We start from the raw sequence: 70786 nt of genomic DNA, 5'->3' as shown, positions 1-70786 counted from the left end.
CAGGACAGACTGATGCAGTTCTTGTCTTTACCCCCCACCCTGCAGGGGGACCTGGGCCCTTTGAGATGTGGCTGCTGCTGGGCACCCTCCTCTCCCAGCCTTTCCCAGTCTGCTTGGCTGTCCCTCGTCCCTCTGGCCCATGGCCATGGGGACTGAGTGGGATATCCCAGCCACAGAGCACAAATGCCGGGAGCAATGGGGAGAAGGGGGTCTCACCTGGCCAGCAGACCCACGGCATAAATGTGGGTGTCAGCACAGAGCAGCGTGTCCCAGCCACGCTTGCGCTCCATTGACAACACCACATCCTCATAGTCCATTTGGCACAGCAGGGACTTCAGGGTCCTCACTGCAAACCTGAGTGCAGAGCAAAGCCCGGGTCACACTGGGAGCACTGGCTCCTGCCCTGGCCATGTGGCAGGGACAGAAGGATTGGGATAGAGCACCTGTTGGGGCTGCTGGCAAGGCCATGTTCTTCCTGGCATCCCTTCCAGAAGGTATCCACCTCCTCTGGCATCTCTTTGGTGCTGAAGAACACTTGGAAGAGCAGATGCACAAATAACTGCGGGAAATGCTCATCCACTATATCTGGGACACAGCGCTCCTGAAGGATCTTCCATATCACCACAGTTGCCTGCAAAGGACAAAGCCCCCCGAGGCAGCGTTCAGTGCCAAGGTGTCCGTGGGACAGGGCCCGAGCGTGGCAGGGAGAGGCCCAGAGAGCCACAGGGGGAGCAGCGGGCCTGGTGGCCCTGCAGCTGTCCCTAGGCCAGCTTTCAGGCCAGTGCCTGAGGCAGGGAGATGCAGTGGGGAAAGGAGGATGGAGAGCTGCTGGACAGGTGGCCTTGGGGCCAGCAAAGTCCACTGGCAGAAACTCACAGCCAGGGCAAAGACAGTCATTCTGTTCCCATCGCAGGTGCTCATGCTGTGCTCTGGCCAGCTCCCCAGCACATCCAGGAGTATCTGCTGTGCCAGCTCTGCAGTCCAGGGTGTGCACATGATGGTCTTCCACATGGCCATGGCAGCTCTGCAGGGTTAGAGCTCTGTCTCAGGGCATCTCAGACACAGCACCGTGGTCTGGGCATCTCTAGAGGCCCGGGTTGACTGCCGGCTCTGCCTTTGCCCACTGCCCCTCTCCAGCAGCAGCCAGGCAGCCCAGCCCTGTGGGGACAGGCCCCTGTGGGACAACGAGGGAGCATGGCAGCAGGCTTGGGGCTGACATGCCAGGGCCTGGAAAGGGAGCAGCCAGAGGGCCCTGGGACTCTCTGTTGGTCAGAAACCTGGCCCAGGCTGTACAGGGCGATGGGTTGGGGTGAGCCCTGAGCCCTCTGGGCAGACGGGCCCCATACCTGTCACAGGATGGGGCCACACGCAGGAGTGTCATTACTGCCTCATTTGGCTGCGCTTCTGTGAGATACAGCAGGGCGTTGTCCAGCCTGTGCTCAGCAGAATCATTGGCCATGAGCCACTGGTGGATGTATCTCACCATGCCGGGCACCTGGAGAAGGCACAGGGAGACTTGGAAAGCTGCCAGAGGGATCAGCGTTCCCAGGGTCCCCAGAGAAGTGCTTCCCTTCCCGCCGCACTGCGATGGCCTCAAAGGCTCACAGGGGCCAGCACTAGTGGCTTGGAAAGCCATGTGACTCATGGGGCAATTGAAGCCTGGCCACATCTGCTTACTTGCTCTGCTCTGGGAACACCACTCTGCACAAGCAAATCCAGCAGGGCGGCACTGGTCTCATGTCCGAGGAGCTCTGAGTATGCTCTGAGCCCAGGGCTCATGACACTGGTCTCTTCCTGCCGAATTCTCTTGATGAATTTGCAAACAAGCTGTAGGAGAAGAGCAAGAAGCCATGGGGTGCTGCAGGTGTGCTGCTGGGCTGAGCAGTGACAGCAGGCCCAGCCCAGGTGGGGATGGCTGCAGGTACCTGTGCTGTTCTGTGGAAGCGGCCATGGGCGGGTTCCTGCTCTTGTGTCTGGTCCAGGGCTGCATCTGGGAAAGAGCGAGCGCAGCCAGGGCTGAGGGTCTGCGGGAGAGGCCGGAGAACACAGCCCAGCCCTGCGCTGCCCAGGCAGGGACAGCCCCGCAACGGCCCAGAGCATGGAGCACGGCTGTGGGGTGTCTGCCCGGCCCCTATTCCATCCTGACCATGGGCATGGCCCCAGGGGATGGGATGGCATGGCATGGCATGGCATGGCATGGCATGGCATGGCATGGCATGGCATGGCATGGCATGGCATGGGGCCAAGCTGGCTGCAGGCACCAGCCCTGTGGCCCAGCTCTGCCACTCACCCTTCTGCCGTGGCTGGAACTGCTCCAGCTCTTCAGGCTGCTGTGCTGGGGCAGCTCCAGGGCCTTCTTTCTCCTCCTTCCCCCAGGCCAGCTTGGGCACGCTCGCAGGTCTGTGCTCTACGACACTGCCTGGATTCATGGCTGCTTGCAGAAGGTGAAAAGGAAAAGGTCCAAGTCAGCAAGTGCTGCAGTCGTGCCTTGAGGGCACCTGCAAGTGTGAAGACTTGGCAAGGCTACAGGACAGCAAGTCCTGCACTCTGCTCTTGGGGCTCCAGCCACAAGGACAGGAGACTCCTGTCAAGGACAGTGAAAAGCAAATGCCACAGTCTGCCCTCGAGGGCAGCTGCAGAAGATTTGCCTTGGGAAGGCCAGGGGTCACCAAGTGCTCTGCTCTGGCCACGAGCTCACCTGCAGGAGTAATACCTCGGGAAAGCTCTGGGTCAGCAAGGAACGAGTGGCTGTGCGAGGGCTCCTCACAGCACCGCTCTCTCGCGTCCTCTCTCGTCGTGTGCACCGAGCACTGTGGAGTGTAACTGTAACTTGTAACTGCCAACACCTCTGCCAGAGCGTGTCACCAAGGGCCCTTGGAATCCCTGCCCCGTTCCATTCCACGGTGACCATGCTGCACCGTGTCACCAAGGGCCCTTGGAATCCCTGTCCCGTTCCATTCCACGGTGACCATGCTGCACCCTGTCACCAAGGGCCCTTGCACGCACTGCCACCTGCCCTGGGGCCACCCCGTGCCCACCCAAAGTGGCCCAGGTTGGAAGGAATCCCTGGCCCCAAGTGTCTGAGACAGCCCGACGGGATCTTTAGGAATGACTCAGACCATCAGCCAACGCTGCCCTGCTCTGCAGGCTCAGGGCAGCAGAAGGAGCCCCCACGGGCTCTGCAGGAGCTGGCAGAGGCTGCCCAGCAGGGAGGCCATGGGGCACAGAGCCCCAAGGCTGCCCAGGGCCCCACGGCACAGGGGCCGTTCCCAGCCCCAATGCTCCTGGCCTGGCCTGGGCTGCACAGGGGCTGTGGCACCATGGCTGGGCCAGCACAGGGCCACAAAGGGGCCCCGCAGCCGCTGCCGGGGCTGGCAGCAAGTCCGGGCACAGACAAGGAATTGCTGAGCATGGCCTGCGCTGGCCAGGGCTGACTGTGCCAAAGGCAGAGCTCAGCTGCTCTTGATGCCTGCAGGAAAAGTCAAGAGGCCAAAGAGCCTCCATGGCTGTGCTGGGGACAGAGGCTGGAGGAGGGAAATGCAGGGAAGCTGTGGCATGGGGAGGACATGCAATTCCAGCAGACACCTCAGCCTGCAAGGTGCTCTGCTCTACCTCAGCTCCTCTCTTAGATATGCCAATCCCAGCTCAGCACCTCAGGGTACTGGAGCCCAACAAGTAGAACATGCCTGTTCATGGAAAGGGGAGCAGGTTTCAATATCTCTCTGTTCCATAACATACAAGCAAATCTTTATTATCTGGCTCACTGGAGAACTTTGAAGAAATGGTAATGTTTTCCCACCCAGAACAGCAATTTCCTGGCTCTACTGCTTTCTTCTACTGATGGCAGGAGAAGAAATACTCATCTTCCCCTCTACCTCTGCCACCAACATTCAGTATAATATTTCATGACGCGCTTCCTTTGGGTGTTTCCAGGACTCCTGGTTAAATGGCCCTATCTAAGGACATCTCTTCATTTAGAGCAGCTGCATGTATGTCCTTCCCATTGCTCCCAGATTTCCTCCTGCAGCTGTTCTCTGGTCATTCCAATGCATCTCCTTTAAATGGCTTCATGCTTTGAGCTTTTGGGAGTTTCCCAATTTTTCAGAAGTTTAAATAACTCCTTACTCAGCATCTTATTGTAAGTTTTACCTATCACCTCTTCTTATGCCTTTGTCTAAAATCCTGCCTTTATGGCAATGCCTTGTAGATGGTGGACATGTCAGATGCTGCTGGGATGTCACAAGGAGCAGAGGGAAGGGTTTTGCTTGATTCAATTTATCATATTCACATTTTTTGATGTTGGCCATGACGAGAAAGTTTTCAGTACCCTCCTACCCCTGCCTCTGTGCGAACTGGCCAAGGAGAGACCGGGCGGGGGCGGCAAAAGTCTGCAGGCGGTGCCAAGGAATCTGATGGGGCAGGGCGGGGCGCTCCCAACCATGGCTGGGCGGGGGCCGCGACAGACAGGGGCAGGGGCAGGGGCAGGGGCAGGGGCAGGGGCAGGGGCAGGGGCAGGGGCAGGGGCAGGGGCAGGGGCAGGGGCAGGGGCAGGGGCAGGGGCAGGGGCGGGGAGAGAGGGGATGCGAGAGTGTGCGGCCGTGCGAGCGGGAGCGGCGGGGGCGGTGGGGAGCGGTGGTGTCTGAGGAGCCGGGCGTGTGTCCCTGTGTCTGTCTCTCTCTCTGTGTCAACGAGGCCCGAGGGCGGGCGGCTTCGTGCCGGCCCCGGGCGCCTCGGCACCGAGCCCCCGCGGCCCCCCAGGCTCCTTCCGAGGACCGAAGACCTCTGCGGGCCCTGAAGGAACCGGCCCCAAAGCGGCCGCCCGCTTGCCGGCGGTGCTGCCGGCGGCGGGCCGGGCCGGGCCGAGTCGCACCGGGGCCGGCGGCTGCGAGCTGATTTCCGCCGCACGGACGGGCTTCTCTTCCCCGCTGGCCCCGCTGACATTCTCTTCTGCGGGGCAGGGCTGTGTCGGCTCCCGGACGGGCGGCGGGGGGCACTGGGGACGCCGTTTCCACACTTCTGCACCTCAGGAGACCCGAGCACAGGGCACGGGCTGCCCGTCGGCTCGCCTGCGGGTGCTCTGCATAATAAAGGAAACTGAACAAAATCTGCCAAGAAAATTTCTTTTTCGGCTAAGTTTCTCATACCAGGCAAATAGAAGAGCCATTCTTTCAAGAAAGGAGAAAATGGGGGGGAATAAAACCCTAAAGACAAACTGAATAAAACCCCAAACCAAAAAAATCTCAAAACAAAACACAAAACCCAAAGGAAAAAAACCCAAAAAATCCAAAACAAAACCAGAAAACCCAAAACAAAAGCCCTGCACCTCACCTGCCCTCCAAAAAACCACCCCAAAAAACGAAATACAACCCAGAAAAATACAAAAATATGTGTTGGTCTTGAAAGTGGGCGGTTTATGGGCTGCGATGGGGCTGCTAGAGCTGTCCGGCTCTGGGCTGTAAGGAGGCTGTGAGCTTCCCCTGGCTCCAGGGCCGCCGGTGCTGGGTCGGCACCCTTGCGGCAAGCGTTGTCAGGGGGCAGCAGGTCTACTCTTGCTCCAGGCAAGCCTGGGGCAACCAGGTCTACCCGTCTCCGGAGCCATCAGGTCTACCAGGATCTGGGGACTCCCGGCTCTTGGCGGTGCCCGTGCCACGGGCAGTGACGGGTGACATCAGGTCATCCCCAACTCCGCGCCGGCCCAGGGTTATCAGGTCTACCCAGCTCCAGGGTCACCTGGTTCGTGGCAGGACCTTCATGGCCAGGGTCAACAGGTCTACCCCGATGCTGAGTGACCGTAAGGTGTTGTGGCCAGGACAACAGGTCTACCCTGGCTCCGGGGCTGCTGGGTTCATTGCAGTGCCCTGGATGTGAGCGGTGGCGGGGGACAAAAGGTCTACCCTGGCTCCGGGCCGGCCCGGGGCCATCAGGACTACCCCTCTCCACGGCCGCCGTGCTCGTGGTTGCGCTCAAGCTGCGGGTGGGATTGACAGCTAGCAGAACAGAATGGTTGGAAAAAGATCTGCCTCCACCAGACACCAGACCACACCCAACAGGGTCACCCACCTCCTCTTGTCTATGGACGGTAATTAGGGGACCCGAAGACTTAAAACTAATTTAAAAAAACTTGCTAGAAGCTGATATACAGTAAGGTAGTAATAACCATTTCTGAGTTAAAGTACCACAGTAAAAGTTTAAACACTTTGTAATTCTTTAATAAGTGTCCTTTAGCCAAGGAAGTCAACTGAAGAAAGTTTTAGTTAGAATATTATTAAGTCTCACTTAGTTGCTAGGAATTAAGAGAATTACCCAAAGAAGCTAACCCTCAAAAGCCAGAGACTGTAAGTTGATGCGGGCTTAAGCCCGATCAAAGAAATAGTGGAGGGATTTATTATGAACAAAACAGCCTTGCTGAGACATTTCGGTTTGGGCTAAGTACTGACATTGAAATATTAATTAGCGAATTGCTCCTGGGAATCACCTACACCCCTACCCACACTACCATTCTAGGACTGGGATGCAAAATAGAGAGACCAGTGGAATCACGGGAGGGGGTTTTGGGGATGAAAACACCCCTAAGTGGAAGGCTGGGCACAGTGGAGGGGGCTGGATGGGTGCGCTGCTTGGGGAAAAGGGAACCACATCCCTGGTCTGTGTCTGACCTGTCACCATAGCCTGCAGGGGACCAGACTGGACTGGGCTGTGGGAAGCAGGAACAAAGGAACAACTCTTCCTGGTGTTCCCAGGAGGGAAGGACAGGGGACAGCTGCTGCTGCACTTTGGCAGCAGGCTCTGCACATGCCCTCACCCTTCAGCTACCAGGACTTCAGACACAGACTGCACACCTCTTCACCTCCGGCTACCAGTGTGCCACGGAGACTCCAGGGACAGACTCTGCAGCCTTCTCGCCCTTTGGCTACTGGGAAAAAGCTACAACAGCGGGGGTGAGCTCTGTATCGAGCTCCCTTGCTCTGCTGATCTTTTGAATAAAGAGCTGAACATTAATAAAGGCACGAGCCCTGTTTACTACATGAAGGCCCCCAAAATTCCACTAAAAACACCCAAAATCCCCTAAAAATCACCGCTGTTGTGCCCCCGTCCCCCGAATCCCCCATACCCCATTCAGGGTGAGCCTGGGACTGCCTGGGACCCCCAGATCTCCATAGGACCCCCTCAAGGAACCCCAAATCTTCCCCAGAGCCCCCCCCCAAAGTTGGCCCAGGACCCCCTGAGAGCCCCCAGACCCCAATTGCACCCAGCCCGGGATGCCCCCTGAGACCCCCTGAGACCCTTCCCAAGACCCCCCCCAGGACCCTTCCAGGACCCTCCAGACCCCGCCCCAAACCCAACTCTGGACCCCCCAGCCTCTCCCCAGATCCCTCCAGGACCTCTCCCAAAAACCCCCAACCCCCCCCAGACCCTCTCTGGGACCCTTCCAGATCCCCCAAAGCCCCTCCCCAAAACCTCCAAAACCTCCTAGGACGCCACCAGGACCCCCCAAACCGCTCCCCCAACTCCGCCCAGACCCTCCCAAGACCCCCCCTCCAGGCCCCTCTCAGGACCCATCCCCACCCCCCAGGTCCCCCCACAATGCTCCAAGACCCCTTCCCAGACTCTCCCTGACACCTCCAGGACCCCTCAGGATCCCCCACCCAAGAGCCCTCCAGGACGCCCAGACTCCCCCGAGGACTCCTCCATGAGCCATCCAGGACCCCCCAGAGCCCTCCCTAAACTCCCCCCGGCTCCCTCCCCAAAGGCCCCCGATCCCCCCAGGACCCCTCCCCAGCCCCCCCAGCCCCTCCCAGCCCCCGGCCCCTGTGCGGAGCCCCCTCCCCAGCGTTGCGGCCCCCGCGGCTCCCGTGGCTCCCGCCTCTCCCAGCGCCTCCCCCGCTCTGGCAGCGCCGCCCGCAGGGCCCGCCCGAGCCCGGGGGGCGGGGCCGCCGGGGGAGGGGCGCCGCTCCCGGCTCCCTCTGATTGGCTGCAGCCGCGCGCTGATTGGTTGGTTCGGCACGGGGCGCGCCGCTATTGGCTGGAGGAGCCCGCGCGCGCGGTGCAGGCGGGAAATTGTCAGGGGAGCGCGGCTGAGGAGGGGCTGAGGTGGGGCCGGGGAAACTGAACGGGGGGTTTGGGGCGGCTCGGGGAGAAACTGGGGATTTCTGGGGAACTGACAGGAAATAGGCGTGTGTCTGCTGGGTTTGGGGGAATGAGGGGGCTTTAGGGAGCTTTGGGGGGAGCTTGAGAGCTTCTGGAGCGTTCTCCGTTGGGTTTAGGGGGATCTGAGGGTAATTGCGGGGGTCCGAGGGGACTTTGGCGGAGTTGTGAGAGGAACTGGGGGGATCTGGGGGTTCTGAGGTGGCTCTGGGGTCAATTTTGGGGTAAAGTGGGGGGATCTGAGGGTAATTTGGGGGCTTTAGGTGGGTCTGGGGTGGATTTGGGGCTCTGGGGACACCTAAAGGGGTGCCAGGGGGTGAAGGGGTCGCAGCCCCCCAGACGCCCCCTGAAGCCCCCCTGTCCCCACAGAGGGGTCCCGGCCCTGGCGGTGCAGGACCCCCGGCCCCAGCCCAGCATCTCCATCAACCACCTGAACCGGGACACCAAGGAGGACGGGGATGGCTGGGGGGTCCTGGGGGCTCTGAGAGTGTCCGTGCCTGTCCCCAGGGGCTCAGGCTGTCCCCTGGGTGTCCCAGAGCTGGAGAAGTCCCTCTGCGCCGTTTCCTCGCCGTTTGGGCAGATTTTGGACATTTTGGTGCGGCGCAGTCTCGGCCTGCGGGGCCAGGCCTTCCTCACCTTCAGGGAGATGAGCAGCGCCACCAACGCCCTGCGCTCCCTGCAGGGCTTCCCCTCCTGCGGCCAACCCGTGGGGAGACAGCGGCTGGGGGAGTTCTGGCACTGGGGAAAGAACTGCAATGCTGGGGAAAAACTGCCAAACTCTGGCCTCAGATATCCCCAAAGTCCAACTTGGAATCCCACCAAATTCATTCACCCTGAGCACCCCAAAGCTTCCCTTTCTATGACAAGCCCATGGTAAGACAGAAATGCTGGGTGAAATCCTGGAATTCTCATGGAAAAAACCCAAAATCCTGAGGAAAAAAAAACAAACCCAACCAGGATTCCCCCCAAAATCCCATCAAGAATCCCTGAAATTGAGTTGGAAACACCCCTAAATCCAACCAGGAACCCCCCAAAGCTTCCCCTTCTATGACAAGTCCATGGTGAGACCCAAATCCTTGGGAAAATCCTGACATTTTGGGAAAAAATCCTGAAATTCTGGGAGAAATCCTGAATTCCTGGGGGAAAAACTCAAAATGCAGCCTCAAATATCGCCAAAATCAAACCAGGAACCGCCCCAAAGCTTCCCCTTCTACCAAATGCCCATGGTAAGAGACAAATCAGAGTAGAAGTCCTGGGATTTTGGGAACAATCCTGAAATTCTGGGAAAAACTCCAAAATCCTTGGGAAAAAACCCAAATCCAGCCTCAGTATCCCTAAAATCCACCCTAACGCCCCCCCCCCCCCTCCCCCCACCCGCCAAAGCTTCCCCTTCCGGGACAAACCTGTGATAATAGCAGAATCTTCAGGCAAATACCCAAATTTTGGGAAAAATCCTGAAATTCTGGGACAAAAGCACAAAATTCAATTGGGAACCCACCCAAAATCCGTCCAGGAGCCCCCAAGAATTCACCCTGAATCTCCCAAACCTTCAACTTCTACCCCACAGTGAGACCCAAATTCAGGGAAAAATCCACAGATTCTTGAAAAAACAGGAAATCTTGGGAAAAAGCCTGAAATCTGGGGAAGAAACTGAAATCTCACCAGAAATCCACCCCGCAATCCCCTGGGAATGACCCCAAATCCCTGCTGGAACCTCCCCAATTCCTCTGAATTACCCCAAAATCCTGCTGAAATTCCCCAAATTCCTTCTAGGACTTGCCAAAATCCCTCAAAAACGTCCCTGATTGCTTCTGGAACTGCCCCAGATCCATTCTGGAGCATCCCCAAATCCCTCCGAACTTCTGAAAATCCGTGGAAAACCCCAAAATCCCTCTTGAAACTCTCCCAGATCCCTCAGAATTCCCCCAGATCCCTCAGAAAGCCCCAGATCCCCTCTGGAGCCTCTTCCAGATCCCCCCAAAATCCTCGGGAACAACCCCAAACCCCCCGAGCCGTCCCCAGCTCCCCCCGGAGTGATCCCAAATCCCCCCGGAGCCAGCCCAGGTCCCCTCTGGAAGCTCCCCGAGTCCCTCGGGAAGCCGCAGATCCCCGGGAGCCGCCGGGCAGCGCCGGGAAAGCCCAAAGCCCCGCGGCAGTGCCGCATCCCGGCCGGAGCTGCCCCGGGAGCCCCGCGGGGCCGGGGCCGGGGCCGGGATGCGCCGTCCCAGCGGATCCAGCGCGCCCGGCCGGGCTCGGCCAGCGCGGCCCAGGGCAGGGAGCGCTGGTGGGGCGGGAGCGGGAGCGGAGCGCGAACGGGACCAGCGCAGAGCCAAGGGGGGAGAGGCCCCGGCCCCACAGAGAGCGGGGCCGGAGCGCGGGGCCGGGCGGGGATGGCTCGGGGATTGTCCCGGGCGATTCGGGCACTCGCAGCGATCTCTGCGGGATTCTTGGGCTGCTCCTGGGAGGTTTGGCTGGGATTTTGAGGGAAGTTTTCGTGGGGATTTTTTGGGTGGATTTCCTCGCACTTCGGGTGGGATGTGATAGGACTTGGGGGCATTTTTTGGGGAATTTGAGAGCGGTTTGGTGGGATTTCGGCGCGGATTTTTTGAGTGTATTTGGTGTGGATTTTGGGGGGGTTTAGGGAAATTTTGGTCGGATATTTTGGGTGATTTGGTGGGATTTTTTGTGTGGATTTTGTGTGATTGGGGGATTTTTGGCTGCATTTTTGTACAAATTTTTCTCTGTGGATTCTGTGGGATTTTCATGGGGATTTAGTGGGACTTTTTGTGGGATTTTTGTGTGGCATTTAAGGGGATTTTGGGGGCGATTTTTATGGGGATTTTGAGGGATTTCTGTGAGCCTTGGGGTGATTTTTTGTGGATTTTTTTGGGTGAGTTTTGTGGGCTTTTGGGTGGAATTTTTGTGGAGATTTACCTGGGATTTTGTGTGGTTTTTCTGGCATTTTCAAGGAATCTACAGTGGAATTTTTGTGGGAATTTTATGGTATTTTTGGTGGGATTTTTTGTGAGGATTTTGAGTCGATTTCTATTGGATTTTGGGGAGTTTTGGGGGATTTTTTAGGAAGATTTTAGTTGGGTTTTGGGTGTTTTGGGGGGGATTTTTATGGGATTTTGATGATATTTTTGTGAGGACTTTTGGTGATATTTTTGTGAGGGTGAGTGGTGCCTTTGGTTCCAACCAACTTTCCTCCCCGAGCCAACGTTACCCACTCCCTCACACGTCCCCCCGTGCCTTCCCACTGCCTTGTCCTGTCTGGGCTTCCACAGCCCCTCATCCCTTCGTGGCCCCGTCCCCTCAGGGTCTCCCCCAGCCTGGCCAACCTGATCCATCAAGAGGCACCTGGGAGCCCTCAGCATTCCAGGCAGCAACACACGGGCAGGAGGACACGGATGGCGCTTCCTGCCTGGGACAGGGCTTGTGGCCATCTCCAGGCACCGCTCTCACAGAGATCCCCACAGCTCCAGCCCCTGCCCATCTGCTCTGTGGGCAGCACAAAGGCTTCAGCAGAACCACCAAAGGCCAAGGGGCTTCTGGCCATTTTCCCTGCAACCCTGCATGCCTGGGCAGCTTGCTGAGCCCAGGAACCCTTTTCTCCCTCTTCCCCTAGGCCCTGCAGAGCCTGGGCAGCAAAAGAAAGATCCTGGGAGTCTGTCTATTACAACACATCCTATATTTCTATGCTAAAGAAAAACAAAAAGAAGAAAAGAACAATCCTAAAGAAACGAAACATTCCTGCTGGCTCGAGTGGCCCCAGCAGACAGAGCCTCTGGGATCAGCTCTCTGCAGAGCTGCAGCAGCGCAGCCAGCCGAGCCCCGACAGACGAGGCCGTCTCCTCCATGCCCTGCAGAGCCGATCATGCAGGCTGTGGAAGCGGGAATATCGAGCTCTCTCTATTCCCTGGAGGACAGACAATGTTTGAACTGCCAGGCTCGCAACGGCAACACTGATGTCATTGGCCGTGTCTTCTAGGGCTGAAAGAGAGAGGAACAGCGCCATGGTCAGTTCCCGCATCTGAGGGGACCCGAGGAGATCCCTGTGCCAGGGCCATCCCAGCCGGCTCTGGCTATGGCCAGCAGGGAGCAGGGACCAGCTGGATCAGCCCAAAGCTGCTAGCCACGAATCCCCCAGGTGCCCTGAAAGCTCTGTGTGCTCTGTCCACGCTGCCCCTGGTCTGCACAGGGAGCAGAGCCCTCCACAGCCGGGGCAGGGCTCGCAGCTCCCCCGCCAGCCCTCGCGTGCAGCCCGCTGCCCTCACTCACCCTCACAGATGAGCTGGAGCTCTTCCTTCCTCCCCCTCAGGTACCGCCCGGCCGTCCCTGGGAACACAGAGCCTGTCAGGCCCAGGGCACAGCTCCCTGCCAGCGGCGCCGCCAGCCCTGTGCCCACACGCCCTCCTGGCCCGGCTCGTGGCTCACCCATGAACCTGACGGCCGCCTCTCGCAGGGGCTCCTGTGGGCTCTGCAGGTAGGGCAGGGCCCGGCGCAGGTGCTCGGCCACGCTGCTGCTGTCCTCTGCCAGCTGGAGAGAGCGACAGGAGGGAAGGGTTGGCCCCGCAGCCCCCCGGGCCGGGGCTCCATGGGCACCCGGCTCGGGCCGCAGGAGCCTGGAGCAGAGCCTGCGCGGCCTCGGGCTGCAGCAGCGGGCAGGGGCACAGCTGCCAGCCCGCACACCGAGCACCGCGCTCAGGGGCTGCTCCAGGCTGGGGCTGCGGCTTCCCGGCCCTCCTTACCAGGATCTCAATGAACCTCCACAGTTTCTCCTTCTTTACAGGTTTTTCAAGATCTCTCCTGTTCAGGAATTTGGCCACACAAAGCAGGGTTTCCCAAGAAGCCTGGAGAGCAGTAGAGACACGGAAATGGCCCCACAGCCCAGGATCAGCATCCCTGTGCCAGGGCCAGGAGGAGGATGCAGCCTGCCAGGCGCCAGGGCAGGAGGCAGCCAAGCCCCCTCCCAGGGCGACAGCAGCAGCCCGTGAGTCCTCACCTCTGCCACACTCTGATTCTCATCATGGCAGTGGAAGAAGAGTGGGAGCAGGCTGTGACACACTTGTGTCATCAGGAGCTTTTTCTCTTCTTCCACTACAGTAGACAGCAAGGCTCGAAATACAAACATGGAGATCCACTGCACATGCCAGTCATCCTGTGTAACAGGAAGGAAACAAGACCTTGGCATCAGCTGATTCTGGCCCACCTTGGCGCAGGCCTGCATCTCCACAGGGCACCAAGTGTCTGGGCAGCAGCCAGTGGCCGTGGCTGAGGGCACAGAGCCTTACGTGTTCAAAGAGTGGCAGGAGCACCTTAGCCAGCTGCAGGGCGATGGGGCTGGGTATTGGGGTGTCATTATCCAAGAAGAAATCACTAAGTAGAACAATGCTCATCCTGACCACATCACTATCATTTTCCTGCAGGAGCTCCCCAAGGCTTTCGGTCAGGCTCCGCATTCTTTTGGCCTGTGCGGAACAAAAGTGTGTGAAAGGCCACCCTGCTGCCACAGGGCCCAGAGGCCAAAGGCCTGTCCCGCAGCCCTCGGGCAGCTGAAGTGGGAGGCAGGAGAGCTGGGAGCGGCTGACCCAGTGCCTGAAGACCAGCAACTGCGTTCCCCAGCACCACGCTGCCTGCACGGCTTCAGCTGCTGCCCCCTCCTTACCAGCGAGGGATTATCCCTGACCAAGAGGAGGGCTCTCAGAACCTGGCGGCGCATCTCTGTGTGCTCACTCAGCAAGTGCCTCGACAAGAGATCCATGATGCTGTCACTGCATGCACTCAAGTCCAGGCAATGCAGGACCTGAAAGGCACAGGGCAGTGACAGGGGACCCGGCCGGCAGGAGCCCAGAACCGCACAGGGCGGGGACCAGGCAGCAGCGCAGGGCGTGGGCACCATCCCAGGCAGCTGCGGCTACGAGAGGGCAGAGAGCTGGGAGGCAGCGCCGGCCTTCAGACTCACCTCCACAAGGAATGCCAGGGCAGGGAAGTGCCAGTATGGCATCTCTTTGCGGAGCAACTGAAGGAGATAGTCTAAGATGCTTTTACACTCATCGATGGATTCTTTGCCCATCTCCCTGGAAGGCAGAAAATGGCACTAAGATGTGGCAGCAGCTCTCTGGCCTCAGAGAGAAACAAACAACTTTCCCAGGCATCGCCTGAGAAAGTCTGAGAAGATCAGAGGAAAGAATGAAAAAACATTCTTATCTTAACATGCTGCACCTGGCATTGTGAACATTCGGAATATGTTACAGAGATTTGTCTACCAAAATGTGCTTTCTTAAGTAACTAATGGTATAGTGTTTAGACTAGAAAACACATTAAATCAACCTATATCATAACTATCTATAAGAACAATGGGTTTCTTAATAATAATTATTATTGATCGGACCTCTGAAATACATGGAGTCAGTGATAATTACTGGCCGGGGGCCCGCTCCTACGACACTAAGACCCTGAGTTGGGGGGGGAAGCCCCTCCCAGGACAGACTGATGCAGTTCTTGTCTTTACCCCCCACCCTGCAGGGGGACCTGGGCCCTTTGAGATGTGGCTGCTGCTGGGCACCCTCCTCTCCCAGCCTTTCCCAGTCTGCTTGGCTGTCCCTCGTCCCTCTGGCCCATGGCCATGGGGACTGAGTGGGATATCCCAGCCACAGAGCACAAATGCCGGGAGCAATGGGGAGAAGGGGGTCTCACCTGGCCAGCAGACCCACGGCATAAATGTGGGTGTCAGCACAGAGCAGCGTGTCCCAGCCACGCTTGCGCTCCATTGACAACACCACATCCTCATAGTCCATTTGGCACAGCAGGGACTTCAGGGTCCTCACTGCAAACCTGAGTGCAGAGCAAAGCCCGGGTCACACTGGGAGCACTGGCTCCTGCCCTGGCCATGTGGCAGGGACAGAAGGATTGGGATAGAGCACCTGTTAGGGCTGCTGGCAAGGCCATGTTCTTCCTGGCATCCCTTCCAGAAGGTATCCACCTCCTCTGGCATCTCTTTGGTGCTGAAGAACACTTGGAAGAGCAGATGCACAAATAACTGCGGGAAATGCTCATCCACTATATCTGGGACACAGCGCTCCTGGAGGATCTTCCATATCACCACAGTTGCCTGCAAAGGACAAAGCCCCCCGAGGCAGCGTTCAGTGCCAAGGTGTCCGTGTGACAGGGCCCGAGCGTGGCAGGGAGAGGTCCAGAGAGACACAGGGGGAGCAGCGGGCCTGGTGGCCCTGCAGCTGTCCCTAGGCCAGCTTTCAGGCCAGTGCCTGAGGCAGGGAGATGCAGTGGGGAAAGGAGGATGGAGAGCTGCTGGACAGGTGGCCTTGGGGCCAGCAAAGTCCACTGGCAGAAACTCACAGCCAGGGCAAAGACAGTCATTCTGTTCCCATCGCAGGTGCTCATGCTGTGCTCTGGCCAGCTCCCCAGCACATCCAGGAGTATCTGCTGTGCCAGCTCTGCAGTCCAGGGTGTGCACATGATGGTCTTCCACATGGCCATGGCAGCTCTGCGGGGTTAGAGCTCTGTCTCAGGGCATCTCAGACACAGCACCGTGGTCTGGGCATCTCTAGAGGCCCGGGTTGACTGCCGGCTCTGCCTTTGCCCACTGCCCCTCTCCAGCAGCAGCCAGGCAGCCCAGCCCTGTGGGGACAGGCCCCTGTGGGACAACGAGGGAGCATGGCAGCAGGCTTGGGGCTGACATGCCAGGGCCTGGAAAGGGAGCAGCCAGAGGGCCCTGGGACTCTCTGTTGGTCAGAAACCTGGCCCAGGCTGTACAGGGCGATGGGTTGGGGTGAGCCCTGAGCCCTCTGGGCAGATGGGCCCCATACCTGTCACAGGATGGGGCCACACGCAGGAGTGTCATTACTGCCTCATTTGGCTGCGCTTCTGTGAGATACAGCAGGGCGTTGTCCAGCCTGTGCTCAGCAGAATCATTGGCCATGAGCCACTGGTGGATGTATCTCACCATGCCGGGCACCTGGAGAAGGCACAGGGAGACTTGGAAAGCTGCCAGAGGGATCAGCGTTCCCAGGGTCCCCAGAGAAGTGCTTCCCTTCCCGCCGCACTGCGATGGCCTCAAAGGCTCACAGGGGCCAGCACTAGTGGCTTGGAAAGCCATGTGACTCATGGGGCAATTGAAGCCTGGCCACATCTGCTTACTTGCTCTGCTCTGGGAACACCACTCTGCACAAGCAAATCCAGCAGGGCGGCACTGGTCTCATGTCCGAGGAGCTCTGAGTATGCTCTGAGCCCAGGGCTCATGACACTGGTCTCTTCCTGCCGAATTCTCTTGATGAATTTGCAAACGAGCTGTAGGAGAAGAGCAAGAAGCCATGGAGTGCTGCAGGTGTGCTGCTGGGCTGAGCAGTGACAGCAGGCCCAGCCCAGGTGGGGATGGCTGCAGGTACCTGTGCTGTTCTGTGGAAGCGGCCATGGGTGGGTTCCTGCTCTTGTGTCTGGTCCAGGGCTGCATCTGGGAAAGAGCGAGCGCAGCCAGGGCTGAGGGTCTGCGGGAGAGGCCGGAGAACACAGCCCAGCCCTGCGCTCCCCAGGCAGGGACAGCCCCAGGATGCCCCAGGTGGATGGAGCACGGCCACTGTGGGGTGTCTGCCCGGGCCCCTCTTTGGTCCAGTCCATGGGCACGTCCCCAGGGGATGGGACGGGACGGGACAGGATGGGGTGGGATGTGACAGGATTTGACGGGATGGGGTGGGATGGGGCCAAGCTGGCTGAAGGCACCAGCCCTGCGTCCTGGCTCTGCCACTCGCCCTCCTGCGCTGCATGGAAAGGCACCACCTCTTCAGTCTGCAGTGCTGGAGCAGCTTCTTCTTCCTCCATCCAGGTCAGCTTGGGCACTCTCATGTCACTGACCGGATTTCTGGCTACCCTCAAGAGAGACGCCTTGGAAAATTCTGGGTCACCAAGTCCCACCGTGTGTCCTCAAAGGCACCTGCAAAATTGAAGCCTCGGAACGCCACAGGTCACCGAGTCCTGTGCTCTGGCCTCGAGGTCAGCTGCAGGAACAATGCCTCAGAAAAGCTCCGGGTAGGGCAGGAACGAGCGCGCTGTGCGGGGGCACCTCACGGCACCGCTCTGTCCCGTCCTGTCCCGTCGCCTGCTCCGAGCACTGTGGCGTGCTCTTGCCACTTACAGCTCCTATGTCAGCACGTGTCACAAAGGGCCCTTGGAGACCTGGATCCGTTCCATGCTGCACCGTGTCACCAAGGGCACTTGGACACCTAGATCCGTTCCATGCTGCACCATGTCACCAGGGGCCCTTGGACACCCGGCTCCATTCCATGCTGTATGTGTCACAAAGGGCCTTGCACACACTGCCACCTGTCCTGGGGCCACCCCGTGCCCACCCAAAGTGGCCCAGGTTGGAAGGAATCCCTGGCCCCAAGTGTCTGAGACAGCCCGACGGGATCTTTAGGAATGACTCAGACCATCAGCCAACGCTGCCCTGCTCTGCAGGCTCAGGGCAGCAGAAGGAGCCCCCACGGGCTCTGCAGGAGCTGGCAGAGGCTGCCCAGCAGGGAGGCCATGGGGCACAGAGCCCCAAGGCTGCCCAGGGCCCCACGGCACAGGGGCCGTTCCCAGCCCCAATGCTCCTGGCCTGGCCTGGGCTGCACAGGGGCTGTGGCACCATGGCTGGGCCAGCACAGGGCCACAAAGGGGCCCCGCAGCCGCTGCCGGGGCTGGCAGCAAGTCCGGGCACAGACAAGGAATTGCTGAGCATGGCCTGCGCTGGCCAGGGCTGACTGTGCCAAAGGCAGAGCTCAGCTGCTCTTGATGCCTGCAGGAAAAGTCAAGAGGCCAAAGAGCCTCCATGGCTGTGCTGGGGACAGAGGCTGGAGGAGGGAAATGCAGGGAAGCTGTGGCATGGGGAGGACATGCAATTCCAGCAGACACCTCAGCCTGCAAGGTGCTCTGCTCTACCTCAGCTCCTCTCTTAGATATGCCAATCCCAGCTCAGCACCTCAGGGTACTGGGGCCCAACAAGTAGAACATGCCTGTTCATGGAAAGGGGAGCAGGTTTCAATATCTCTCTGTTCCATAACATACAAGAAAATCTTTATTATCTGCCTCACTGGAGAACTTTGAAGAAATGGTAATGTTTTCCCACCCAGAACAGCAATTTCCTGGCTCTACTGCTTTCTTCTACTGATGGCAGGAGAAGAAATACTCATCTTCCCCTCTACCTCTGCCACCAACATTCAGTATAATATTTCATGACGCGCTTCCTTTGGGTGTTTCCAGGACTCCTGGTTAAATGGCCCTATCTAAGGACATCTCTACATTTAGAGCAGCTGCATGTATGTCCTTCCCATTGTTCCCAGATTTCCTCCCGCAGCTGTTCTCTGGTCATTCCAATGCATCTCCTTTAAATGGCTTCATGCTTTGAGCTTTTGGGAGTTTCCCAATTTTTCAGAAGTTTAAATAACTCCTTACTCAGCATCTTATTGTAAGTTTTACCTATCACCTCTTCTTATGCCTTTGTCTAAAATCCTGCCTTTATGGCAATGCCTTGTAGATGGTGGACATGTCAGATGCTGCTGGGATGTCACAAGGAGCAGAGGGAAGGGTTTTGCTTGATTCAATTTATCATATTCACATTTTTTGATGTTGGCCATGAAGAGAAAGTTTTCAGTACCCTCCTACCCCTGCCTCTGTGCGAACTGGCCAAGGAGAGACCGGGCGGGGGCGGCAAAAGTCTGCAGGCGGTGCCAAGGAATCTGATGGGGCAGGGCGGGGCGCTCCCAACCATGGCTGGGCGGGGGCCGCGACAGACAGGGGCAGGGGCAGGGGCAGGGGCAGGGGCAGGGGCAGGGGCAGGGGCAGGGGCAGGGGCAGGGGCAGGGCAGGGGCAGGGGCAGGGGCGGGGAGAGAGGGGATGCGAGAGTGTGCGGCCGTGCGAGCGGGAGCGGCGGGGGCGGTGGGGAGCGGTGGTGTCTGAGGAGCCGGGCGTGTGTCCCTGTGTCTGTCTCTCTCTCTGTGTCAACGAGGCCCGAGGGCGGGCGGCTTCGTGCCGGCCCCGGGCGCCTCGGCACCGAGCCCCCGCGGCCCCCCAGGCTCCTTCCGAGCACCGAAGACCTCTGCGGGCCCCGAAGGAACCGGCCCCAAAGCGGCCGCCCGCTTGCCGGCGGTGCTGCCGGCGGCGGGCCGGGCCGGGCCGAGTCGCACCGGGGCCGGCGGCTGCGAGCTGATTTCCGCCGCACGGACGGGCTTCTCTTCCCCGCTGGCCCCGCTGACATTCTCTTCTGCGGGGCAGGGCTGTGTCGGCTCCCGGACGGGCGGCGGGGGGCACTGGGGACGCCGTTTCCACAGTTCTGCACCTCAGGAGACCCGAGCACAGGGCACGGGCTGCCCGTCGGCTCGCCTGCGGGTGCTCTGCATAATAAAGGAAACTGAACAAAATCTGCCAAGAAAATTTCTTTTTCGGCTAAGTTTCTCATACCAGGCAAATAGAAGAGCCATTCTTTCAAGAAAGGAGAAAATGGGGGGGAATAAAACCCTAAAGACAAACTGAATAAAACCCCAAACCAAAAAAATCTCAAAACAAAACACAAAACCCAAAGGAAAAAAACCCAAAAAATCCAAAACAAAACCAGAAAACCCAAAACAAAAGCCCTGCACCTCACCTGCCCTCCAAAAAACCACCCCAAAAAACGAAATACAACCCAGAAAAATACAAAAATATGTGTTGGTCTTGAAAGTGGGCGGTTTATGGGCTGGGATGGGGCTGCTAGAGCTGTCCGGCTCTGGGCTGTAAGGAGGCTGTGAGCTTCCCCTGGCTCCAGGGCCGCCGGTGCTGGGTCGGCACCCTTGCGGCAAGCGTTGTCAGGGGGCAGCAGGTCTACTCTTGCTCCAGGCAAGCCTGGGGCAATCAGGTCTACCCGTCTCCGGAGCCATCAGGTCTACCAGGATCTGGGGACTCCCGGCTCTTGGCGGTGCCCGTGCCACGGGCAGTGACGGGTGACATCAGGTCATCCCCAACTCCGCGCCGGCCCAGGGTTATCAGGTCTACCCAGCTCCAGGGTCACCTGGTTCGTGGCAGGACCTTCATGGCCAGGGTCAACAGGTCTACCCCGATGCTGAGTGACCGTAAGGTGTTGTGGCCAGGACAACAGGTCTACCCTGGCTCCGGGGCTGCTGGGTTCATTGCAGTGCCCTGGATGTGAGCGGTGGCGGGGGACAAAAGGTCTACCCTGGCTCCGGGCCGGCCCGGGGCCATCAGGACTACCCCTCTCCACGGCCGCCGTGCTCGTGGTTGCGCTCAAGCTGCGGGTGGGATTGACAGCTAGCAGAACAGAATGGTTGGAAAAAGATCTGCCTCCACCAGACACCAGACCACACCCAACAGGGTCACCCACCTCCTCTTGTCTATGGACGGTAATTAGGGGACCCGAAGACTTAAAACTAATTTTAAAAAACTTGCTAGAAGCTGATATACAGTAAGGTAGTAATAACCATTTCTGAGTTAAAGTACCACGGTAAAAGTTTAAACACTTTGTAATTCTTTAATAAGTGTCCTTTAGCCAAGCAGGTCAACTGAAGAAAGTTTTAGTTAGAATATTATTAAGTCTCACTTAGTTGCTAGGAATTAAGAGAATTACCCAAAGAAGCTAACCCTCAAAAGCCAGAGACTGTAAGTTGATGCGGGCTTAAGCCCGATCAAAGAAATAGTGGAGGGATTTATTATGAACAAAACAGCCTTGCTGAGACATTTCGGTTTGGGCTAAGTACTGACATTGAAATATTAATTAGCGAATTGCTCCTGGGAATCACCTACACCCCCACCCACACTACCATTCTAGGACTGGGATGCAAAATAGAGAGACCAGTGGAATCACGGGAGGGGGTTTTGGGGATGAAAACACCCCTAAGTGGAAGGCTGGGCACAGTGGAGGGGGCTGGATGGGTGCGCTGCTTGGGGAAAAGGGTACCACATCCCTGGTCTGTGTCTGACCTGTCACCATAGCCTGCAGGGGACCAGACTGGACTGGGCTGTGGGAAGCAGGAACAAAGGAACAACTCTTCCTGGTGTTCCCAGGAGGGAAGGACAGGGGACAGCTGCTGCTGCACTTTGGCAGCAGGCTCTGCACATGCCCTCACCCTTCGGCTACCAGGACTTCAGACACAGACTGCACACCTCTTCACCTCCGGCTAACAGTGTGCCACGGAGACTCCAGGGACAGACTCTGCAGCCTTCTCGCCCTTTGGCTACTGGGAAAAAGCTACAACAGCGGGGGTGAGCTCTGTATTGAGCTCCCTTGCTCTGCTGATCTTTTGAATAAAGAGCTGAACATTAATAAAGGCACGAGCCCTGTTTACTACATGAAGGCCCCCAAAATTCCACTAAAAACACCCAAAATCCCCTAAAAATCACTGCTGTTGTGCCCCCATCCCCCGAATCCCCCATACCCCATTCAGGGTGGGCCTGGGACTGCCTGGGACCCCCAGATCTCCATAGGACCCCCTCCAGGAACCCCAAATCTTCCCCAGAGCCCCCCGCCAAAGTTGGCCCAGGACCCCCTGAGAGCCCCCAGACCCCAATTGCACCCAGCCCAGGATGCCCCCTGAGACCCCCCAGACCCTTCCCAAGACCCCACCCAGGACCCTTCCAGGACCCTCCAGACCCCGCCCCAAACCCAACTCTGTACCCCCCAGCCTCTCCCCAGATCCCTCCAGGACCTCTCCCAAAAACCCCCAACCCCCCCCAGACCCTCTCTGGGACCCTTCCAGATCCCCCAAAGCCCCTCCCCAAAACCTCCAAAACCTCCTAGGACGCCACCAGGACCCCCCAAACCGCTCCCCCAACTCCGCCCAGACCCTCCCAAGACCCCCCCTCCAGGCCCCTCTCAGGACCCATCCCCACCCCCCAGGTCCCCCCACAATGCTCCAAGACCCCTCCCCAGACTCTCCCTGACACCTCCAGGACCCCTCAGGATCCCCCACCCAAGAGCCCTCCAGGACGCCCAGACTCCCCCGAGGACTCCTCCATGAGCCATCCAGGACCCCCCAGAGCCCTCCCTAAACTCCCCCCGGATCCCTCCCCAAAGGCCCCCGATCCCCCCAGGACCCCTCCCCAGCCCCCCCAGCCCCTCCCAGCCCCCGGCCCCTGTGCGGAGCCCCCTCCCCAGCGTTGCGGCCCCCGCGGCTCCCGCGGCTCCCGCCTCTCCCAGCGCCTCCCCCGCTCTGGCAGCGCCGCCCGCAGGGCCCGCCCGAGCCCGGGGGGCGGGGCCGCCGGGGGAGGGGCGCCGCTCCCGGCTCCCTCTGATTGGCTGCAGCCGCGCGCTGATTGGTTGGTTCGGCACGGGGCGCGCCGCTATTGGCTGGAGGAGCCCGCGCGCGCGGTGCAGGCGGGAAATTGTCAGGGGAGCGCGGCTGAGGAGGGGCTGAGGTGGGGCCGGGGAAACTGAACGGGGGGTTTGGGGCGGCTCGGGGAGAAATTGGGGATTTCGGGGGGAACTGACAGGAAATAGGCGTGTGTCTGCTGGGTTTGGGGGAATGAGGGGGCTTTAGGGAGCTTTGGGGGGAGCTTGAGAGCTTCTGGAGCGTTCTCCGTTGCGTTTAGGGGGATCTGAGGGTAATTGCGGGGGTCCGAGGCGACTTTGGCGGAGTTGTGAGAGGAACTGGAGGGATCTGGGGGTTCTGAGGTGGCTCTGGGGTCAATTTTGGGGTAAAGTGGGGGGATCTGAGGGTAATTTGGGGGCTTTAGGTGGGTCTGGGGTGGATTTGGGGCTCTGGGGACACCTAAAGGGGTGCCAGGGGGTGAAGGGGTCGCAGCCCCCCAGACGCCCCCTGAAGCCCCCCTGTCCCCACAGAGGGGTCCCGGCCCTGGCGGTGCAGGACCCCCGGCCCCAGCCCAGCATCTCCATCAACCACCTGAACCGGGACACCAAGGAGGACGGGGATGGCTGGGGGGTCCTGGGGGCTCTGAGAGTGTCCGTGCCTGTCCCCAGGGGCTCAGGCTGTCCCCTGGGTGTCCCCGAGCTGGAGAAGTCCCTCTGCGCCGTTTCCTCGCCGTTTGGGCAGATTTTGGACATTTTGGTGCGGCGCAGTCTCGGCCTGCGGGGCCAGGCCTTCCTCACCTTCAGGGAGATGAGCAGCGCCACCAACGCCCTGCGCTCCCTGCAGGGCTTCCCCTCCTGCGGCCAACCCGTGGGGAGACAGCGACTGGGGGAGTTCTGGCACTGGGGAAAGAACTGCAATGCTGGGGAAAAAACGCCAAACTCTGGCCTCAGATATCCCCAAAGTCCAACTTGGAATCCCACCAAATTCATTCACCCTGAGCACCCCAAAGCTTCCCTTTCTATGACAAGCCCATGGTAAGACAGAAATGCTGGGTGAAATCCTGGAATTCTCATGGAAAAACCCCAAAATCCTGAGGAAAAAAAACAAACCCAACCAGGATTCCCCCCAAAATCCCATCAAGAATCCCTGAAATTGAGTTGGAAACACCCCTAAATCCAACCAGGAACCCCCCAAAGCTTCCCCTTCTGGGACAAACCTGTGGCAATAGCAGAATCTTCAGGAAAATACCCAAATTTTGGGAAAAATCCTGAAATTCTGGGACAAAAGCACAAAATTCAATTGGGAACCCACCCAAAATCCATCCAGGAGCCCCCAAGAATTCACCCTGAATCTCCCAAACCTTCCCCTTCTACCCCACAGTGAGACCCAAATTCAGGGAAAAATCCACAGATTCTTGAAAAAACAGGAAATCTTGGGAAAAAGCCTGAAATCTGGGGAAGAAACGGAAATCTCACCAGAAATCCACCCCCCAATCCCCTGGGAATGACCCCAAATCCCTGCTGGAACCTCCCCAATTCCTCTGAATTACCCCAAAATCCTGCTGAAATTCCCCAAATTCCTTCTAGGACTTGCCAAAATCCCTCAAAAACGTCCCTGATTGCTTCTGGAACTGCCCCAGATCCATTCTGGAGCATCCCCAAATCCCTCCGAACTTCTGAAAATCCGTGGAAAACCCCAAAATCCCTCTTGAAACTCTCCCAGATCCCTCAGAATTCCCCCAGATCCCTCAGAAAGCCCCAGATCCCCTCTGGAGCCTCTTCCAGATCCCCCCAAAATCCTCGGGAACAACCCCAAACCCCCCGAGCCGTCCCCAGCTCCCCCCGGAGTGATCCCAAATCCCCCCGGAGCCAGCCCAGGTCCCCTCTGGAAGCTCCCCGAGTCCCTCGGGAAGCCGCAGATCCCCGGGAGCCGCCGGGCAGCGCCGGGAAAGCCCAAAGCCCCGCGGCAGTGCCGCATCCCGGCCGGAGCTGCCCCGGGAGCCCCGCGGGGCCGGGGCCGGGGCCGGGATGCGCCGTCCCAGCGGATCCAGCGCGCCCGGCCGGGCTCGGCCAGCGCGGCCCAGGGCAGGGAGCGCTGGTGGGGCGGGAGCGGGAGCGGAGCGCGAACGGGACCAGCGCAGAGCCAAGGGGGGAGAGGCCCCGGCCCCACAGAGAGCGGGGCCGGAGCGCGGGGCCGGGCGGGGATGGCTCGGCGATTGTTCCGGGCGATTCGGGCACTCGCAGCGATCTCTGCGGGATTCTTGGGCTGCTTCTGGGAGGTTTGGCTGGGATTTTGAGGGAAGTTTTCGTGGGGATTTTTTGGGTGGATTTCCTCGCACTTCGGGTGGGATGTGATAGGACTTGGGGGCATTTTTTGGGGAATTTGAGAGGGGTTTGGTGGGATTTCGGCGCGGATTTTTTGAGTGTATTTGGTGTGGATTTTGCGGGGGTTTAGGGAAATTTTGGTCGGATATTTTGGGTGATTTGGTGGGATTTTTTGTGTGGATTTTGTGTGATTGGGGGATTTTTGGCTGCATTTTTGTACAAATTTTTCTCTGTGGATTCTGTGGGATTTTCATGGGGATTTAGTGGGACTTTTTGTGGGATTTTTGTGTGGCATTTAAGGGGATTTTGGGGGCGATTTTTATGGGGATTTTGAGGGATTTCTGTGAGCCTTGGGGTGATTTTTTGTGGATTTTTTTGGGTGAGTTTTGTGGGCTTGTGGGTGGAATTTTTGTGGAGATTTACCTGGGATTTTGTGTGGTTTTTCTGGCATTTTCAAGGAATCTACAGTGGAATTTTTGTGGGAATTTTATGGTATTTTTGGTGGGATTTTTTGTGAGGATTTTGAGTCGATTTCTATTGGATTTTGGGGAGTTTTGGGGGATTTTTTAGGAAGATTTTAGTTGGGTTTTGGGTGTTTTGGGGGGGATTTTTATGGGATTTTGATGATATTTTTGTGAGGACTTTTGGTGATATTTTTGTGAGGGTGAGTGGTGCCTTTGGTTCCAATCCACTTTCCTCCCCGAGCCAACGTTACCCACTCCCTCACACGTCCCCCCCGTGCCTTCCCACTGCCTTGTCCTGTCTGGGCTTCCACAGCCCCTCATCCCTTCGTGGCCCCGTCCCCTCAGGGTCTCCCCCAGCCTGGCCAACCTGATCCATCAAGAGGCACCTGGGAGCCCTCAGCATTCCAGGCAGCAACACACGGGCAGGAGGACACGGATGGCGCTTCCTGCCTGGGACAGGGCTTGTGGCCATCTCCAGGCACCGCTCTCACAGAGATCCCCACAGCTCCAGCCCCTGCCCATCTGCTCTGTGGGCAGCACAAAGGCTTCAGCAGAACCACCAAAGGCCAAGGGGCTTCTGGCCATTTTCCCTGCAACCCTGCATGCCTGGGCAGCTTGCTGAGCCCAGGAACCCTTTTCTCCCTCTTCCCCTAGGCCCTGCAGAGCCTGGGCAGCAAAAGAAAGATCCTGGGAGTCTGTCTATTACAACACATCCTATATTTCTATGCTAAAGAAAAACAAAAAGAAGAAAAGAACAATCCTAAAGAAACGAAACATTCCTGCTGGCTCGAGTGGCCCCAGCAGACAGAGCCTCTGGGATCAGCTCTCTGCAGAGCTGCAGCAGCGCAGCCAGCCGAGCCCCGACAGACGAGGCCGTCTCCTCCATGCCCTGCAGAGCCGATCATGCAGGCTGTGGAAGCGGGAATATCGAGCTCTCTCTATTCCCTGGAGGACAGACAATGTTTGAACTGCCAGGCTCGCAACGGCAACACTGATGTCATTGGCCGTGTCTTCTAGGGCTGAAAGAGAGAGGAACAGCGCCATGGTCAGTTCCCGCATCTGAGGGGACCCGAGGAGATCCCTGTGCCAGGGCCATCCCAGCCGGCTCTGGCCATGGCCAGCAGGGAGCAGGGACCAGCCGGATCAGCCCAAAGCTGCTGGCCACGAATCCCCCAGGTGCCCTGAAAGCTCTGTGTGCTCTGTCCACGCTGCCCCTGGTCCGCACAGGGAGCAGAGCCCTCCACAGCCGGGGCAGGGCTCGCAGCTCCCCCGGCAGCCCTCGCGTGCAGCCCGCTGCCCTCACTCACCCTCACAGATGAGATGGAGCTCTTCCTTCCTCCCCCTCAGGTACCGCCCGGCCGTCCCTGGGAACACAGAGCCTGTCAGGCCCAGCGGCACAGCTCCCTGCCAGCGGCGCCGCCAGCCCTGTGCCCACACGCCCTCCTGGCCCGGCTCGTGGCTCACCCATGAACCTGACGGCCGCCTCTCGCAGGGGCTCCTGTGGGCTCTGCAGGTAGGGCAGGGCCCGGCGCAGGTGCTCGGCCACGCTGCTGCTGTCCTCTGCCAGCTGGAGAGAGCGACAGGAGGGAAGGGTTGGCCCCGCAGCCCCCCGGGCCGGGGCTCCATGGGCACCCGGCTCGGGCCGCAGGAGCCTGGAGCAGAGCCCGCGCGGCCTCGGGCTGCAGCAGCGGGCAGGGGCACAGCTGCCAGCCCGCACACCGAGCACCGCGCTCAGGGGCTGCTCCAGGCTGGGGCTGCGGCTTCCCGGCCCTCCTTACCAGGATCTCAATGAACCTCCACAGTTTCTCCTTCTTTACAGGTTTTTCAAGATCTCTCCTGTTTAAGAATTTGGCCACACAAAGCAGGGTTTCCCAAGAAGCCTGGAGAGCAGTAGAGACACGGAAATGGCCCTGCAGCCCAGGATCAGCATCCCTGTGCCAGGGCCAGGAGGAGGATGCAGCCTGCCAGGCGCCAGGGCAGGAGGCAGCCAAGCCCCCTCCCAGGGCGACAGCAGCAGCCCGTGAGTCCTCACCTCTGCCACACTCTGATTCTCATCATGGCAGTGGAAGAAGAGTGGCAGCAGGCTGTGACACACTTGTGTCATCAGGAGCTTTTTCTCTTCTTCCACTACAGTAGACAGCAAGGCTCGAAATACAAACATGGAGATCCACTGCACATGCCAGTCATCCTGTGTAACAGGAAGGAAACAAGACCTTGGCATCAGCTGATTCTGGCCCACCTTGGCGCAGGCCTGCATCTCCACAGGGCACCAAGTGTCTGGGCAGCAGCCAGTGGCCGTGGCTGAGGGCACAGAGCCTTACGTGTTCAAAGAGTGGCAGGAGCACCTTAGCCAGCTGCAGGGCGATGGGGCTGGGTATTGGGGTGTCATTATCCAAGAAGAAATCACTAAGTAGAACAATGCTCATCCTGACCACATCACTATCATTTTCCTGCAGGAGCTCCCCGAGGCTTTCGGTCAGGCTCCGCATTCTTTTGGCCTGTGCGGAACAAAAGTGTGTGAAAGGCCACCCTGCTGCCACAGGGCCCAGAGGCCAAAGGCCTGTCCCGCAGCCCTCAGGCAGCTGAAGTGGGAGGCAGGAGAGCTGGGAGCGGCTGACCCAGTGCCTGAAGACCAGCAACTGTGTTCCCCAGCACCACGCTGCCTGCACGGCTTCAGCTGCTGCCCCCTCCTTACCAGCGAGGGATTATCCCTGACCAAGAGGAGGGCTCTCAGAACCTGGCGGCGCATCTCCGTGTGCTCACTCAGCAAGTGCCTCGACAAGAGATCCATGATGCTGTCACTGCATGCACTCAAGTCCAGGCAATGCAGGACCTGAAAGGCACAGGGCAGTGACAGGGGACCCGACCGGCAGGAGCCCAGAACCGCACAGGGCGGGGACCAGGCAGCAGCGCAGGGCGTGGGCACCATCCCAGGCAGCTGCGGCTACGAGAGGGCAGAGAGCTGGGAGGCAGTGCCGGCCTTCAGACTCACCTCCACAAGGAATGCCAGGGCAGGGAAGTGCCAGTATGGCATCTCTTTGCGGAGCAACTGAAGGAGATAGTCTAAGATGCTTTTACACTCATCGATGGATTCTTTGCCCATCTCCCTGGAAGGCAGAAAATGGCACTAAGATGTGGCAGCAGCTCTCTGGCCTCAGAGAGAAACAAACAACTTTCCCAGGCATCGCCTGAGAAAGTCTGAGAAGATCAGAGGAAAGAATGAAAAAACATTCTTATCTTAACATGCTGCACCTGGCATTGTGAACATTCGGAATATGTTACAGAGATTTGTCTACCAAAATGTGCTTGCTTAAGTAACTAATGGTATAGTGTTTAGACTAGAAAACACATTAAATCAACCTATATCATAACTATCTATAAGAACAATGGGTTTCTTAATAATAATTATTATTGATCGGACCTCTGAAATACATGGAGTCAGTGATAATTACTGGCCGGGGGCCCGCTCCTACGACACTAAGACCCTGAGTCGGGGGGGGAAGCCCCTCCCAGGACAGACTGATGCAGTTCTTGTCTTTACCCCCCACCCTGCAGGGGGACCTGGGCCCTTTGAGATGTGGCTGCTGCTAGGCACCCTCCTCTCCCAGCCTTTCCCAGTCTGCTTGGCTGTCCCTCGTCCCTCTGGCCCATGGCCATGGGGACTGAGTGGGATATCCCAGCCACAGAGCACAAATGCCGGGAGCAATGGGGAGAAGGGGGTCTCACCTGGCCAGCAGACCCACGGCATAAATGTGGGTGTCAGCACAGAGCAGCGTGTCCCAGCCACGCTTGCGCTCCATTGACAACACCACATCCTCATAGTCCATTTGGCACAGCAGGGACTTCAGGGTCCTCACTGCAAACCTGAGTGCAGAGCAAAGCCCGGGTCACACTGGGAGCACTGGCTCCTGCCCTGGCCATGTGGCAGGGACAGAAGGATTGGGATAGAGCACCTGTTGGGGCTGCTGGCAAGGCCATGTTCTTCCTGGCATCCCTTCCAGAAGGTATCCACCTCCTCTGGCATCTCTTTGGTGCTGAAGAACACTTGGAAGAGCAGATGCACAAATAACTGCGGGAAATGCTCATCCACTATATCTGGGACACAGCGCTCCTGAAGGATCTTCCATATCACCACAGTTGCCTGCAAAGGACAAAGCCCCCCGAGGCAGCGTTCAGTGCCAAGGTGTCCGTGGGACAGGGCCCGAGCGTGGCAGGGAGAGGCCCAGAGAGACACAGGGGGAGCAGCGGGCCTGGTGGCCCTGCAGCTGTCCCTAGGCCAGCTTTCAGGCCAGTGCCTGAGGCAGGGAGATGCAGTGGGGAAAGGAGGATGGAGAGCTGCTGGACAGGTGGCCTTGGGGCCAGCAAAGTCCACTGGCAGAAACTCACAGCCAGGGCAAAGACAGTCATTCTGTTCCCATCGCAGGTGCTCATGCTGTGCTCTGGCCAGCTCCCCAGCACATCCAGGAGTATCTGCTGTGCCAGCTCTGCAGTCCAGGGTGTGCACATGATGGTCTTCCACATGGCCATGGCAGCTCTGCGGGGTTAGAGCTCTGTCTCAGGGCATCTCAGACACAGCACCGTGGTCTGGGCATCTCTAGAGGCCCGGGTTGACTGCCGGCTCTGCCTTTGCCCACTGCCCCTCTCCAGCAGCAGCCAGGCAGCCCAGCCCTGTGGGGACAGGCCCCTGTGGGACAACGAGGGAGCATGGCAGCAGGCTTGGGGCTGACATGCCAGGGCCTGGAAAGGGAGCAGCCAGAGGGCCCTGGGACTCTCTGTTGGTCAGAAACCTGGCCCAGGCTGTACAGGGCGATGGGTTGGGGTGAGCCCTGAGCCCTCTGGGCAGATGGGCCCCATACCTGTCACAGGATGGGGCCACACGCAGGAGTGTCATTACTGCCTCATTTGGCTGCGCTTCTGTGAGATACAGCAGGGCGTTGTCCAGCCTGTGCTCAGCAGAATCATTGGCCATGAGCCACTGGTGGATGTATCTCACCATGCCGGGCACCTGGAGAAGGCACAGGGAGACTTGGAAAGCTGCCAGAGGGATCAGCGTTCCCAGGGTCCCCAGAGAAGTGCTTCCCTTCCCGCCGCACTGCGATGGCCTCAAAGGCTCACAGGGGCCACCACTAGTGGCTTGGAAAGCCATGTGACTCATGGGGCAATTGAAGCCTGGCCACATCTGCTTACTTGCTCTGCTCTGGGAACACCACTCTGCACAAGCAAATCCAGCAGGGCGGCACTGGTCTCATGTCCGAGGAGCTCTGAGTATGCTCTGAGCCCAGGGCTCATGACACTGGTCTCTTCCTGCCGAATTCTCTTGATGAATTTGCAAACAAGCTGTAGGAGAAGAGCAAGAAGCCATGGGGTGCTGCAGGTGTGCTGCTGGGCTGAGCAGTGACAGCAGGCCCAGCCCAGGTGGGGATGGCTGCAGGTACCTGTGCTGTTCTGTGGAAGCGGCCACGGGTGCGTTCCTGCTCTTGTGTCTGGTCCAGGGCTGCATCTGGGAAAGAGCGAGCGCAGCCCGAGCTGAGGGGCTGCCGGAGAGGCCGGAGAACACAGCCCAGCCCTGCGCTGCCTAGGCAGGGACAGCCCCGTGACGGCCCAGGGCATGGAGCACGGCTGTGGGGTGTCTGCCCGGCCCCTATTCCATCCTGACCATGGGCATGGCCCCAGGGGATGGGATGGCATGGCATGGCATGGCATGGCATGGCATGGCATGGCATGGCATGGCATGGGGCCAAGCTGGCTGCAGGCACCAGCCCTGCGGCCCAGCTCTGCCACTCACCCTTCTGCCATGGCTGGAACTGCTCCAGCTCTTCAGGCTGCTGTGCTGGGGCAGCTCCAGGGCCTTCTTTCTCCTCCTTCCCCCAGGCCAGCTTGGGCACGCTCGCAGGTATGTGCTCTACGACACTGCCTGGATTCATGGCTGCTTGCAGAAGGTGAAAAGGAAAAGGTCCAAGTCAGCAAGTGCTGCAGTCGTGCCTTGAGGGCACCTGCAAGTGTGAAGACTTGGCAAGGCTACAGGACAGCAAGTCCTGCACTCTGCTCTTGGGGCTCCAGCCACAGGGACAGGAGACTCCTGTCAAGGACAGTGAAAAGCAAATGCCACAGTCTGCCCTCGAGGGCAGCTGCAGAAGATTTGCCTTGGGAAGGCCAGGGGTCACCAAGTGCTCTGCTCTGGCCACGAGCTCACCTGCAGGAGTAATACCTCGGGAAAGCTCTGGGTCAGCAAGGAACGAGTGGCTGTGCGAGGGCTCCTCACAGCACCGCTCTCTCGCGTCCTCTCTCGTCGTGTGCACCGAGCACTGTGGAGTGTAACTGTAACTTGTAACTGCCAACACCTCTGCCAGAGCGTGTCACCAAGGGCCCTTGGAATCCCTGTCCCGTTCCATTCCATGGTGACCATGCTGCACCCTGTCACCAAGGGCCCTTGGAATCCCTGTCCCGTTCCATTCCATGGTGACCATGCTGCACGGTGTCACCAAGGGCCCTTGGAATCCCTGTCCCGTTCCATTCCACGGTGACCATGCTGCACCCTGTCACCAAGGGCCCTTGCACGCACTGCCACCTGCCCTGGGGCCACCCCGTGCCCACCCAAAGTGGCCCAGGTTGGAAGGAATCCCTGGCCCCAAGTGTCTGAGACAGCCCGACGGGATCTTTAGGAATGACTCAGACCATCAGCCAACGCTGCCCTGCTCTGCAGGCTCAGGGCAGCAGAAGGAGCCCCCACGGGCTCTGCAGGAGCTGGCAGAGGCTGCCCAGCAGGGAGGCCATGGGGCACAGAGCCCCAAGGCTGCCCAGGGCCCCACGGCACAGGGGCCGTTCCCAGCCCCAATGCTCCTGGCCTGGCCTGGGCTGCACAGGGGCTGTGGCACCATGGCTGGGCCAGCACAGGGCCACAAAGGGGCCCCGCAGCCGCTGCCGGGGCTGGCAGCAAGTCCGGGCACAGACAAGGAATTGCTGAGCATGGCCTGCGCTGGCCAGGGCTGACTGTGCCAAAGGCAGAGCTCAGCTGCTCTTGATGCCTGCAGGAAAAGTCAAGAGGCCAAAGAGCCTCCATGGCTGTGCTGGGGACAGAGGCTGGAGGAGGGAAATGCAGGGAAGCTGTGGCATGGGGAGGACATGCAATTCCAGCAGACACCTCAGCCTGCAAGGTGCTCTGCTCTACCTCAGCTCCTCTCTTAGATATGCCAATCCCAGCTCAGCACCTCAGGGTACTGGGGCCCAACAAGTAGAACATGCCTGTTCATGGAAAGGGGAGCAGGTTTCAATATCTCTCTGTTCCATAACATACAAGCAAATCTTTATTATCTGCCTCACTGGAGAACTTTGAAGAAATGGTAATGTTTTCCCACCCAGAACAGCAATTTCCTGGCTCTACTGCTTTCTTCTACTGATGGCAGGAGAAGAAATACTCATCTTCCCCTCTACCTCTGCCACCAACATTCAGTATAATATTTCATGACGCGCTTCCTTTGGGTGTTTCCAGGACTCCTGGTTAAATGGCCCTATCTAAGGACATCTCTTCATTTAGAGCAGCTGCATGTATGTCCTTCCCATTGCTCCCAGATTTCCTCCTGCAGCTGTTCTCTGGTCATTCCAATGCATCTCCTTTAAATGGCTTCATGCTTTGAGCTTTTGGGAGTTTCCCAATTTTTCAGAAGTTTAAATAACTCCTTACTCAGCATCTTATTGTAAGTTTTACCTATTGATACAGGGACCTGACCTGTTCAGAACTACTTAAGTGTTAAATGACTAGAAAAGAATTAAGTGAAGAAAACGTTATGTGCTATGTATATGCACCAGTATCCTGTTATTCTAGACATTAGCAAACAGATATAGAAACTTTGTCCTTGGCTATGTATTTTACTCTGATAAGCTTCCTTTACTCTGATAAGCTTCCTGATGATATGTAAAGAATGCATACTCAGCAGATGGACTGTGGTCAGTTAAATAGGCCATATATCATGAAAGGAGGAAAAGATGGGGCCCAGAGCACAGAAAAACTACCACGCATGCTCGAAATAAAAGTTCAACTAGCGGACAGAGTGATGAAGACTATGGACGACCACCAGAGGACCCCTGACGACCACCGAAGACCACCCAAAAATGCAACTACGCTTGCGCATCCTTATCTCGGAATAATCATGAATATGTAAATAATTTTCAGGACTTGTAATGAATATGCATGTTTTAGTAAGATAAATCACAGCTTTCTTAGCTGCACGGGGCACATGTTAGGAGGAGAGATCCCCCATGTGCCCAGCGCTGCAATAAAGAATATCTGCTGCCCGGATTGCTTCCGTCTTTGATTCAATTTGGCGAGCCAGCCAGGAGGACTCTCTGCTCGGCCGCGGGACCCGCTGGGAACAGGACTCCCTAGGGTACCCCCGGGATCTTCCCGGAGGGGCTCCTCGCCTCATTCGGATCACCGCGGGAGCAGACAAGAACTCCGTTCGCCCCGGCGGCACAGGTATTCTTTATTATTATTTGTTTGGGACCGGTCATTTGGTTAAGCTCCCCGCAGGGGGTAGCGTTTGTTATACGATCGTATTTGGTTTTGGATAAGCTCCCCGCAGGGGGTAGCGTTTGTTATATGATCGTATTTGGTTTTGAATAAGCTCCCCGCGGAGTTTGTGTTTGTTATACGATCGTATTTGGTTTTGGTCTACTACTTTGGTATATTAAGACATACGCTTCTGAGTTAATGGTTTGGGAACTGTTTAACACGTACTGGATTTGGTTGCTTATTTTTGGAATTATTCTGATTGTTGTTGGAATTTTGTGTTGCTGTAAAAAGTGTCCTGTTTGGTGCATAGTATAATGGGTGGACGACAGAGCGGGGGAATCGTGAAGAAGAGCCCTTTGGGTTGTATTTTAATGCATTGGAAAGAAATAGGTGGGACTCCTGGAGGGACAGTGAATAAGAAAACATTAATTAAATATTGTAACCAGTGGTGGCCTTTGTATAAGTTAGAAGAGGGTGAGAAGTGGCCGTTCAATGGAACTTTGCAATATAATACTTTGTTGCAGTTAATGTTGTTTTTAAGGCGGGAAGGAAAGTGGGATGAAGTGGGATATGCGGATATGTTTTTCACTTTGCGGAATCACCCTGAATGGCAGAAGGAATGTGGGATAAACGTAGCACCCCAGGATCCTTTGGTGTTAGCTATGGAAAAAGAACAGAGAAAGAATGGGACTAGGTTAAAACGGTGTTGTTCGGCTTGCAGTATAGGGCAAAGGTGTGTAAAACTTAAAGAAACAGAGGAAAGAATAGAAGATTATAGTTCTCCACCCCAACCCCCTTCTCCCCCGGAAACCCCTCCCCCCCCTAGATCCCGACCTTCTACCTCATCAGATGAATCAAATAAAAGTAATCGCATAGAAAAATCTGGTGAGGCTGTCCCTGGAAAAATGAACTTTTCTCCCATCACAGCTCGAACTCGGAGTAAAATAGGGCCGATAATTCAAGCCCCGTTAAGGCAAGCGATGGGAGCAACAGGACCCACCAGAATTAAGATTCCCTTTTCTATGAATGACTTAGATGTTTGGCGAGAAGTAGTAAAGGGATACCGGGATGATCCGGAAGGGGTGGCAAAACGATTTAAATTAATAGTTAAAAATCAGGATCCAGATTGGAAAGATATAGATTTGATGTTGGATGCCTTAACTGAAACAGAAAAACAATTAATAATTAAAAGTGCTCGTACACAAGTACAAATTCAAATCACGGCAGGAACCCTTCAGGGTACGGTCGAAACCCACGTCCCTAGAGATGACCCTAATTGGGACCCAAATGACGACCAAGATTACAGGCTACTTAAAAGATACCAAGAATGGATTAAGATTGGTATCGGGACGGCCGTACCGAAGGCAGTAAATTGGTCAAATTTATATGAAATCAAGCAAAACTCGGCAGAAACTCCTACGGAGTTTCTTGACAAATTACGGACTGCTATGAGAAAATATACCACCCTAGATCCCGCTTCTGATACAGGCAGACAACAGCTAGTTTCCTTATTTTTGGGACAGTCATCAGAAGACATAAGGAGAAAACTCCAAAAGCTGAAAGAACCTGATATTAGGGATTTAGAAAAGCTGCTAGAAGAAGCCTGGAGGATATATAAAAATCGAGAAGAGCAGGGCAAGTATAAAATGGGACAGGTAATTGCGGAAGCCACGGTGGCTGCATTGGAAAAGCAGAAAAGTGGAACTCAAAATAATAAAGAAAAGAGGCAGCGCCCAACCTTACAGTCAAATCAGTGTGCATACTGTAAGGAGATAGGGCACTGGAAAGGGGAATGTCCTAAGTTGACAAGAAAGCCCCCTTTGTTAGCCCAGATGGGCTCAAACCAGTGAAGGAGACCGGGGGAAACCACCCTAGCGGATCCCCTGGTTAAAATTGAGCTAGGGAAAGAAAAAAAAGAAATAGATTTCCTTGTTGATACCGGGGCTTCCTATTCGGTACTGAACCAACAATTAATGCCGAAAGACAAAGATTTTATCACTGTAATTGGAGCTACAGGACAAAAGGAAAAAGCTTATTTCCTTAAACCACTTAATTATCGGCTTGGAAAACAAATTGGAATTCACAGGTTTCTATATTTACCAAATTCCCCAAAGCCCTTGCTAGGGCGAGATTTGCTAGAACAACTTGAGGCAAAAATTGTTTTTCAGAAAGGGAAAATTGAATTTCAAATTCAAGAAGAACAATTAGTGGAAGTTTTGAGTCTAGCCTTAATACAAACTCAAAGCCATTCTGAAATACCTAGAGAGGTTTTGGACCCGGTATATCCAGGGGTTTGGGCTAGTGAAGTTCCGGGGAAAGCCAAAAATACAAGCCCTGTCGTAATCAAGTTGAAACCAGGAGTAAAGCCGGTAAGAATTAAACAATATCCCTTAAGGCTAGAAGACAGGGAAAGAATCAAAAATATTATTAATCGATTTCTGCAATACAATTTGCTAACGGAATGCGAATCAGAATACAACACTCCGATTTTACCCGTTAAAAAGGCAGATGGAAAAAGTTATAGATTAGTACAAGACCTAAGGGCAATTAATAAAATAGTTGAAGACATCCACCCGGTTGTAGCCAACCCATACACACTATTAACTAAATTGAGAGATGCCTTACATTGGTTTACTGTACTGGATCTCAAAGATGCCTTCTTCTGTTTGCCGCTGGCCTCAGAAAGTCAGAAGCTATTTGCTTTTGAATGGGAAAATCCGGATTCAGGAAGAAAAACACAATTAACTTGGGCAGTACTACCACAAGGATTTAAAAACAGCCCTACGATTTTTGGAAATCAGTTAGCTAAAGATTTGGAAAATTGGACTCCCCCAGATGGTAAAGGAGTCCTCGTGCAATATGTTGATGATCTTTTAATAGCCACTGAGAACAGGGAAGAGTGTCTCTCATGGACTATAAAACTTCTCAATTTCCTAGGAATGAATGGATACAGAGTATCCCAACAAAAGGCTCAAATAGTGCAACAGCGAGTAACTTATTTAGGATTAGAAATTTCCAGAGGACAAAGAGAATTGGAAACTGAGCGAAAAGAGGCAATTTGTCGCACCCCGGAGCCTCAAACAGCCAAGGAATTGCGGACATTCTTGGGAATGGCAGGTTGGTGCCGCTTATGGATATACAACTATGGTGTAATAGTTAAACCTCTATATGAACTGCTAAAGAAAACCCGACTTAAAATAGAATGGACGGCAGAGGCTCGAGCCGCCTTCAAGAAACTTAAAAAGGAACTGATGAAGGCTCCGGCCCTCGGCTTACCAGATGTCTCTAAACCCTTTTTATTATTCTCACATGAAAGACAGGGGATGGCACTTGGAGTATTAGCCCAAGAACTTGGCCCTTACAAGCGGGCAGTGGCGTACTTCTCCAAGCAGCTGGACGAGGTAAGCAAAGGATGGCCAGGATGCCTACGTGCAGTGGCGGCGGTTGTAATAAACATTCAAGAAGCACGCAAATTCACATTAGGGCAGAAGATAACGGTGATGGTTTCCCATACTGTCTCAGCTGTGTTAGAACAAAAAGGGAACCATTGGCTCTCCCCACAGAGATTTCTGAAATACCAAGCCATCATAATCGAACAAGATGATATAGAAATAATTGTTACTAACATTATAAATCCAGCTTCTTTTCTCAGCGGTGCCCAAAGAGAACCACTGTCCCACGACTGCATAGAGACCATCGAAGCCACCTATTCGAGCCGTCCAGATCTCCAGGACACCCCTCTAGAAGACGCTGAAGACTCCTGGTACACAGATGGAAGCAGCTTCGTGAAACTGGGACAGCGGAGAGCGGGATATGCGATAACCACTACTCAAAAGGTAATCGAAGCCAACCCTCTTCCTGCAGGAACCTCGGCCCAGAAAGCAGAAATAGTGGCCCTTATAAGGGCACTAGAACTTGCAAAAGAAAAGAAGATAAATATTTGGACTGATTCAAAATATGCTTTCGGGGTGGTGCATGCGCATGGAGCAATTTGGAAAGAACGAGGACTGTTGAACACCCAGAAGAAACAGATCAAACATGCAGAAGAAATATTGAAATTATTGGAAGTGATTCAACTACCGGAAAAAGTAGCTATAATGCATTGCCGAGGACACCAAAAAGGTAACTCTGACCAAGAAATAGGAAATCGATTGGCTGATAGTGAGGCCAAGCGAGTGGCAGAGGAAGTAAAGGTATGTGCTTTGATACCAGACAGTAAACCAATTGATTTAGAACAGTCACCTAAATACTCAAAAGAAGACTTGAAATTGGCTAATGATCTAGGAGGTGAGCCCGGAACAAAGGGCTGGATACAGTTGAAAGAAGGTCACATATTAGTTCCTTCTAATATTTTGTGGCCCCTAATACAAGCAGAACATACAAAAACCCACTGGGGAGCAGATGCATTATACAAAGAAGTGACCAAAAGAATAGTAGGGCGAAATTTGTATACCACAGTAAAACAGGTAACGCAGCAATGTGAAATATGTCAACGAAATAATCCAGACACAACTAGCAAAATAAAATTGGGGATGATAGGTAAAGGAAACTGCCCTGGGCAACAATGGCAAATTGATTTTTCTGAGCTCCCCAGAAAAGGGGGGTATAGATATCTTTTAGTCCTGACAGACACTTTCACAGGATGGCCAGAAGCATATCCCTGCAGGACTAACAAAGCGCGAGAAATGACTAAAGCGCTACTGAATGAAATAATTCCTCGTTTCGGAGTTCCATCGACAATATCCTCCGATCGAGGACCACATTTTAATGCTAAAATTGTTCAACAAGTGGGAAAAGCATTAAGAATAGACTGGCAGTTACATACCCCGTACAGACCTCAAGCAAGTGGCCAAGTTGAAAAGATGAATCATATGCTCAAACAACAGATAGCAAAGATTAGTCAGGAGGCAAATCTAACTTGGCCCCAAGCTTTACCATTGGCATTATTGAGAATAAGAGTTAAACCTCGGACAAAGGAAAATTTAAGCCCTTTTGAGATATTATATGGGCGACCCTATCAACTTCAATTTAAGGGTGAAGAATTGGCACAAATTGGGGAAAGATATTTACTGGAATACATGAAAGCATTGCAGAAACAATTATCAGAAATACATAAAAATGTTTTGGGTACTAGAGTAAGGGGATTAGATCACCCCCTCCATGCCTTTGAACCTGGTGATTATGTATATGTTAAGAATTTTTCAGGACAACCCTTGGAGGAAAAGTGGAAAGGTCCATATCAAGTGCTGCTGACAACATTCACTGCGGTGAAGATTAAAGAACACCCAGCTTGGATTCACTACTCGAAAATAAAGAAGGCCCCTACGAAACCATGGACTGCTACTCCCGTAGGACCTACCAGATTGCGATTTTCCAGATTATCTTGACCTATGGGGGAGCCTGGGCACGGTGGGATTTGAATCTTCATCTTTCGCTGACGGAAGGTATATCTCGAACTCTGAATAGAACTAATTGTTGGATATGTACACATATGCCTGAATACAGTGGAAAACAGATCTTGTTAATAGGCATCCCCATACCTGGTAATAATCCGTGGACGAGATATTGGGAAAATACCACCTGGGTAAATTATACATATAGAGCTCAGCCATTAAAAATTCATAACCCTCCAATTAAAAAATCTTACTATAAATGTGTGCAGAGGTGTAACCCACCTAAAGGATTAGATAAAGTTGGGAGTTGTAATAACGTCCATTATGTAAGAAATCAAACGGGTTGTAATAAAATAAAATATATCGGGTCCCCCACCTCTATTAATAGTACCCTCTGGCCAGTTCCAGAAGGAAAAGGATGGTATTGGCTGTGCAATGATACTGCATGGAAAGTGTTACCTGAAAATTGGGTGGGAACATGCACCCTGGGAGCCGTAGTCCCAAACATAACTATACATAATCATTTATCCGAAGGTTGGCTTCAAACACATATTCGAAGAATTAGACGGGAAGTAGAAAATCCCCTAATAAAAAGGCAGAATGCATTTCATTCCTTTGCTAGATGGTTTCTCCCTTGGCTAGGGGTAAGTGAATTAGAAAAAGCTATAATAAATATTTCAGCAGTAGTAGAAGACATTGAAAATAAAACAATAGATGCAATTCAAGCACAGCAGATTGAGATAAATAGCCTTGCACAAGTAGTGCAGCAAAATAGAATGGCTTTAGATTTATTATTGGCTTCACGAGGGGGGGTTTGTACCATTATAAATACAAGTTGCTGTGTATATGTAGATCAGAATAATCGAATTGCTACAGATTTAAGTGAAATCTGGAAACAGACTAAAATACTCCATGAGGTAACCAAGGATGACACCTCGTGGGGATTTGAAGAATTGTAGAAAGTCCTAACATCCTGGTTACCTAATTTGAATTGGTTAAAACAACTTTTTATTTCCGTAATACTTGTAATATTGTTAATTATCATAGTCTGGATTTTAATTAAGTGTGTCTTACTTTGTAACAAAGAAGCAACTAATGTTGAAAGATATAGATATGGAGGCGTAATATGATTGCAAAAGAATTTGCAATGGTTATAGAAAAGGGGGGACTTGATACAGGGACCTGACCTGTTCAGAACTACTTAAGGGTTAAATGACTAGAAAAGAATTAAGTGAAGAAAACGTTATGTGCTATGTATATGCACCAGTATCCTGTTATTCTAGACATTAGCAAACAGATATAGAAACTTTGTCCTTGGCTATGTATTTTACTCTGATAAGCTTCCTTTACTCTGATAAGCTTCCTGATGATATGTAAAGAATGCATACTCAGCAGATGGACTGTGGTCAGTTAAATAGGCCATATATCATGAAAGGAGGAAAAGATGGGGCCCAGAGCACAGAAAAACTACCACGCATGCTCGAAATAAAAGTTCAACTAGCGGACAGAGTGATGAAGACTATGGACGACCACCAGAGGACCCCTGACGACCACCGAAGACCACCCAAAAATGCAACTACGCTTGCGCATCCTTATCTCGGAATAATCATGAATATGTAAATAATTTTCAGGACTTGTAATGAATATGCATGTTTTAGTAAGATAAATCACAGCTTTCTTAGCTGCACGGGGCACATGTTAGGAGGAGAGATCCCCCATGTGCCCAGCGCTGCAATAAAGAATATCTGCTGCCCGGATTGCTTCCGTCTTTGATTCACTATCACCTCTTCTTATGCCTTTGTCTAAAATCCTGCCTTTATGGCAATGCCTTGTAGATGGTGGACATGTCAGATGCTGCTGGGATGTCACAAGGAGCAGAGGGAAGGGTTTTGCTTGATTCAATTTATCATATTCACATTTTTTGATGTTGGCCATGAAGAGAAAGTTTTCAGTACCCTCCTACCCCTGCCTCTGTGCGAACTGGCCAAGGAGAGACCGGGCGGGGGCGGCAAAAGTCTGCAGGCGGTGCCAAGGAATCTGATGGGGCAGGGCGGGGCGCTCCCAACCATGGCTGGGCGGGGGCCGCGACAGACAGGGGCAGGGGCAGGGGCAGGGGCAGGGGCAGGGGCAGGGGCAGGGGCAGGGGCAGGGGCAGGGCAGGGGCGGGGAGAGAGGGGATGCGAGAGTGTGCGGCCGTGCGAGCGGGAGCGGCGGGGGCGGTGGGGAGCGGTGGTGTCTGAGGAGCCGGGCGTGTGTCCCTGTGTCTGTCTCTCTCTCTGTGTCAACGAGGCCCGAGGGCGGGCGGCTTCGTGCCGGCCCCGGGCGCCTCGGCACCGAGCCCCCGCGGCCCCCCAGGCTCCTTCCGAGCACCGAAGACCTCTGCGGGCCCTGAAGGAACCGGCCCCAAAGCGGCCGCCCGCTTGCCGGCGGTGCTGCCGGCGGCGGGGCGGGCCGGGCCGAGTCGCACCGGGGCCGGCGGCTGCGAGCTGATTTCCGCCGCACGGACGGGCTTCTCTTCCCCGCTGGCCCCGCTGACATTCTCTTCTGCGGGGCAGGGCTGTGTCGGCTCCCGGACGGGCGGCGGGGGGCACTGGGGACGCCGTTTCCACAGTTCTGCACCTCAGGAGACCCGAGCACAGGGCACGGGCTGCCCGTCGGCTCGCCTGCGGGTGCTCTGCATAATAAAGGAAACTGAACAAAATCTGCCAAGAAAATTTCTTTTTCGGCTAAGTTTCTCATACCAGGCAAATAGAAGAGCCATTCTTTCAAGAAAGGAGAAAATGGGGGGGAATAAAACCCTAAAGACAAACTGAATAAAACCCCAAACCAAAAAAATCTCAAAACAAAACACAAAACCCAAAGGAAAAAAACCCAAAAAATCCAAAACAAAACCAGAAAACCCAAAACAAAAGCCCTGCACCTCACCTGCCCTCCAAAAAACCACCCCAAAAAACGAAATACAACCCAGAAAAATACAAAAATATGTGTTGGTCTTGAAAGTGGGCGGTTTATGGGCTGCGATGGGGCTGCTAGAGCTGTCCGGCTCTGGGCTGTAAGGAGGCTGTGAGCTTCCCCTGGCTCCAGGGCCGCCGGTGCTGGGTCGGCACCCTTGCGGCAAGCGTTGTCAGGGGGCAGCAGGTCTACTCTTGCTCCAGGCAAGCCTGGGGCAATCAGGTCTACCCGTCTCCGGAGCCATCAGGTCTACCAGGATCTGGGGACTCCCGGCTCTTGGCGGTGCCCGTGCCACGGGCAGTGACGGGTGACATCAGGTCATCCCCAACTCCGCGCCGGCCCAGGGTTATCAGGTCTACCCAGCTCCAGGGTCACCTGCTTCGTGGCAGGACCTTCATGGCCAGGGTCAACAGGTCTACCCCGATGCTGAGTGACCGTAAGGTGTTGTGGCCAGGACAACAGGTCTACCCTGGCTCCGGGGCTGCTGGGTTCATTGCAGTGCCCTGGATGTGAGCGGTGGCGGGGGACAAAAGGTCTACCCTGGCTCCGGGCCGGCCCGGGGCCATCAGGACTACCCCTCTCCACGGCCGCCGTGCTCGTGGTTGCGCTCAAGCTGCGGGTGGGATTGACAGCTAGCAGAACAGAATGGTTGGAAAAAGATCTGCCACCACCAGACACCAGACCACACCCAACAGGGTCACCCACCTCCTCTTGTATATGGACGGTAATTAGGGGACCCGAAGACTTAAAACTAATTTAAAAAAACTTGCTAGAAGCTGATATACAGTAAGGTAGTAATAACCATTTCTGAGTTAAAGTACCACAGTAAAAGTTTAAACACTTTGTAATTCTTTAATAAGTGTCCTTTAGCCAAGGAAGTCAACTGAAGAAAGTTTTAGTTAGAATATTATTAAGTCTCACTTAGTTGCTAGGAATTAAGAGAATTACCCAAAGAAGCTAACCCTCAAAAGCCAGAGACTGTAAGTTGATGCGGGCTTAAGCCCGATCAAAGAAATAGTGGAGGGATTTATTATGAACAAAACAGCCTTGCTGAGACATTTCGGTTTGGGCTAAGTACTGACATTGAAATATTAATTAGCGAATTGCTCCTGGGAATCACCTACACCCCCACCCACACTACCATTCTAGGACTGGGATGCAAAATAGAGAGACCAGTGGAATCACGGGAGGGGGTTTTGGGGATGAAAACACCCCTAAGTGGAAGGCTGGGCACAGTGGAGGGGGCTGGATGGGTGCGCTGCTTGGGGAAAAGGGAACCACATCCCTGGTCTGTGTCTGACCTGTCACCATAGCCTGCAGGGGACCAGACTGGACTGGGCTGTGGGAAGCAGGAACAAAGGAACAACTCTTCCTGGTGTTCCCAGGAGGGAAGGACAGGGGACAGCTGCTGCTGCACTTTGGCAGCAGGCTCTGCACATGCCCTCACCCTTCGGCTACCAGGACTTCAGACACAGACTGCACACCTCTTCACCTCCGGCTACCAGTGTGCCACGGAGACTCCAGGGACAGACTCTGCAGCCTTCTCGCCCTTTGGCTACTGGGAAAAAGCTACAACAGCGGGGGTGAGCTCTGTATTGAGCTCCCTTGCTCTGCTGATCTTTTGAATAAAGAGCTGAACATTAATAAAGGCACGAGCCCTGTTTACTACATGAAGGCCCCCAAAATTCCACTAAAAAGCCCCAAAATCCCCTAAAAATCACCGCTGTTGTGCCCCCGTCCCCCGAATCCCCCATACCCCATTCAGGGTGAGCCTGGGACTGCCTGGGACCCCCAGATCTCCATAGGACCCCCTCCAGGAACCCCAAATCTTCCCCAGAGCCCCCCGCCAAAGTTGGCCCAGGACCCCCTGAGAGCCCCCAGACCCCAATTGCACCCAGCCCAGGATGCCCCCTGAGACCCCTGAGACCCTTCCCAAGACCCCACCCAGGACCCTTCTAGGACCCTCCAGACCCCGCCCCAAACCCAACTCTGGACCCCCCAGCCTCTCCCCAGATCCCTCCAGGACCTCTCCCAAAAACCCCCAACCCCCCCCAGACCCTCTCTGGGCCCCTTCCAGATCCCCCAAAGCCCCTCCCCAAAACCTCCAAAACCTCCTAGGACGCCACCAGGACCCCCCAAACCGCTCCCCCAACTCCGCCCAGACCCTCCCAAGACCCCCCCTCCAGGCCCCTCTCAGGACCCATCCCCACCCCCGAGGTCCCCCCCCAATGCTCCAAGACCCCTCCCCAGACTCTCCCTGACACCTCCAGGACCCCTCAGGATCCCCCACCCAAGAGCCCTCCAGGACGCCCAGACTCCCCCGAGGACTCCTCCATGAGCCATCCAGGACCCCCCAGAGCCCTCCCTAAACTCCCCCCGGATCCCTCCCCAAAGGCCCCCGATCCCCCCAGGACCCCTCCCCAGCCCCCCCAGCCCCTCCCAGCCCCCGGCCCCTGTGCGGAGCCCCCTCCCCAGCGTTGCGGCCCCCGCGGCTCCCGCGGCTCCCGCCTCTCCCAGCGCCTCCCCCGCTCTGGCAGCGCCGCCCGCAGGGCCCGCCCGAGCCCGGGGGGCGGGGCCGCCGGGGGAGGGGCGCCGCTCCCGGCTCCCTCTGATTGGCTGCAGCCGCGCGCTGATTGGTTGGTTCGGCACGGGGCGCGCCGCTATTGGCTGGAGGAGCCCGCGCGCGCGGTGCAGGCGGGAAATTGTCAGGGGAGCGCGGCTGAGGAGGGGCTGAGGTGGGGCCGGGGAAACTGAACGGGGGGTTTGGGGCGGCTCGGGGAGAAATTGGGGATTTCTGGGGAACTGACAGGAAATAGGCGTGTGTCTGCTGGGTTTGGGGGAATGAGGGGGCTTTAGGGAGCTTTGGGGGGAGCTTGAGAGCTTCTGGAGCGTTCTCCGTTGGGTTTAGGGGGATCTGAGGGTAATTGCGGGGGTCCGAGGGGACTTTGGCGGAGTTGTGAGAGGAACTGGAGGGATCTGGGGGTTCTGAGGTGGCTCTGGGGTCAATTTTGGGGTAAAGTGGGGGGATCTGAGGGTAATTTGGGGGCTTTAGGTGGGTCTGGGGTGGATTTGGGGCTCTGGGGACACCTAAAGGGGTGCCAGGGGGTGAAGGGGTCGCAGCCCCCCAGACGCCCCCTGAAGCCCCCCTGTCCCCACAGAGGGGTCCCGGCCCTGGCGGTGCAGGACCCCCGGCCCCAGCCCAGCATCTCCATCAACCACCTGAACCGGGACACCAAGGAGGACGGGGATGGCTGGGGGGTCCTGGGGGCTCTGAGAGTGTCCGTGCCTGTCCCCAGGGGCTCAGGCTGTCCCCTGGGTGTCCCCGAGCTGGAGAAGTCCCTCTGCGCCGTTTCCTCGCCGTTTGGGCGGATTTTGGACATTTTGGTGCGGCGCAGTCTCGGCCTGCGGGGCCAGGCCTTCCTCACCTTCAGGGAGATGAGCAGCGCCACCAACGCCCTGCGCTCCCTGCAGGGCTTCCCCTCCTGCGGCCAACCCGTGGGGAGACAGCGACTGGGGGAGTTCTGGCACTGGGGAAAGAACTGCAATGCTGGGGAAAAACCGCCAAACTCTGGCCTCAGATACCCCCAAAGTCCAACTTGGAATCCCACCAAATTCATTCACCCTGAGCACCCCAAAGCTTCCCTTTCTATGACAAGCCCATGGTAAGACAGAAATGCTGGGTGAAATCCTGGAATTCTCATGGAAAAAACCCAAAATCCTGAGGAAAAAAAACAAACCCAACCAGGATTCCCCCCAAAATCCCATCAAGAATCCCTGAAATTGAGTTGGAAACACCCCTAAATCCAACCAGGAACCCCCCAAAGCTTCCCCTTCTATGACAAGTCCATGGTGAGACCCAAATCCTTGGGAAAATCCTGACATTTTGGGAAAAAATCCTGAAATTCTGGGAGAAATCCTGAATTCCTGGGGGAAAAACTCAAAATGCAGCCTCAAATATCCCCAAAATCCAACCAGGAACTGCCCCAAAGCTTCCCCTTCTACCAAATGTCCATGGTAAGAGACAAATCAGAGTAGAAGTCCTGGGATTTTGAGAACAATCCTGAAATTCTGGGAAAAACTCCAAAATCCTTGGGAAAAAACCCAAATCCAGCCTCAGTTATCCCTAAAATTCACCCTAACGCCCCCCCCCCCCCCCCCCCCCCCACCCGCCAAAGCTTCCCCTTCCGGGACAAACCAGTGGTAATAGCAGAATCTTCAGGCAAATACCCAAATTTTAGGAAAAATCCTGTAATTCTGGGACAAAAGCACAAAATTCAATTGGGAACCCACCCAAAATCCGTCCAGGAGCCCCCAAGAATTCACCCTGAATCTCCTAAACCTTCCCCTTCTACCCCACAGTGAGACCCAAATTCAGGGAAAAATCCACAGATTCTTGAAAAAACAGGAAATCTTGGGAAAAAGCCTGAAATCTGGGGAAGAAACGGAAATCTCACCAGAAATCCACCCCCCAATCCCCTGGGAATGACCCCAAATCCCTGCTGGAACCTCCCCAATTCCTCTGAATTACCCCAAAATCCTGCTGAAATTCCCTGAATTCCTTCTAGGACTTGCCAAAATCCCTCAAAAACGTCCCTGATTGCTTCTGGAACTGCCCCAGATCCATTCTGGAGCATCCCCAAATCCCTCCGAACTTCTGAAAATCCCTTGGAAGACCCCAAAATCCCTCTTGAAACTCTCCCAGATCCCCTCTGAATTCCCCCAGATCCCTCAGAAAGCCCCAGATCCCCTCTGGAGCCTCTTCCAGATCCCCCCAAAATCCTCGGGAACAACCCCAAACCCCCCGAGCCGTCCCCAGCTCCCCCCGGAGTGATCCCAAATCCCCCCGGAGCCAGCCCAGGTCCCCTCTGGAAGCTCCCCGAGTCCCTCGGGAAGCCGCAGATCCCCGGGAGCCGCCGGGCAGCGCCGGGAAAGCCCAAAGCCCCGCGGCAGTGCCGCATCCCGGCCGGAGCTGCCCCGGGAGCCCCGCGGGGCCGGGGCCGGGGCCGGGATGCGCCGTCCCAGCGGATCCAGCGCGCCCGGCCGGGCTCGGCCAGCGCGGCCCAGGGCAGGGAGCGCTGGTGGGGCGGGAGCGGGAGCGGAGCGCGAACGGGACCAGCGCAGAGCCAAGGGGGGAGAGGCCCCGGCCCCACAGAGAGCGGGGCCGGAGCGCGGGGCCGGGCGGGGATGGCTCGGCGATTGTTCCGGGCGATTCGGGCACTCGCAGCGATCTCTGCGGGATTCTTGGGCTGCTTCTGGGAGGTTTGGCTGGGATTTTGAGGGAAGTTTTCGTGGGGATTTTTGGGGTGGATTTCCTCGCACTTCGGGTGGGATGTGATAGGACTTGGGGGCATTTTTTGGGGAATTTGAGAGGGGTTTGGTGGGATTTCGGCGCGGATTTTTTGAGTGTATTTGGTGTGGATTTTGCGGGGGTTTAGGGAAATTTTGATCGGATATTTTGGGTGATTTGGTGGGATTTTTTGTGTGGATTTTGTGTGATTGGGGGATTTTTGGCTGCATTTTTGTACAAATTTTTCTCTGTGGATTCTGTGGGATTTTCATGGGGATTTAGTGGGACTTTTTGTGGGATTTTTGTGTGGCATTTAAGGGGATTTTGGGGGCGATTTTTATGGGGATTTTGAGGGATTTCTGTGAGCCTTGGGGTGATTTTTTGTGGATTTTTTTGGGTGAGTTTTGTGGGCTTTTGGGTGGAATTTTTGTGGAGATTTACCTGGGATTTTGTGTGGTTTTTCTGGCATTTTCAAGGAATCTACAGTGGAATTTTTGTGGGAATTTTATGGTATTTTTGGTGGGATTTTTTGTGAGGATTTTGAGTCGATTTCTATTGGATTTTGGGGAGTTTTGGGGGATTTTTTAGGAAGATTTTAGTTGGGTTTTGGGTGTTTTGGGGGGGATTTTTATGGGATTTTGATGATATTTTTGTGAGGACTTTTGGTGATATTTTTGTGAGGGTGAGTGGTGCCTTTGGTTCCAACCAACTTTCCTCCCCGAGCCAACGTTACCCACTCCCTCACACGTCCCCCCGTGCCTTCCCACTGCCTTGTCCTGTCTGGGCTTCCACAGCCCCTCATCCCTTCGTGGCCCCGTCCCCTCAGGGTCTCCCCCAGCCTGGCCAACCTGCCCCATCAAGAGGCACCTGGGAGCCCTCAGCATTCCAGGCAGCAACACACGGGCAGGAGGACACGGATGGCGCTTCCTGCCTGGGACAGGGCTTGTGGCCATCTCCAGGCACCGCTCTCACAGAGATCCCCACAGCTCCAGCCCCTGCCCATCTGCTCTGTGGGCAGCACAGAGGCTTCAGCAGAACCACCAAAGGCCAAGGGGCTTCTGGCCATTTTCCCTGCAACCCTGCATGCCTGGGCAGCTTGCTGAGCCCAGGAACCCTTTTCTCCCTCTTCCCCTAGGCCCTGCAGAGCCTGGGCAGCAAAAGAAAGATCCTGGGAGTCTGTCTATTACAACACATCCTATATTTCTATGCTAAAGAAAAACAAAAAGAAGAAAAGAACAATCCTAAAGAAACGAAACATTCCTGCTGGCTCGAGTGGCCCCAGCAGACAGAGCCTCTGGGATCAGCTCTCTGCAGAGCTGCAGCAGCGCAGCCAGCCGAGCCCCGACAGACGAGGCCGTCTCCTCCATGCCCTGCAGAGCCGATCATGCAGGCTGTGGAAGCGGGAATATCGAGCTCTCTCTATTCCCTGGAGGACAGACAATGTTTGAACTGCCAGGCTCGCAACGGCAACACTGATGTCATTGGCCGTGTCTTCTAGGGCTGAAAGAGAGAGGAACAGCGCCATGGTCAGTTCCCGCATCTGAGGGGACCCGAGGAGATCCCTGTGCCAGGGCCATCCCAGCCGGCTCTGGCTATGGCCAGCAGGGAGCAGGGACCAGCTGGATCAGCCCAAAGCTGCTAGCCACGAATCCCCCAGGTGCCCTGAAAGCTCTGTGTGCTCTGTCCACGCTGCCCCTGGTCTGCACAGGGAGCAGAGCCCTCCACAGCCGGGGCAGGGCTCGCAGCTCCCCCGCCAGCCCTCGCGTGCAGCCCGCTGCCCTCACTCACCCTCACAGATGAGATGGAGCTCTTCCTTCCTCCCCCTCAGGTACCGCCCGGCCGTCCCTGGGAACACAGAGCCTGTCAGGCCCAGCGGCACAGCTCCCTGCCAGCGGCGCCGCCAGCCCTGTGCCCACACGCCCTCCTGGCCCGGCTCGTGGCTCACCCATGAACCTGACGGCCGCCTCTCGCAGGGGCTCCTGTGGGCTCTGCAGGTAGGGCAGGGCCCGGCGCAGGTGCTCGGCCACGCTGCTGCTGTCCTCTGCCAGCTGGAGAGAGCGACAGGAGGGAAGGGTTGGCCCCGCAGCCCCCCGGGCCGGGGCTCCATGGGCACCCGGCTCGGGCCGCAGGAGCCTGGAGCAGAGCCTGCGCGGCCTCGGGCTGCAGCAGCGGGCAGGGGCACAGCTGCCAGCCCGCACACCGAGCACCGCGCTCAGGGGCTGCTCCAGGCTGGGGCTGCGGCTTCCCGGCCCTCCTTACCAGGATCTCAATGAACCTCCACAGTTTCTCCTTCTTCACAGGTTTTTCAAGATCTCTCCTGTTCACGAATTTGGCCACACAAAGCAGGGTTTCCCAAGAAGCCTGGAGAGCAGTAGAGACACGGAAATGGCCCCACAGCCCAGGATCAGCATCCCTGTGCCAGGGCCAGGAGGAGGATGCAGCCTGCCAGGCGCCAGGGCAGGAGGCAGCCAAGCCCCCTCCCAGGGCGACAGCAGCAGCCCGTGAGTCCTCACCTCTGCCACACTCTGATTCTCATCATGGCAGTGGAAGAAGAGTGGCAGCAGGCTGTGACACACTTGTGTCATCAGGAGCTTTTTCTCTTCTTCCACTACAGTAGACAGCAAGGCTCGAAATACAAACATGGAGATCCACTGCACATGCCAGTCATCCTGTGTAACAGGAAGGAAACAAGACCTTGGCATCAGCTGATTCTGGCCCACCTTGGCGCAGGCCTTCATCTCCACAGGGCACCAAGTGTCTGGGCAGCAGCCAGTGGCCGTGGCTGAGGGCACAGAGCCTTACGTGTTCAAAGAGTGGCAGGAGCACCTTAGCCAGCTGCAGGGCGATGGGGCTGGGTATTGGGGTGTCATTATCCAAGAAGAAATCACTAAGTAGAACAATGCTCATCCTGACCACATCACTATCATTTTCCTGCAGGAGCTCCCCGAGGCTTTCGGTCAGGCTCCGCATTCTTTTGGCCTGTGCGGAACAAAAGTGTGTGAAAGGCCACCCTGCTGCCACAGGGCCTAGAGGCCAAAGGCCTGTCCCGCAGCCCTCGGGCAGCTGAAGTGGGAGGCAGGAGAGCTGGGAGCGGCTGACCCAGTGCCTGAAGACCAGCAACTGTGTTCCCCAGCACCACGCTGCCTGCACGGCTTCAGCTGCTGCCCCCTCCTTACCAGCGAGGGATTATCCCTGACCAAGAGGAGGGCTCTCAGAACCTGGCGGCGCATCTCCGTGTGCTCACTCAGCAAGTGCCTCGACAAGAGATCCATGATGCTGTCACTGCATGCACTCAAGTCCAGGCAATGCAGGACCTGAAAGGCACAGGGCAGTGACAGGGGACCCGACCGGCAGGAGCCCAGAACCGCACAGGGCGGGGACCAGGCAGCAGCGCAGGGCGTGGGCACCATCCCAGGCAGCTGCGGCTACGAGAGGGCAGAGAGCTGGGAGGCAGCGCCGGCCTTCAGACTCACCTCCACAAGGAATGCCAGGGCAGGGAAGTGCCAGTATGGCATCTCTTTGCGGAGCAACTGAAGGAGATAGTCTAAGATGCTTTTACACTCATCGATGGATTCTTTGCCCATCTCCCTGGAAGGCAGAAAATGGCACTAAGATGTGGCAGCAGCTCTCTGGCCTCAGAGAGAAACAAACAACTTTCCCAGGCATCGCCTGAGAAAGTCTGAGAAGATCAGAGGAAAGAATGAAAAAACATTCTTATCTTAACATGCTGCACCTGGCATTGTGAACATTCGGAATATGTTACAGAGATTTGTCTACCAAAATGTGCTTTCTTAAGTAACTAATGGTATAGTGTTTAGACTAGAAAACACATTAAATCAACCTATATCATAACTATCTATAAGAACAATGGGTTTCTTAATAATAATTATTATTGATCGGACCTCTGAAATACATGGAGTCAGTGATAATTACTGGCCGGGGGCCCGCTCCTACGACACTAAGACCCTGAGTCGGGGGGGGAAGCCCCTCCCAGGACAGACTGATGCAGTTCTTGTCTTTACCCCCCACCCTGCAGGGGGACCTGGGCCCTTTGAGATGTGGCTGCTGCTGGGCACCCTCCTCTCCCAGCCTTTCCCAGTCTGCTTGGCTGTCCCTCGTCCCTCTGGCCCATGGCCATGGGGACTGAGTGGGATATCCCAGCCACAGAGCACAAATGCCGGGAGCAATGGGGAGAAGGGGGTCTCACCTGGCCAGCAGACCCACGGCATAAATGTGGGTGTCAGCACAGAGCAGCGTGTCCCAGCCACGCTTGCGCTCCATTGACAACACCACATCCTCATAGTCCATTTGGCACAGCAGGGACTTCAGGGTCCTCACTGCAAACCTGAGTGCAGAGCAAAGCCCGGGTCACACTGGGAGCACTGGCTCCTGCCCTGGCCATGTGGCAGGGACAGAAGGATTGGGATAGAGCACCTGTTGGGGCTGCTGGCAAGGCCATGTTCTTCCTGGCATCCCTTCCAGAAGGTATCCACCTCCTCTGGCATCTCTTTGGTGCTGAAGAACACTTGGAAGAGCAGATGCACAAATAACTGCGGGAAATGCTCATCCACTATATCTGGGACACAGCGCTCCTGAAGGATCTTCCATATCACCACAGTTGCCTGCAAAGGACGAAGCCCCCCGAGGCAGCGTTCAGTGCCAAGGTGTCCGTGGGACAGGGCCCGAGCGTGGCAGGGAGAGGCCCAGAGAGACACAGGGGGAGCAGCGGGCCTGGTGGCCCTGCAGCTGTCCCTAGGCCAGCTTTCAGGCCAGTGCCTGAGGCAGGGAGATGCAGTGGGGAAAGGAGGATGGAGAGCTGCTGGACAGGTGGCCTTGGGGCCAGCAAAGTCCACTGGCAGAAACTCACAGCCAGGGCAAAGACAGTCATTCTGTTCCCATCGCAGGTGCTCATGCTGTGCTCTGGCCAGCTCCCCAGCACATCCAGGAGTATCTGCTGTGCCAGCTCTGCAGTCCAGGGTGTGCACATGATGGTCTTCCACATGGCCATGGCAGCTCTGCGGGGTTAGAGCTCTGTCTCAGGGCATCTCAGACACAGCACCGTGGTCTGGGCATCTCTAGAGGCCCGGGTTGACTGCCGGCTCTGCCTTTGCCCACTGCCCCTCTCCAGCAGCAGCCAGGCAGCCCAGCCCTGTGGGGACAGGCCCCTGTGGGACAACGAGGGAGCATGGCAGCAGGCTTGGGGCTGACATGCCAGGGCCTGGAAAGGGAGCAGCCAGAGGGCCCTGGGACTCTCTGTTGGTCAGAAACCTGGCCCAGGCTGTACAGGGCGATGGGTTGGGGTGAGCCCTGAGCCCTCTGGGCAGATGGGCCCCATACCTGTCACAGGATGGGGCCACACGCAGGAGTGTCATTACTGCCTCATTTGGCTGCGCTTCTGTGAGATACAGCAGGGCGTTGTCCAGCCTGTGCTCAGCAGAATCATTGGCCATGAGCCACTGGTGGATGTATCTCACCATGCCGGGCACCTGGAGAAGGCACAGGGAGACTTGGAAAGCTGCCAGAGGGATCAGCGTTCCCAGGGTCCCCAGAGAAGTGCTTCCCTTCCCGCCGCACTGCGATGGCCTCAAAGGCTCACAGGGGCCACCACTAGTGGCTTGGAAAGCCATGTGACTCATGGGGCAATTGAAGCCTGGCCACATCTGCTTACTTGCTCTGCTCTGGGAACACCACTCTGCACAAGCAAATCCAGCAGGGCGGCACTGGTCTCATGTCCGAGGAGCTCTGAGTATGCTCTGAGCCCAGGGCTCATGACACTGGTCTCTTCCTGCCGAATTCTCTTGATGAATTTGCAAACAAGCTGTAGGAGAAGAGCAAGAAGCCATGGGGTGCTGCAGGTGTGCTGCTGGGCTGAGCAGTGACAGCAGGCCCAGCCCAGGTGGGGATGGCTGCAGGTACCTGTGCTGTTCTGTGGAAGCGGCCACGGGTGCGTTCCTGCTCTTGTGTCTGGTCCAGGGCTGCATCTGGGAAAGAGCGAGCGCAGCCCGAGCTGAGGGGCTGCCGGAGAGGCCGGAGAACACAGCCCAGCCCTGCGCTGCCCAGGCAGGGACAGCCCCGCAACGGCCCAGGGCACGGACCACGGCTGTGGGGTGTCTGCCCGGCCCCTATTCCATCCTGACCATGGGCATGGCCCCAGGGGATGGGATGGCATGGCATGGCATGGCATGGCATGGCATGGCATGGCATGGCATGGCATGGCATGGGGCCAAGCTGGCTGCAGGCACCAGCCCTGTGGCCCAGCTCTGCCACTCACCCTTCTGCCATGGCTGGAACTGCTCCAGCTCTTCAGGCTGCTGTGCTGGGGCAGCTCCAGGGCCTTCTTTCTCCTCCTTCCCCCAGGCCAGCTTGGGCACGCTCGCAGGTATGTGCTCTACGACACTGCCTGGATTCATGGCTGCTTGCAGAAGGTGAAAAGGAAAAGGTCCAAGTCAGCAAGTGCTGCAGTCGTGCCTTGAGGGCACCTGCAAGTGTGAAGACTTGGCAAGGCTACAGGACAGCAAGTCCTGCACTCTGCTCTTGGGGCTCCAGCCACAAGGACAGGAGACTCCTGTCAAGGACAGTGAAAAGCAAATGCCACAGTCTGCCCTCGAGGGCAGCTGCAGAAGATTTGCCTTGGGAAGGCCAGGGGTCACCAAGTGCTCTGCTCTGGCCACGAGCTCACCTGCAGGAGTAATACCTCGGGAAAGCTCTGGGTCAGCAAGGAACGAGTGGCTGTGCGAGGGCTCCTCACAGCACCGCTCTCTCGCGTCCTCTCTCGTCGTGTGCACCGAGCACTGTGGAGTGTAACTGTAACTTGTAACTGCCAACACCTCTGCCAGAGCGTGTCACCAAGGGCCCTTGGAATCCCTGTCCCGTTCCATTCCATGGTGACCATGCTGCACGGTGTCACCAAGGGCCCTTGGAATCCCTGTCCCGTTCCATTCCATGGTGACCATGCTGCACGGTGTCACCAAGGGCCCTTGGAATCCCTGTCCCGTTCCATTCCACGGTGACCATGCTGCACCCTGTCACCAAGGGCCCTTGCACGCACTGCCACCTGCCCTGGGGCCACCCCGTGCCCACCCAAAGTGGCCCAGGTTGGAAGGAATCCCTGGCCCCAAGTGTCTGAGACAGCCCGACGGGATCTTTAGGAATGACTCAGACCATCAGCCAACGCTGCCCTGCTCTGCAGGCTCAGGGCAGCAGAAGGAGCCCCCACGGGCTCTGCAGGAGCTGGCAGAGGCTGCCCAGCAGGGAGGCCATGGGGCACAGAGCCCCAAGGCTGCCCAGGGCCCCACGGCACAGGGGCCGTTCCCAGCCCCAATGCTCCTGTCCTGGCCTGGGCTGCACAGGGGCTGTGGCACCATGGCTGGGCCAGCACAGGGCCACAAAGGGGCCCCGCAGCCGCTGCCGGGGCTGGCAGCAAGTCCGGGCACAGACAAGGAATTGCTGAGCATGGCCTGCGCTGGCCAGGGCTGACTGTGCCAAAGGCAGAGCTCAGCTGCTCTTGATGCCTGCAGGAAAAGTCAAGAGGCCAAAGAGCCTCCATGGCTGTGCTGGGGACAGAGGCTGGAGGAGGGAAATGCAGGGAAGCTGTGGCATGGGGAGGACATGCAATTCCAGCAGACACCTCAGCCTGCAAGGTGCTCTGCTCTACCTCAGCTCCTCTCTTAGATATGCCAATCCCAGCTCAGCACCTCAGGGTACTGGGGCCCAACAAGTAGAACATGCCTGTTCATGGAAAGGGGAGCAGGTTTCAATATCTCTCTGTTCCATAACATACAAGCAAATCTTTATTATCTGGCTCACTGGAGAACTTTGAAGAAATGGTAATGTTTTCCCACCCAGAACAGCAATTTCCTGGCTCTACTGCTTTCTTCTACTGATGGCAGGAGAAGAAATACTCATCTTCCCCTCTACCTCTGCCACCAACATTCAGTATAATATTTCATGACGCGCTTCCTTTGGGTGTTTCCAGGACTCCTGGTTAAATGGCCCTATCTAAGGACATCTCTTCATTTAGAGCAGCTGCATGTATGTCCTTCCCATTGCTCCCAGATTTCCTCCTGCAGCTGTTCTCTGGTCATTCCAATGCATCTCCTTTAAATGGCTTCATGCTTTGAGCTTTTGGGAGTTTCCCAATTTTTCAGAAGTTTAAATAACTCCTTACTCAGCATCTTATTGTAAGTTTTACCTATCACCTCTTCTTATGCCTTTGTCTAAAATCCTGCCTTTATGGCAATGCCTTGTAGATGGTGGACATGTCAGATGCTGCTGGGATGTCACAAGGAGCAGAGGGAAGGGTTTTGCTTGATTCAATTTATCATATTCACATTTTTTGATGTTGGCCATGAAGAGAAAGTTTTCAGTACCCTCCTACCCCTGCCTCTGTGCGAACTGGCCAAGGAGAGACCGGGCGGGGGCGGCAAAAGTCTGCAGGCGGTGCCAAGGAATCTGATGGGGCAGGGCGGGGCGCTCCCAACCATGGCTGGGCGGGGGCCGCGACAGACAGGGGCAGGGGCAGGGGCAGGGGCAGGGGCAGGGGCAGGGGCAGGGGCAGGGGCAGGGGCAGGGGCAGGGCAGGGGCAGGGCAGGGGCGGGGAGAGAGGGGATGCGAGAGTGTGCGGCCGTGCGAGCGGGAGCGGCGGGGGCGGTGGGGAGCGGTGGTGTCTGAGGAGCCGGGCGTGTGTCCCTGTGTCTGTCTCTCTCTCTGTGTCAACGAGGCCCGAGGGCGGGCGGCTTCGTGCCGGCCCCGGGCGCCTCGGCACCGAGCCCCCGCGGCCCCCCAGGCTCCTTCCGAGCACCGAAGACCTCTGCGGGCCCTGAAGGAACCGGCCCCAAAGCGGCCGCCCGCTTGCCGGCGGTGCTGCCGGCGGCGGGGCGGGCCGGGCCGAGTCGCACCGGGACCGGCGGCTGCGAGCTGATTTCCGCCGCACGGACGGGCTTCTCTTCCCCGCTGGCCCCGCTGACATTCTCTTCTGCGGGGCAGGGCTGTGTCGGCTCCCGGACGGGCGGCGGGGGGCACTGGGGACGCCGTTTCCACAGTTCTGCACCTCAGGAGACCCGAGCACAGGGCACGGGCTGCCCGTCGGCTCGCCTGCGGGTGCTCTGCATAATAAAGGAAACTGAACAAAATCTGCCAAGAAAATTTCTTTTTCGGCTAAGTTTCTCATACCAGGCAAATAGAAGAGCCATTCTTTCAAGAAAGGAGAAAATGGGGGGGAATAAAACCCTAAAGACAAACTGAATAAAACCCCAAACCAAAAAAATCTCAAAACAAAACACAAAACCCAAAGGAAAAAAACCCAAAAAATCCAAAACAAAACCAGAAAACCCAAAACAAAAGCCCTGCACCTCACCTGCCCTCCAAAAAACCACCCCAAAAAACGAAATACAACCCAGAAAAATACAAAAATATGTGTTGGTCTTGAAAGTGGGCGGTTTATGGGCTGCGATGGGGCTGCTAGAGCTGTCCGGCTCTGGGCTGTAAGGAGGCTGTGAGCTTCCCCTGGCTCCAGGGCCGCCGGTGCTGGGTCGGCACCCTTGCGGCAAGCGTTGTCAGGGGGCAGCAGGTCTACTCTTGCTCCAGGCAAGCCTGGGGCAATCAGGTCTACCCGTCTCCGGAGCCATCAGGTCTACCAGGATCTGGGGACTCCCGGCTCTTGGCGGTGCCCGTGCCACGGGCAGTGACGGGTGACATCAGGTCATCCCCAACTCCGCGCCGGCCCAGGGTTATCAGGTCTACCCAGCTCCAGGGTCACCTGGTTCGTGGCAGGACCTTCATGGCCAGGGTCAACAGGTCTACCCCGATGCTGAGTGACCGTAAGGTGTTGTGGCCAGGACAACAGGTCTACCCTGGCTCCGGGGCTGCTGGGTTCATTGCAGTGCCCTGGATGTGAGCGGTGGCGGGGGACAAAAGGTCTACCCTGGCTCCGGGCCGGCCCGGGGCCATCAGGACTACCCCTCTCCACGGCCGCCGTGCTCGTGGTTGCGCTCAAGCTGCGGGTGGGATTGACAGCTAGCAGAACAGAATGGTTGGAAAAAGATCTGCCACCACCAGACACCAGACCACACCCAACAGGGTCACCCACCTCCTCTTGTATATGGACGGTAATTAGGGGACCCGAAGACTTAAAACTAATTTAAAAAAACTTGCTAGAAGCTGATATACAGTAAGGTAGTAATAACCATTTCTGAGTTAAAGTACCACAGTAAAAGTTTAAACACTTTGTAATTCTTTAATAAGTGTCCTTTAGCCAAGGAAGTCAACTGAAGAAAGTTTTAGTTAGAATATTATTAAGTCTCACTTAGTTGCTAGGAATTAAGAGAATTACCCAAAGAAGCTAACCCTCAAAAGCCAGAGACTGTAAGTTGATGCGGGCTTAAGCCCGATCAAAGAAATAGTGGAGGGATTTATTATGAACAAAACAGCCTTGCTGAGACATTTCGGTTTGGGCTAAGTACTGACATTGAAATATTAATTAGCGAATTGCTCCTGGGAATCACCTACACCCCCACCCACACTACCATTCTAGGACTGGGATGCAAAATAGAGAGACCAGTGGAATCACGGGAGGGGGTTTTGGGGATGAAAACACCCCTAAGTGGAAGGCTGGGCACAGTGGAGGGGGCTGGATGGGTGCGCTGCTTGGGGAAAAGGGAACCACATCCCTGGTCTGTGTCTGACCTGTCACCATAGCCTGCAGGGGACCAGACTGGACTGGGCTGTGGGAAGCAGGAACAAAGGAACAACTCTTCCTGGTGTTCCCAGGAGGGAAGGACAGGGGACAGCTGCTGCTGCACTTTGGCAGCAGGCTCTGCACATGCCCTCACCCTTCGGCTACCAGGACTTCAGACACAGACTGCACACCTCTTCACCTCCGGCTACCAGTGTGCCACGGAGACTCCAGGGACAGACTCTGCAGCCTTCTCGCCCTTTGGCTACTGGGAAAAAGCTACAACAGCGGGGGTGAGCTCTGTATTGAGCTCCCTTGCTCTGCTGATCTTTTGAATAAAGAGCTGAACATTAATAAAGGCACGAGCCCTGTTTACTACATGAAGGCCCCCAAAATTCCACTAAAAACACCCAAAATCCCCTAAAAATCACCGCTGTTGTGCCCCCGTCCCCCGAATCCCCCATACCCCATTCAGGGTGAGCCTGGGACTGCCTGGGACCCCCAGATCTCCATAGGACCCCCTCCAGGAACCCCAAATCTTCCCCAGAGCCCCCCGCCAAAGTTGGCCCAGGACCCCCTGAGAGCCCCCAGACCCCAATTGCACCCAGCCCAGGATGCCCCCTGAGACCCCTGAGACCCTTCCCAAGACCCCACCCAGGACCCTTCTAGGACCCTCCAGACCCCGCCCCAAACCCAACTCTGGACCCCCCAGCCTCTCCCCAGATCCCTCCAGGACCTCTCCCAAAAACCCCCAACCCCCCCCAGACCCTCTCTGGGCCCCTTCCAGATCCCCCAAAGCCCCTCCCCAAAACCTCCAAAACCTCCTAGGACGCCACCAGGACCCCCCAAACCGCTCCCCCAACTCCGCCCAGACCCTCCCAAGACCCCCCCTCCAGGCCCCTCTCAGGACCCATCCCCACCCCCGAGGTCCCCCCCCAATGCTCCAAGACCCCTCCCCAGACTCTCCCTGACACCTCCAGGACCCCTCAGGATCCCCCACCCAAGAGCCCTCTAGGACGCCCAGACTCCCCCGAGGACTCCTCCATGAGCCATCCAGGACCCCCCAGAGCCCTCCCTAAACTCCCCCCGGATCCCTCCCCAAAGGCCCCCGATCCCCCCAGGACCCCTCCCCAGCCCCCCCAGCCCCTCCCAGCCCCCGGCCCCTGTGCGGAGCCCCCTCCCCAGCGTTGCGGCCCCCGCGGCTCCCGCGGCTCCCGCCTCTCCCAGCGCCTCCCCCGCTCTGGCAGCGCCGCCCGCAGGGCCCGCCCGAGCCCGGGGGGCGGGGCCGCCGGGGGAGGGGCGCCGCTCCCGGCTCCCTCTGATTGGCTGCAGCCGCGCGCTGATTGGTTGGTTCGGCACGGGGCGCGCCGCTATTGGCTGGAGGAGCCCGCGCGCGCGGTGCAGGCGGGAAATTGTCAGGGGAGCGCGGCTGAGGAGGGGCTGAGGAGGGGCCGGGGAAACTGAACGGGGGGTTTGGGGCGGCTCGGGGAGAAATTGGGGATTTCCGGGGAACTGACAGGAAATAGGCGTGTGTCTGCTGGGTTTGGGGGAATGAGGGGGCTTTAGGGAGCTTTGGGGGGAGCTTGAGAGCTTCTGGAGCGTTCTCCGTTGGGTTTAGGGGGATCTGAGGGTAATTGCGGGGGTCCGAGGGGACTTTGGCGGAGTTGTGAGAGGAACTGGAGGGATCTGGGGGTTCTGAGGTGGCTCTGGGGTCAATTTTGGGGTAAAGTGGGGGGATCTGAGGGTAATTTGGGGGCTTTAGGTGGGTCTGGGGTGGATTTGGGGCTCTGGGGACACCTAAAGGGGTGCCAGGGGGTGAAGGGGTCGCAGCCCCCCAGACGCCCCCTGAAGCCCCCCTGTCCCCACAGAGGGGTCCCGGCCCTGGCGGTGCAGGACCCCCGGCCCCAGCCCAGCATCTCCATCAACCACCTGAACCGGGACACCAAGGAGGACGGGGATGGCTGGGGGGTCCTGGGGGCTCTGAGAGTGTCCGTGCCTGTCCCCAGGGGCTCAGGCTGTCCCCTGGGTGTCCCCGAGCTGGAGAAGTCCCTCTGCGCCGTTTCCTCGCCGTTTGGGCGGATTTTGGACATTTTGGTGCGGCGCAGTCTCGGCCTGCGGGGCCAGGCCTTCCTCACCTTCAGGGAGATGAGCAGCGCCACCAACGCCCTGCGCTCCCTGCAGGGCTTCCCCTCCTGCGGCCAACCCGTGGGGAGACAGCGACTGGGGGAGTTCTGGCACTGGGGAAAGAACTGCAATGCTGGGGAAAAACCGCCAAACTCTGGCCTCAGATACCCCCAAAGTCCAACTTGGAATCCCACCAAATTCATTCACCCTGAGCACCCCAAAGCTTCCCTTTCTATGACAAGCCCATGGTAAGACAGAAATGCTGGGTGAAATCCTGGAATTCTCATGGAAAAAACCCAAAATCCTGAGGAAAAAAAACAAACCCAACCAGGATTCCCCCCAAAATCCCATCAAGAATCCCTGAAATTGAGTTGGAAACACCCCTAAATCCAACCAGGAACCCCCCAAAGCTTCCCCTTCTATGACAAGTCCATGGTGAGACCCAAATCCTTGGGAAAATCCTGACATTTTGGGAAAAAATCCTGAAATTCTGGGAGAAATCCTGAATTCCTGGGGGAAAAACTCAAAATGCAGCCTCAAATATCCCCAAAATCCAACCAGGAACTGCCCCAAAGCTTCCCCTTCTACCAAATGTCCATGGTAAGAGACAAATCAGAGTAGAAGTCCTGGGATTTTGAGAACAATCCTGAAATTCTGGGAAAAACTCCAAAATCCTTGGGAAAAAACCCAAATCCAGCCTCAGTTATCCCTAAAATTCACCCTAACGCCCCCCCCCCCCCCCCCCCCCCCCACCCGCCAAAGCTTCCCCTTCCGGGACAAACCAGTGGTAATAGCAGAATCTTCAGGCAAATACCCAAATTTTAGGAAAAATCCTGTAATTCTGGGACAAAAGCACAAAATTCAATTGGGAACCCACCCAAAATCCGTCCAGGAGCCCCCAAGAATTCACCCTGAATCTCCTAAACCTTCCCCTTCTACCCCACAGTGAGACCCAAATTCAGGGAAAAATCCACAGATTCTTGAAAAAACAGGAAATCTTGGGAAAAAGCCTGAAATCTGGGGAAGAAACGGAAATCTCACCAGAAATCCACCCCCCAATCCCCTGGGAATGACCCCAAATCCCTGCTGGAACCTCCCCAATTCCTCTGAATTACCCCAAAATCCTGCTGAAATTCCCTGAATTCCTTCTAGGACTTGCCAAAATCCCTCAAAAACGTCCCTGATTGCTTCTGGAACTGCCCCAGATCCATTCTGGAGCATCCCCAAATCCCTCCGAACTTCTGAAAATCCCTTGGAAGACCCCAAAATCCCTCTTGAAACTCTCCCAGATCCCCTCTGAATTCCCCCAGATCCCTCAGAAAGCCCCAGATCCCCTCTGGAGCCTCTTCCAGATCCCCCCAAAATCCTCGGGAACAACCCCAAACCCCCCGAGCCGTCCCCAGCTCCCCCCGGAGTGATCCCAAATCCCCCCGGAGCCAGCCCAGGTCCCCTCTGGAAGCTCCCCGAGTCCCTCGGGAAGCCGCAGATCCCCGGGAGCCGCCGGGCAGCGCCGGGAAAGCCCAAAGCCCCGCGGCAGTGCCGCATCCCGGCCGGAGCTGCCCCGGGAGCCCCGCGGGGCCGGGGCCGGGGCCGGGATGCGCCGTCCCAGCGGATCCAGCGCGCCCGGCCGGGCTCGGCCAGCGCGGCCCAGGGCAGGGAGCGCTGGTGGGGCGGGAGCGGGAGCGGAGCGCGAACGGGACCAGCGCAGAGCCAAGGGGGGAGAGGCCCCGGCCCCACAGAGAGCGGGGCCGGAGCGCGGGGCCGGGCGGGGATGGCTCGGCGATTGTCCCGGGCGATTCGGGCACTCGCAGCGATCTCTGCGGGATTCTTGGGCTGCTCCTGGGAGGTTTGGCTGGGATTTTGAGGGAAGTTTTCGTGGGGATTTTTGGGGTGGATTTCCTCGCACTTCGGGTGGGATGTGATAGGACTTGGGGGCATTTTTTGGGGAATTTGAGAGGGGTTTGGTGGGATTTCGGCGCGGATTTTTTGAGTGTATTTGGTGTGGATTTTGCGGGGGTTTAGGGAAATTTTGATCGGATATTTTGGGTGATTTGGTGGGATTTTTTGTGTGGATTTTGTGTGATTGGGGGATTTTTGGCTGCATTTTTGTACAAATTTTTCTCTGTGGATTCTGTGGGATTTTCATGGGGATTTAGTGGGACTTTTTGTGGGATTTTTGTGTGGCATTTAAGGGGATTTTGGGGGCGATTTTTATGGGGATTTTGAGGGATTTCTGTGAGCCTTGGGGTGATTTTTTGTGGATTTTTTTGGGTGAGTTTTGTGGGCTTTTGGGTGGAATTTTTGTGGAGATTTACCTGGGATTTTGTGTGGTTTTTCTGGCATTTTCAAGGAATCTACAGTGGAATTTTTGTGGGAATTTTATGGTATTTTTGGTGGGATTTTTTGTGAGGATTTTGAGTCGATTTCTATTGGATTTTGGGGAGTTTTGGGGGATTTTTTAGGAAGATTTTAGTTGGGTTTTGGGTGTTTTGGGGGGGATTTTTATGGGATTTTGATGATATTTTTGTGAGGACTTTTGGTGATATTTTTGTGAGGGTGAGTGGTGCCTTTGGTTCCAATCCACTTTCCTCCCCGAGCCAACGTTACCCACTCCCTCACACGTCCCCCCGTGCCTTCCCACTGCCTTGTCCTGTCTGGGCTTCCACAGCCCCTCATCCCTTCGTGGCCCCGTCCCCTCAGGGTCTCCCCCAGCCTGGCCAACCTGCCCCATCAAGAGGCACCTGGGAGCCCTCAGCATTCCAGGCAGCAACACACGGGCAGGAGGACACGGATGGCGCTTCCTGCCTGGGACAGGGCTTGTGGCCATCTCCAGGCACCGCTCTCACAGAGATCCCCACAGCTCCAGCCCCTGCCCATCTGCTCTGTGGGCAGCACAGAGGCTTCAGCAGAACCACCAAAGGCCAAGGGGCTTCTGGCCATTTTCCCTGCAACCCTGCATGCCTGGGCAGCTTGCTGAGCCCAGGAACCCTTTTCTCCCTCTTCCCCTAGGCCCTGCAGAGCCTGGGCAGCAAAAGAAAGATCCTGGGAGTCTGTCTATTACAACACATCCTATATTTCTATGCTAAAGAAAAACAAAAAGAAGAAAAGAACAATCCTAAAGAAACGAAACATTCCTGCTGGCTCGAGTGGCCCCAGCAGACAGAGCCTCTGGGATCAGCTCTCTGCAGAGCTGCAGCAGCGCAGCCAGCCGAGCCCCGACAGACGAGGCCGTCTCCTCCATGCCCTGCAGAGCCGATCATGCAGGCTGTGGAAGCGGGAATATCGAGCTCTCTCTATTCCCTGGAGGACAGACAATGTTTGAACTGCCAGGCTCGCAACGGCAACACTGATGTCATTGGCCGTGTCTTCTAGGGCTGAAAGAGAGAGGAACAGCGCCATGGTCAGTTCCCGCATCTGAGGGGACCCGAGGAGATCCCTGTGCCAGGGCCATCCCAGCCGGCTCTGGCTATGGCCAGCAGGGAGCAGGGACCAGCCGGATCAGCCCAAAGCTGCTGGCCACGAATCCCCCAGGTGCCCTGAAAGCTCTGTGTGCTCTGTCCACGCTGCCCCTGGTCCGCACAGGGAGCAGAGCCCTCCACAGCCGGGGCAGGGCTCGCAGCTCCCCCGCCAGCCCTCGCGTGCAGCCCGCTGCCCTCACTCACCCTCACAGATGAGATGGAGCTCTTCCTTCCTCCCCCTCAGGTACCGCCCGGCCGTCCCTGGGAACACAGAGCCTGTCAGGCCCAGCGGCACAGCTCCCTGCCAGCGGCGCCGCCAGCCCTGTGCCCACACGCCCTCCTGGCCCGGCTCGTGGCTCACCCATGAACCTGACGGCCGCCTCTCGCAGGGGCTCCTGTGGGCTCTGCAGGTAGGGCAGGGCCCGGCGCAGGTGCTCGGCCACGCTGCTGCTGTCCTCTGCCAGCTGGAGAGAGCGACAGGAGGGAAGGGTTGGCCCCGCAGCCCCCCGGGCCGGGGCTCCATGGGCACCCGGCTCGGGCCGCAGGAGCCTGGAGCAGAGCCCGCGCGGCCTCGGGCTGCAGCAGCGGGCAGGGGCACAGCTGCCAGCCCGCACACCGAGCACCGCGCTCAGGGGCTGCTCCAGGCTGGGGCTGCGGCTTCCCGGCCCTCCTTACCAGGATCTCAATGAACCTCCACAGTTTCTCCTTCTTTACAGGTTTTTCAAGATCTCTCCTGTTCACGAATTTGGCCACACAAAGCAGGGTTTCCCAAGAAGCCTGGAGAGCAGTAGAGACACGGAAATGGCCCTGCAGCCCAGGATCAGCATCCCTGTGCCAGGGCCAGGAGGAGGATGCAGCCTGCCAGGCGCCAGGGCAGGAGGCAGCCAAGCCCCCTCCCAGGGCGACAGCAGCAGCCCGTGAGTCCTCACCTCTGCCACACTCTGATTCTCATCATGGCAGTGGAAGAAGAGTGGCAGCAGGCTGTGACACACTTGTGTCATCAGGAGCTTTTTCTCTTCTTCCACTACAGTAGACAGCAAGGCTCGAAATACAAACATGGAGATCCACTGCACATGCCAGTCATCCTGTGTAACAGGAAGGAAACAAGACCTTGGCATCAGCTGATTCTGGCCCACCTTGGCGCAGGCCTGCATCTCCACAGGGCACCAAGTGTCTGGGCAGCAGCCAGTGGCCGTGGCTGAGGGCACAGAGCCTTACGTGTTCAAAGAGTGGCAGGAGCACCTTAGCCAGCTGCAGGGCGATGGGGCTGGGTATTGGGGTGTCATTATCCAAGAAGAAATCACTAAGTAGAACAATGCTCATCCTGACCACATCACTATCATTTTCCTGCAGGAGCTCCCCGAGGCTTTCGGTCAGGCTCCGCATTCTTTTGGCCTGTGCGGAACAAAAGTGTGTGAAAGGCCACCCTGCTGCCACAGGGCCCAGAGGCCAAAGGCCTGTCCCGCAGCCCTCGGACAGCTGAAGTGGGAGGCAGGAGAGCTGGGAGCGGCTGACCCAGTGCCTGAAGACCAGCAACTGTGTTCCCCAGCACCACGCTGCCTGCACGGCTTCAGCTGCTGCCCCCTCCTTACCAGCGAGGGATTATCCCTGACCAAGAGGAGGGCTCTCAGAACCTGGCGGCGCATCTCCGTGTGCTCACTCAGCAAGTGCCTCGACAAGAGATCCATGATGCTGTCACTGCATGCACTCAAGTCCAGGCAATGCAGGACCTGAAAGGCACAGGGCAGTGACAGGGGACCCGGCCGGCAGGAGCCCAGAACCGCACAGGGCGGGGACCAGGCAGCAGCGCAGGGCGTGGGCACCATCCCAGGCAGCTGCGGCTACGAGAGGGCAGAGAGCTGGGAGGCAGCGCCGGCCTTCAGACTCACCTCCACAAGGAATGCCAGGGCAGGGAAGTGCCAGTATGGCATCTCTTTGCGGAGCAACTGAAGGAGATAGTCTAAGATGCTTTTACACTCATCGATGGATTCTTTGCCCATCTCCCTGGAAGGCAGAAAATGGCACTAAGATGTGGCAGCAGCTCTCTGGCCTCAGAGAGAAACAAACAACTTTCCCAGGCATCGCCTGAGAAAGTCTGAGAAGATCAGAGGAAAGAATGAAAAAACATTCTTATCTTAACATGCTGCACCTGGCATTGTGAACATTCGGAATATGTTACAGAGATTTGTCTACCAAAATGTGCTTTCTTAAGTAACTAATGGTATAGTGTTTAGACTAGAAAACACATTAAATCAACCTATATCATAACTATCTATAAGAACAATGGGTTTCTTAATAATAATTATTATTGATCGGACCTCTGAAATACATGGAGTCAGTGATAATTACTGGCCGGGGGCCCGCTCCTACGACACTAAGACCCTGAGTCGGGGGGGGAAGCCCCTCCCAGGACAGACTGATGCAGTTCTTGTCTTTACCCCCCACCCTGCAGGGGGACCTGGGCCCTTTGAGATGTGGCTGCTGCTGGGCACCCTCCTCTCCCAGCCTTTCCCAGTCTGCTTGGCTGTCCCTCGTCCCTCTGGCCCATGGCCATGGGGACTGAGTGGGATATCCCAGCCACAGAGCACAAATGCCGGGAGCAATGGGGAGAAGGGGGTCTCACCTGGCCAGCAGACCCACGGCATAAATGTGGGTGTCAGCACAGAGCAGCGTGTCCCAGCCACGCTTGCGCTCCATTGACAACACCACATCCTCATAGTCCATTTGGCACAGCAGGGACTTCAGGGTCCTCACTGCAAACCTGAGTGCAGAGCAAAGCCCGGGTCACACTGGGAGCACTGGCTCCTGCCCTGGCCATGTGGCAGGGACAGAAGGATTGGGATAGAGCACCTGTTGGGGCTGCTGGCAAGGCCATGTTCTTCCTGGCATCCCTTCCAGAAGGTATCCACCTCCTCTGGCATCTCTTTGGTGCTGAAGAACACTTGGAAGAGCAGATGCACAAATAACTGCGGGAAATGCTCATCCACTATATCTGGGACACAGCGCTCCTGAAGGATCTTCCATATCACCACAGTTGCCTGCAAAGGACGAAGCCCCCCGAGGCAGCGTTCAGTGCCAAGGTGTCCGTGGGACAGGGCCCGAGCGTGGCAGGGAGAGGCCCAGAGAGCCACAGGGGGAGCAGCGGGCCTGGTGGCCCTGCAGCTGTCCCTAGGCCAGCTTTCAGGCCAGTGCCTGAGGCAGGGAGATGCAGTGGGGAAAGGAGGATGGAGAGCTGCTGGACAGGTGGCCTTGGGGCCAGCAAAGTCCACTGGCAGAAACTCACAGCCAGGGCAAAGACAGTCATTCTGTTCCCATCGCAGGTGCTCATGCTGTGCTCTGGCCAGCTCCCCAGCACATCCAGGAGTATCTGCTGTGCCAGCTCTGCAGTCCAGGGTGTGCACATGATGGTCTTCCACATGGCCATGGCAGCTCTGCGGGGTTAGAGCTCTGTCTCAGGGCATCTCAGACACAGCACCGTGGTCTGGGCATCTCTAGAGGCCCGGGTTGACTGCCGGCTCTGCCTTTGCCCACTGCCCCTCTCCAGCAGCAGCCAGGCAGCCCAGCCCTGTGGGGACAGGCCCCTGTGGGACAACGAGGGAGCATGGCAGCAGGCTTGGGGCTGACATGCCAGGGCCTGGAAAGGGAGCAGCCAGAGGGCCCTGGGACTCTCTGTTGGTCAGAAACCTGGCCCAGGCTGTACAGGGCGATGGGTTGGGGTGAGCCCTGAGCCCTCTGGGCAGACGGGCCCCATACCTGTCACAGGATGGGGCCACACGCAGGAGTGTCATTACTGCCTCATTTGGCTGCGCTTCTGTGAGATACAGCAGGGCGTTGTCCAGCCTGTGCTCAGCAGAATCATTGGCCATGAGCCACTGGTGGATGTATCTCACCATGCCGGGCACCTGGAGAAGGCACAGGGAGACTTGGAAAGCTGCCAGAGGGATCAGCGTTCCCAGGGTCCCCAGAGAAGTGCTTCCCTTCCCGCCGCACTGCGATGGCCTCAAAGGCTCACAGGGGCCAGCACTAGTGGCTTGGAAAGCCATGTGACTCATGGGGCAATTGAAGCCTGGCCACATCTGCTTACTTGCTCTGCTCTGGGAACACCACTCTGCACAAGCAAATCCAGCAGGGCGGCACTGGTCTCATGTCCGAGGAGCTCTGAGTATGCTCTGAGCCCAGGGCTCATGACACTGGTCTCTTCCTGCCGAATTCTCTTGATGAATTTGCAAACAAGCTGTAGGAGAAGAGCAAGAAGCCATGGGGTGCTGCAGGTGTGCTGCTGGGCTGAGCAGTGACAGCAGGCCCAGCCCAGGTGGGGATGGCTGCAGGTACCTGTGCTGTTCTGTGGAAGCGGCCATGGGCGGGTTCCTGCTCTTGTGTCTGGTCCAGGGCTGCATCTGGGAAAGAGCGAGCGCAGCCAGGGCTGAGGGTCTGCGGGAGAGGCCGGAGAACACAGCCCAGCCCTGCGCTGCCCAGGCAGGGACAGCCCCGCAACGGCCCAGAGCATGGAGCACGGCTGTGGGGTGTCTGCCCGGCCCCTATTCCATCCTGACCATGGGCATGGCCCCAGGGGATGGGATGGCATGGCATGGCATGGCATGGCATGGCATGGGGCCAAGCTGGCTGCAGGCACCAGCCCTGTGGCCCAGCTCTGCCACTCACCCTTCTGCCATGGCTGGAACTGCTCCAGCTCTTCAGGCTGCTGTGCTGGGGCAGCTCCAGGGCCTTCTTTCTCCTCCTTCCCCAGGCCAGCTTGGGCACGCTCGCAGGTCTGTGCTCTACGACACTGCCTGGATTCATGGCTGCTTGCAGAAGGTGAAAAGGAAAAGGTCCAAGTCAGCAAGTGCTGCAGTCGTGCCTTGAGGGCACCTGCAAGTGTGAAGACTTGGCAAGGCTACAGGACAGCAAGTCCTGCACTCTGCTCTTGGGGCTCCAGCCACAAGGACAGGAGACTCCTGTCAAGGACAGTGAAAAGCAAATGCCACAGTCTGCCCTCGAGGGCAGCTGCAGAAGATTTGCCTTGGGAAGGCCAGGGGTCACCAAGTGCTCTGCTCTGGCCACGAGCTCACCTGCAGGAGTAATACCTCGGGAAAGCTCTGGGTCAGCAAGGAACGAGTGGCTGTGCGAGGGCTCCTCACAGCACCGCTCTCTCGCGTCCTCTCTCGTCGTGTGCACCGAGCACTGTGGAGTGTAACTGTAACTTGTAACTGCCAACACCTCTGCCAGAGCGTGTCACCAAGGGCCCTTGGAATCCCTGTCCCGTTCCATTCCATGGTGACCATGCTGCACGGTGTCACCAAGGGCCCTTGGAATCCCTGTCCCGTTCCATTCCATGGTGACCATGCTGCACGGTGTCACCAAGGGCCCTTGGAATCCCTGTCCCGTTCCATTCCACGGTGACCATGCTGCACCCTGTCACCAAGGGCCCTTGCACGCACTGCCACCTGCCCTGGGGCCACCCCGTGCCCACCCAAAGTGGCCCAGGTTGGAAGGAATCCCTGGCCCAAGTGTCTGAGACAGCCCGACGGGATCTTTAGGAATGACTCAGACCATCAGCCAACGCTGCCCTGCTCTGCAGGCTCAGGGCAGCAGAAGGAGCCCCCACGGGCTCTGCAGGAGCTGGCAGAGGCTGCCCAGCAGGGAGGCCATGGGGCACAGAGCCCCAAGGCTGCCCAGGGCCCCACGGCACAGGGGCCGTTCCCAGCCCCAATGCTCCTGTCCTGGCCTGGGCTGCACAGGGGCTGTGGCACCATGGCTGGGCCAGCACAGGGCCACAAAGGGGCCCCGCAGCCGCTGCCGGGGCTGGCAGCAAGTCCGGGCACAGACAAGGAATTGCTGAGCATGGCCTGCGCTGGCCAGGGCTGACTGTGCCAAAGGCAGAGCTCAGCTGCTCTTGATGCCTGCAGGAAAAGTCAAGAGGCCAAAGAGCCTCCATGGCTGTGCTGGGGACAGAGGCTGGAGGAGGGGAAATGCAGGGAAGCTGTGGCATGGGGAGGACATGCAATTCCAGCAGACACCTCAGCCTGCAAGGTGCTCTGCTCTACCTCAGCTCCTCTCTTAGATATGCCAATCCCAGCTCAGCACCTCAGGGGTACTGGGGCCCAACAAGTAGAACATGCCTGTTCATGGAAAGGGGAGCAGGTTTCAATATCTCTCTGTTCCATAACATACAAGCAAATCTTTATTATCTGGCTCACTGGAGAACTTTGAAGAAATGGTAATGTTTTCCCACCCAGAACAGCAATTTCCTGGCTCTACTGCTTTCTTCTACTGATGGCAGGAGAAGAAATACTCATCTTCCCCTCTACCTCTGCCACCAACATTCAGTATAATATTTCATGACGCGCTTCCTTTGGGTGTTTCCAGGACTCCTGGTTAAATGGCCCTATCTAAGGACATCTCTTCATTTAGAGCAGCTGCATGTATGTCCTTCCCATTGCTCCCAGATTTCCTCCTGCAGCTGTTCTCTGGTCATTCCAATGCATCTCCTTTAAATGGCTTCATGCTTTGAGCTTTTGGGAGTTTCCCAATTTTTCAGAAGTTTAAATAACTCCTTACTCAGCATCTTATTGTAAGTTTTACCTATCACCTCTTCTTATGCCTTTGTCTAAAATCCTGCCTTTATGGCAATGCCTTGTAGATGGTGGACATGTCAGATGCTGCTGGGATGTCACAAGGAGCAGAGGGAAGGGTTTTGCTTGATTCAATTTATCATATTCACATTTTTTGATGTTGGCCATGAAGAGAAAGTTTTCAGTACCCTCCTACCCCTGCCTCTGTGCGAACTGGCCAAGGAGAGACCGGGCGGGGGCGGCAAAAGTCTGCAGGCGGTGCCAAGGAATCTGATGGGGCAGGGCGGGGCGCTCCCAACCATGGCTGGGGCGGGGGCCGCGACAGACCATGGCTGGGCGGGGGCAGGGGCAGGGGCAGGGGCAGGGGCAGGGGCAGGGGCAGGGGCAGGGGCAGGGGCAGGGCAGGGGCGGGGAGAGAGGGGATGCGGGAGTGTGCGGCCGTGCGAGCGGGAGCGGCGGGGGCGGTGGGGAGCGGTGGTGTCTGAGGAGCCGGGCGTGTGTCCCTGTGTCTGTCTCTCTCTCTGTGTCAACGAGGCCGAGGGCGGGCGGCTTCGTGCCGGCCCCGGGCGCCTCGGCACCGAGCCCCC

The sequence above is a fragment of the Lonchura striata genome, chromosome 38 (assembly GCF_046129695.1).
Source record: "Lonchura striata isolate bLonStr1 chromosome 38, bLonStr1.mat, whole genome shotgun sequence".
Classification (NCBI taxonomy): Eukaryota; Metazoa; Chordata; class Aves; order Passeriformes; family Estrildidae; genus Lonchura; species Lonchura striata.
This window is presented reverse-complemented; position numbering follows the sequence as displayed.